Here is a 72089-nt window from a genome sequence, read left to right on the forward strand (position 1 = left end):
ACAAGTAAAACTGAGAGAGGGGGAACAGATAGTGCATGTCAGAAGGAGAGTGACCGCAGGAGAAATTAAAAGAAATAGAGGATGAGTGCCTGGGTGATGCTCAGACAGAGAAAGGGAGAAGGCAGAACTCTAGAGACAGAGAGAAAAGAGAGCAGCAAAGAGGAAAAGAAAAACAGGAGCGGGAAAATGGTGAGATGAAGTATGGAAAGAGATAAACAGAGAAGAGAAAGAGGAAGAAGAGGAAGAGGAAGGGCAACAGAGATATTGTGAAATGGAGAGAAAGAAAGAAAAAGGAAAGGGGAAATGAGAAGAAAATACATGAAAAGCAGGCAGAAAAAGCAAAGGAGCGAAGGGGAGAAAGTGAATACTGACAGAAACAAAAATGTGAATTGATGTTTATCAAAGAAAAAAAGACAACGCTTGAGAACTATAAGGTTAGGTAATATTAATAATAAAAAGTAGAAAGGCAAGAGAAGAAATATGGAAGACATGAAAGAGAGAACGTTAAGGGGGGACATATAGATATTAGCAAAATGAGAGAAATCTATAGAAAGAGTGAGAAGACCGAGGGCGAGAAAGGGGAAAATAAACGAGAACATTAGAGAGAGGCAGAAAAAGAGCGATATGAAGGAATAAGAGGGCGGGGAAAGAAGACACGAAAAAGAGAAAAAAGAAGTGTGTGCAAGTGAGGATAAGATGGAGAGAAACAGATAAGGAGGGAGGGATTGAGGAGGACAAGAGAGAAGGGAGATGAAAGAGAGAGGGATTGGTAGGAAGACAGAAAGAGGGAAGTGTTTAGCCATAATAATAATAATAATAAGATGATTTATAAAGTGCATAGCTACGTCGACTGACGTGTCCCAGCGCTAATGTTTCATCTCTAACATGCGCTAAAATGGCTGGAATTAAATAATCTAAAAAACCAAGCTTTAAGTTTCTTGTGGAAGGATAGATCCGATTTTTCATGCCTAAACAGGAGAGGGAGGGAATTTCACAGCTTGGCTACCAATTACCTGAAAGAGCAGCCTCCAATGCGAGCTTTTTGATTCTGAGAATACATACTAAAGTCAAGCAGCATATAATCCTGGGTGCTGTGCCGCAGGGTTTGAAGAGCTATACAATTACTACATACTGGGTGAAGCAGTCTGATTCAGGAATACATGCTTGCCTCAGGAAACATTATGGACACAAAAACATCAAAGGCAGTGAGTGGTATTTGTATTGGTATTTTTCAATATATCTATTTATGTTGTTTTTATAATGCTACTATCACTCTTCTACAGAAGTTGTCAACCCTTTTTAGAAAACCTGTTGTCACACGCCTGAGTCAAGAGTCACCTATGCAGTATTAACAGAAGCAAACAACAAGGATGAACTCTTCGCTTGGTCCTATTGGAAATATGAAATATTGCAAATTGTTTTATTTAACATGAGAAATGGATTCGCTATCATTCAAGGCTGGGGGCAATATGCCAGCACTGAGCCCCGGCCCGATACTGCCCCGCCATGGTACTATGCACCTTACTAACAGGGGACGAATGAATGGTCGAGTGAACCCATCGCTATTTAAGCCTGACTTGCAGTTCGCCTACAGGTCTCAGCAGCATTGCTTTTAGAAGGTTTAACATGTTTGCAGCCAGCTCTTAATACTTACGGGCCAAGGGAACTGCTTTAGTGAGAACTTGGCAGGAGGAGAATACAATCTGTGCAGGACAGTGCAGTTTCAGTACCACCTTTGTTATGAAGTTGTACTATTACGCAGAGGGAGGAGTAACGCTAATAATTAACGGTGATATTGGTGGAATGGCCTTTTACCGGCAGGTTAGACAGTGGTGATTCTGATCTCAGACAGAGACGCCTCAAGTAAGCGCTAATACATTTGTAGAAACCCAATATGAGCAATCCACTGGATTACTCATGCCACTGGCAGGTAATACATCGCCCAGTCCGGATGTCGCTACCGATTCTTTGTCCTTTGATCAAGCAGCAGGCGGTTCATAGTGCGGGAGGCTGGCACGCTCTATGCCGCTATTGTGTGCCTCCTTCCACAAGACGCTTCACAATCAGTGCCATGGCTTCCACGTGCCATCCTCTACCATCTTCATGTACTAGACTTGCTTTTGTATCCCTGCCTAGGTGATAGACGCAGAAAACATTGAAAAACGGTGGCGAATGAAAGGTGCGTATTCTTTAAACAAGCATTGACAGTCGGGAGAAGTGTGGTATCGCGTCTGCAAGATAGACAAGTGCAGGGTAGGAGCAGAAAGGAAGCATAATGAGCAAAACATTTAAAATAAATTAAAACAATCCTAAATCACAGTGTGAGCAGCAGAGAAGCAACGGCGGGCAGCAACATGCAGAAGTTGTAGGTGGAAGGGGAAAGAAGAAGCGCGGGCAACAGTTTTTAGTAGCGACTGAAAACACGAGTGCCACGAGAAAAATAGTTAATTTAAATTTAAAAAATCCTAATTACAGTGTAAAAATATCAATAACAAATAGAACGAAGGGCGGGAGGTGGTGGGGGGATGGCGCCACACAGGAAGATTAACTGAATTGCGAGCAGTGACAGGAGCCAACACAAGCAGGAAAAGCAGAGACGGGCAGGAGCTGGTGGGGGGACTAACTAAATGGCCAGAAGTGAACTGATCCATGTAACAGGGTCAGTCTCCAGGGCAGGAATAAAACAGCCAAAAGGTAGGACAAATGTATTTACCAAAGAAAACAAAGGAATTTTTGAAAGGCAGACCAATGAACAAATGAAAAGCAATGGGCGTGGTGAAAGCCCATAGAGCAGATGCAGAGTGTCGAGAGACAGTGCATGCGCTGCCTAGGCTCGACCTAAAGAGCGCTAATGTAACATAAAATACTTTATTTAGACAATCAGTTCCATTAAAGTTCCAAGTACAGGAAACAAAACGTTGTATAAGTTAAAACGACAATTTGTGCAAAATAAGCAACGTCTCGTAATGTGGTATCTTTAAAATTCCACCTCTGCGATGAAATGGCATTTCATTACAATTAAAACATCTGCATGCTAAACAAATGAGTAAAAACCCTAGGGCTATAGCTAAAGTGCAATATTGTAAAGTGCTAGTATCTAGAAAATATAAAAGTACCGACTGTGTGTTAAAGATGTGGTGTGAACTATGTCACAAATTGTCTCTGAGTAATACGTTTCACATTTGTCAGGATAAGTAATAGTTCGTGCTCGAGTTCACCCATGCAATAGTGTGCCCATGTTCTTAGCAGCCTGCCATTTTCTCACAATTTTTAGGAATTTACGGTGGTCGCCGCCGGTACTGGGCAGGCCTCACGTAGGAGCCAGCTGGCTTCCAAGAAGAAGTTGCCAAAATGAGCTAATTCCTTTGGTATCACTGTAGTGTAAATTAGCTTTAGTGCCTCTTTGCATGTTCTTGACCCGTGCAGCAAAAGGATTGGCCTTAAGTACTTTCGCCTCTGATCTAACAGGCCTGGGCAGCAGCATGCAATGTGGGCAGCCATTTCTGAGGGTTATTGGCACATCCTAGATTGCCAGTGCCTCTGTGACAAGGTCTTCCAGTGTGCCCTGTATTCTCATATGTTAAGAGCCTAAATGCTACTATGTTCTTGAAAGCCTGTTTTCCAATGGCTGATCTCTAGTATGGTTGAGAATGTGTGGCTTTGTGTGATGCAGAGAGACCCTCTGCTTCTCTAATATTTGTATCAGTGCAAAATGTCCAGGGCTCTCCTCATCCCAATGCAAGTTTGATCTAATAATACCAGATTGTCTGTGTATTATATTATTGGTAGTTTCATCGGGCCCAATTTCGGTGGGAAGGTTTTTACTTTCAATAGTTCCTCACCTATATGTGCTGTAAAAGATTAAACAATGTGGGGGCGATGACACAACCCTGTTTAAGCCCTTTGTTGGTGAAGATCCTTGCCAGGGAGTGGGTCTGTTATCATGGTCCTCACCCAGGTGTTAGTGTATAACGCTGTTCTTGCCGCAAGCAGTTGTCTCGGTATGCCCCTTTTACAGAGGATGTTACGATCAATGCCATCAAACGTGGTGCTGTAGTTTACGAAACAAGCATATAATGGTGTTGCGGTCATTTCACAGGCCTTGGCGCCTAAGTATGAGAGACCAATGATGTTGTCCATTGTGGAGGACTTAGGCCTAAACCGTGTCTGATAGGTTGGAATGATGTTATTCTTCTCATTGATCTAGCATTCTAGCTCATGTAATAGCACTTTTGTATAGGCTTTGCCATCGACGTCCAATAGGGCTATTGGCCTATCATTCTCAGGCCGAGTAGGATCACCTTTTTTGTGTATAGGATGGAGCCTTTCCAAACTTCAGGAATTATAGATAAAGTGAGGCATTCGTTGAACACATTGAGCATCATAGGAGCCCAAAAGATTTAATCTTCTTTGAAAATGCCCCAGGGTATTCCATTCTGCCCAGGGGCCCCATCCCTCCAAATGCTCTACAAGATTTTCAATATTTCCAACTTAGTGACTGTTATTTGACTGTCTTCCAGGCCTTCTAATGTTTTGTCCAACAAGGTTGCACTGATGGCCCTTGTTTAATCGGGACTTCCATACAGTTTTTTAACATGAACCTCCCATATCTTGGCCGGTATGATGTTCTCCTTGCTGATCGTTGTGTTTGTTAGACTGTTTACATATCACAAGAATTCTCAGGTCTTACTGGGCGGCAACAAAGCCTAAATGTGTTTCCATTGTTCCTAGGTTTGTTGTTTCAGGTTCCAAGCTATTTTTTTATGCTGTTTCCTTGCCTCTTTCATAATGTTTTCCATGCTGTTAGTCTTCTCCTTTCTGAATTTTAATTCCACATTACAGCACTTCGGTTTGTTCTCCAGTAACTCCCTGGTCTTGGGGAGAGGGAGTGGCCATCTTCTTGTGGGCGCTACTAGTTGCTTTCTGTGTTTTTGGAACAAAGGTGCTCACATAGTTTTTCTAGCAATGAGGGCCACCTCTCTACCCGGCTTGCTTCATTACTCCAAGTTGGGCTGAGCCCCGTTTGATTCTTTTTAACAGGCCCACGAATGTTTCTTGAGAGCAACCTGCTGGTTTATAGTTCTTATATGTCATTGCTCCCATGTTTACATCTATAGCTTATTCATCTTTTAAGCAAGTGTTTACTTAAAAAGATGTAGTCTAGAGCTGATATATCTTTGAAAGTGTGAGTTGATTTCCATCCCTTGGTCCCTTCAGGGTCAGCTGTCCCCAGCCCAAATTATTTGGGGCAAGCTTGTAGTATGGTTCGTTGATGGTCACCTTAGGTTGCCTCAGACTAGTCCAGATCTCGGGTGTTGAAGGCTCCTGCCACTATGCACACGTACCTAGGTTGCTCGTTTAAGAATGCTTTTATTTGTTCAGTGATATTCTTGATATTGGCCGTTTTTTACGTCTCTTTGGGGATTAATGTACAGATTTATAAGTGAGATTGTGGTGGTCCTTCCATCCAGAGCAAGTCCATTCATGCTGACTGTCTGTACATCCCGAGAGTTGTTGATCCATTCTTTGACTTTTATTTGCAGATCCAGTTTCACATATATTGCTAGGTCACCCATTGGCCTTCCAAACAGATTTTTTGTGCGCAGGGATGTGAATTGTTTGGAACCCTAGGACCAGGATAGGAACGATCGACCAAGTTTCTTGAAAGCAAAGTATATCGCCAGACTAAAGATACTACAGTGTCGCTGTGTTTGCTGTGAGGGAAGACAGGCCTGCCACATTCCAGCTCATTATCTTAAGCACAGTTTTTCAGAATTTTGAATTTTCTCCGTCTCCCCTAGGAGTTCAACGCACCCTTTATTGAGAGAGGTGTGGGAAGCTAAGCCCAAACAGATTGTTTCAATCGAGTGTGCGTTGTTGATTCATCCATAAGGTAATTCTCACTTCTGCTCCTTGTCAATTGGACTACGATCTTTCTTTCCCTAATCTCTGGTGCTATTTTTTGGGTTCCATTCAGGATGCCACTTGCTTCTTTGTGTTGCTCAAATAGATAACGCCTCTCTGATAGGACATAAGGATATTTTTCAGTGTTGGTTTGTTAATAAGTATGCCCCATTGATTGAATTGTTTCCTTTCTTTAAGAATGTTCTGAACATCAATGTTGTCTGTCTATTCAGTTAGTCTGGGTTCTCTTTGGCTGATCCCCGGGTATCTCTGGAATTTCACAGAAGTCAATTGTGCCGTGGTGAGGTAGGATAGGGTGGGTATATTTTGTAAGAGGTACATGATGTTAGACCTGTTTAGAGTGTCCCACGCGTCTTTCGTCTGGAACTCAGGGGTGACTATTAGCCCTGTGGACGCAGTTTCCGGCGAACGTTCTTCACTTGCTCCCTTTTATCGGGTCGTTTGTGGTTTGAGAATTTGACTTTCATTGTTACTAGACTACAGACGTTCTGTTCTAGGGCCTTGTTTGTTTTCTGAAAATTAAGTCCTGCGTAAGATGTCTCTCTGCATGGTACCTTTGCAGACTGTGTTGTGCTCTTTTTCTACCACAAAGCGTTGTGTGTGCCCGTTCTCTACGTTGGTTCTAATTTTCCATTCCTGGTTCTGTTCTGCTACACTTTGCGAGTTATTTTGCTGTGGGCTACTGTAATGTTCTCCCTGCCTGATTACTCCTGTGTCTGTTCCTATCTCCTCCTTGGCTGTTACCGGTGGCATAGTGCCAATATCGGCAACACTCCCCATCCCTCCCACAGCAATATCCTGGAGAAATAAACAGACAAGACACCTTCTTTGTGGAGAAAATTGCTGCAGGTTTATTTGCATAACAAATATGCCAACATGGTGGGTTATCTTACGGGTGATCCCAGGGCAGGCAGCCCCTCGCCGCCTGCCCACCTGATGAGCAAAATTACACCGTGGCCCTAGCCAACCGGTGTTTGCCAGATTTGGGGAAGGAGATAGCCCCTCCCTCCGGTGGACTGCCAGTCCACCCCATTACTCACGCCCCCAGAAGGGGGGCGATGCATTGCTGGCAACCCCTGGTTGCTCAGGTCCACAACCGCCCGTAGGACCAACAGGGTGCCGTTGCTCCTCCAGGGTCTAACGCGAGGACCTCACTGGAGATATTTGGCCTTTGTACTCTTGTGGTGCTCGTGCAGAGGGTACCCCTCTGTACATTACAGCCTCTGGATTGCCCTGCAACTCCGCCTGCAACACAAAATAATACGTTTAGATAAACACATCCCCCAAACCCCCTGCCTGTTCGCCGGGTAAGCGGAGGGGAGGAAAACGGCATCAGGGCAGCAGGAAAAGAGGGTGACCAGTGGGCGGGAGAGGTATATGTATCTCGCCCCCGCCCACTCTTGCCCGGAAGTGACACGGGCATGTTGACCCTTAGGGGGTCCCAAACACTGGGCGGCTGACTCATGTGCCATCATGTGGCACTAAGGGGGGCTGCCATCTTGGAGGGCCCCCTTCGCGGGCCCGGGGCAGCCCGCATGGTAGGGCGTGCTAATGATTTGTGTGGCTGCCTTGCCCTCAATGTTACTGTTCCCCCACCACCTGTGTATATGTCCTAATTCGATCGTTAAATGCCTTTTGGGGCACAATCTGAGTGTGGTTTACCCTTTTCCCTAATAGATCAGGTGTACGTGTGGTCCCTTGTTTGATGGTGTATTTGTTATTTCTGCCTGTGACTCAGCTTTTTTGCATTGTGGCCCCTGTTCGGGTGTGTCTCGGTCCCTATTTTTGGGAGGAAAATGGGGTAAATCTTCTCCCTCCATGGTCTTATTTTTCCTGTGTTGTCCTCCCACTCTTCTGAGTTGTCAGATACTGTCATTTGTGGTGGTATTTCTTTTTGTCCGATGCCAAAACTTTTGATATTTTTTTTTGCTGGCCTTATGTGCTTTATGTCCTTATGCGCACAGGCACGAGCAGAGGCGCCATCTGGCTTTCCTCTCGCTCGCGCCTCACTCTGCCTCTCTGTCTGGCTCGCCCCTCCCCTGTGACAGAGCGCGCAATCGCGATCACTTTCACGGCAGCGTGGCCACGTCACTTTCACGGCCGCGCGGCCAATGCTTGTTTATTGTTCTTCCCTGTACCTTTCGCCTGCCTGTCTATTCCCTCCTCTCCGTGCCATTACGTCCCCCGGCCTCTGCTTGCCCTGTCAGATCCCCTGCCGTGTTCCTCGTCACCCACCTACAACCTCCTGAGCCCTCTCATAGTTCCTACTATCTATATCCGACCCAGACAACCTCGTCTGCGTCCGTCCGCACACCGACCACGCCCAGCGCCAGCCATGCTGTCCGTTTAGGGGAAGGGGATGATTCTATCAGGAAGATCTGCTACTCTAGTGAAGCACTAAGACAGATTGGTAAGTCTATGAGTGATAGGAGTAGCATATTTCGATTTGAGGAAACGGCTGGCCCCGTGGCTGACTTTGTCAGGAAAGATGTCCTGGCGGGGGGGCTGCTTAATGTTAGATCCCTACCCAAACACCATGTGGAGATCCAGCTGTTACTTGACTCCCACTGTCTAGATGTCCTCTTTATGACCGAAACCTGGACACACTTGGGATTGGAGGTAGAACTAGGCTTGGCATGTCCCCCAGGCTACAAATTCCTACATAAACCCAGAGCCAGTGGAAGAGGAGGTGGGGTAGGGATTATATTTAAGGAAACTCTGGACTTCACTCAATTAGATAGCGACGAAATCAAAGATTTTGAACTTTTGGGTTTCTCACCCTAGCGGCTGCTCACTGGTGGGCATTATCTGTTACAGACCCCCAGGAGCAGTTAGCTCATGCCATATGCAGGGACTGGTATATGCTATCTGTAACATGGCCCTTACTCATTCTAATTTAATTATTATGGGCGACTTTACCTGTGGCTTAATGGGAATTGGATTCAGGATACAGGGACCTAATTTAGTCTTGTGTGAGCCTGATCTTACATCAATGGATCAATCAAGCCACTCATACAGGGGGAAACATATTGGACCTGGTCTTTTCTAAAGAACAAACCTTGGGAGCAATAGAAATCCTTCCGGTCGGCTGGTCTGACCATTATTTGGTCAAATTTCAGATATTTGACCTTAGGAAGTCACGACTAGCCACCAGCGAGGTAAGGACGTTCAGGACTAGAGATTGGAAGGGACTTCTAAACAGAAAGGCCACTCCATCCTCGGTATTCTCCTTTGGAAAGGACTTTAACAATGGGAGGTCAGTGGAAGACAATTATATAGACTTCTATGACCAGATCAAAATTAGGCTTGATCCGATCGCCCCATAAAGAACTGTAAAAAGTCTGGCCGGCCGGCCGTCAGCCTGCTGGTATAATGATCATCTTAAATCCTTAAAACTGATTTGCCGGTAGGCGGAGGAGAAATGGAGGAAGATTTACTCGGACGAGGATAAATCTCGATGGAAGGCTACAATGGTGGACCACAGGAAGGGAAATGAATTAGCAAAATCTGAATACTTTGCCAATATCATTTTAAATTCTAAAAACAATTCCAGAACAATTTTTAAAATAGTGAAGGATATGGCTGCTCCTGAAAGTACACAATCCAAAATCCTCCCAACTCAAGCTCTGTTTGATAGCTTAGCAACCTTCTTTATGGAAAAAATGAGTAACATTATTGATGGATTGAAGGGGAATAACCTTTCCAGGGAAGAAGGCCCCACTGCTAATACCAACAGGGCGTGAGATATAGGAAAGGAAAATGGGGTAGAGCCAGGTTCACCGACCTCCCTGAATTACTTTGAACCACCTTCAGAGGAGAATTTTAACAGGATTGCCTTGGGTGTGTCATCGGGCTCCCCTCTAGACCCTCTCCCGCATAAGATCTGGAGAGAATTGGGGTCTGAGCTTTTTCCGATTCTGCGTCAGATCTGCAATAGTTCTTTAACTTTTGGACTAGTATCAGCCTGTTGGAAATGGGCTGTTTTTACTCCACTCTCGAAAAAAGTGACACTTGACCCGACCTGTGCTGGTAATTATAGACCGATTTCTTTGTTGCCATATCCGATTAAAATCATTGAACGACTTGTCAGCAAAACCCTGTCTCAATTCCTGGAATCTAATTCCAGGCTGGATGAGGTTCAGTTTGGCTTTCGACCTGACCATGGAACTGAGACTGCTCTAGTGAAGGTGTTAGACGATCTTCGATTGCGGGCAGACATGGGACAATCTGGCATTCTTATTTTGCTTGACCTGTCTGCTGCTTTTGACACGGTCAACGATGACATTCTGCTGATCAGGCTGGAAGAGGTTGGACACGGCTCTAGAATGGTTCCGCTCCTATTTATCCTGCATATGTCAGGCGGTCTCTCTCCCACCGTATCAATCTAAGTTTTCCAATATCCATCATGGAGTTCCTCAGGGATCGGCGATGAGCCCTATTCTCTTTAACATCTATATGATACCCTTGATTGAAATCATAAAGGCGCATGGTGTGAAATTGGTGAACTATGCCGACGACACTCAGCGTTTCTTCTCCCTTGAGGGATATCAGTCCATCTCCCTGGCAACATTTCATGAATGCATGCAGGACACTGCCCACTGGCTAAGAGCTAACTCACATCAATTTAACTCAGACAAGACTGAAGTTTTATATTGTGCTGTGGGGAAAGTTCCCCCCCCCATTTCCTGACAATTTTTGGCCTGCTCCAACTACTTCTTCTCTGGTCCCGGCCACAGCAGTATGTAATCTGGGAGTTATGCTTGATGCTAACTTAACTCTGGAAACACATGTAAACAAGTCGGTGGGGAACTGTTTTTCCCTGATCACAGCTTTGAGGAAGATCCTCCCACTGTTGCCAAGGACGGCCAGAGCGCTGATCATTGGAAGTATCATCCTCAGTAGGTTAGATTATTGCAACGCCCTACTACTGGAGGCCCCAAAATCTTTGATTGAACGTCTTCAAAGAGTCCAAACCTTGGCGGCCAAATTGGCACTGATGAAACCACGTCGCTCATCAGGCTCTTTGGCCCTTGCAGAGCTTCATTGGCTACCAATAAGGCAAAGAGTTCAGTTCAAGTCTCTCTGCCTGGTTTTCAAGGCCCTTCACGGTTTTGGAGCCAAACGCCTTCAGGAGACCTTTGCATGGTATATTTCAACAAGATGCCTTCGCTCTTCCACTGCATGTCTAGTGAGAGCCCCCAAAATTCAAAGAGTCAAATCAGGAGGTAGGGCGTTTAGCTCAGCTGCTGCCAAACTCTGGAATAACCTTCCTGTGGAAATTAGACAGTCTCGTGACCTCCTGCAGTTTAGAAAAAAGGTCAAAACATGGCTGTTCCTCAGAACCTGACAGCTCTGAGGACCTCCTGTCAAACCCACTTCCGCTGCCTTCCACTAATTGATGAGTCACGGATTATAGTGCCAAGATACCCGTTGAGTGATAGTTGCGCTTTATAAATACCGCATACAAATACAAATACAGGCAAATGCTTCCTCCGTGACGAGCCATGCCTGCAGAAGTCTGAAAAGTTTCAGCCCTTTGGAAGGGTGCCCGCTCTGACCTCAACAATGTCCAGGGCGTGGGTGTCATGTTTGGGAGAGCTTGACATATGCATTGGAGACAACTTTCATGGCGCACATTCTGTGCGACCGACCGAACGCATTGTGTTCTGCTCACGAGCGTCAGATCCAGTGTTCTTTTAAAAGAGCGAATTTTATAGAGGCAATGATGCAGTTTATTCAAACAGAATGGCTTAGTGAGTTAATGTGTCTGCTGCATCTTCTCAGAAAATCGGCATACAGTATGGCCAGAGCTTTAAGTGGGCCGGGTCCTGCCGGTGCTCAACACCGGCAGTTCTTAAAAGCCGGTGCTGAAATGGGTACCTATCGGTCTCTCTATTTTTGCCCTCACCCTCAGCATGAAAATAAATCTTAACTGCAGCAGTACCATCCTTCACTGCCTTTGCTGCAACTCCAAAGAGACTCGGTATTGTTCTTTCACAGTTCCATTATGTCAGAACTCAAGCATTTTCAGTGTTATATACAATGAAGCCATAGTTTTTGCTTATTTATCTTATGCAACTAACAACCATTGACAAAGCCAATAGATCTGGCTTGGTGTAGGTGTAATGTTACTTGTTGGTTTATATATGTGGATGCAATGACAGTAGCAGCAAAATACCAGTCGGGCGGCACACTATGCTAAGCACAGATTTTTAGTTTACATGCCTATAAGCCATGCTCTTAATTACATCAGCCACGCCCCTTTGAAACACCCCCCCCCCCACAGTTTTTTCATCCCACTTAAAGCCCTCAGTATGCCCAATCAAGCCAGGGCCATGTACATGACGCCCTGTATCACCCATAAGGCCCTACACGCTTCCACTTCAGGTTACCTGGCTAACAAACATTAGATATCTGGGGGCACTGCTGCTAGAACCCCCAACCTTTAAAAAGGAACAATTTATGATGGCTCAAGCCTTCTCAGGAAGCGCCTTACCTCTGAACCCATGCATTACCAATTTGGAAAGTTTCTTTTAATCCTTCAAAGGCATTTTAGCTACTCCCCACTTTTGACCTCTCTGGTTTATTCTCTGTACCGTTCGATGACTTGAGATTTACCGAGCCACCCCCTTTTCACTAGAGTCCATATTGAACGTGCCACCAATCAGCATCCTGTTAAGCAAATTTATGTCATTGCAACATACACTACACTCCAATGTTTTCCAATGTTCGTGATTTGTTAAATGTACCTGCTTTTTCCCATAATGTAAATTTGTGCCTTATGTAATGATCTTTTATACTCTAATGTGTCAACATCTTCGAATTATGTGAATTTGTACCTTATGTAATGATCTATTTCTATTTTAAAGCTCTCTAACACTTTTGGGCAATGTCCACACTATTAAAAAAAATGCATAAATACATAAATGAAATCTTCAGGCCAAATGATGAATTTTACACTCATCTATCTAAGACTAATACAAAGAGCTACTTTGATGCTCGGGAAGAGAAGTACCCACTGTTTACAGTGCCCTAAAGGTACTAGACTGAAGCAACAAGCATTATATAAGGTTAATATTGTTGGGCCAAGACAAATATAGAGATGTTACCAAACTGTCTTTGAAATAAAAGAAGTGCCAATAGGCCAGGAGTGGAAAAGCTAAATATAAATTTGACGTAGATTTTTAAATAGATCTTATCCACTGGTAATTGCAATTCCATCATTCCTTTGTTCAGACTAGCCAACCGCTCACCTCATGCACAAATGAGGTTGTAATGAAGATGTCAGACAAATTCCACCTTTCCAGTAGGCTGTTAGACTTCTTGACATGGTGTACCCATACGTGTCCTGCTAGCAAACGCAAAAAGATGGCAAGCACAAAAAAAGAACTGTTACAGACATATATAAATCTGTCTTAGACAAACCCCATGGGAGATGGTCTAGCCCAAACAGCAAGGCCATGAACAAAATACACTTTATGCTGCGCTCCATAAAAAAACTCAACGTCTCAGCCTGCTAGGCATGGGCTCTCTATGTTAGTGTATACATACACAGTAAAGCTCCCCGCACTCCTCCACAGAGTAGCAGTCATACCTTCTTCATTTTCTCTGGGTCTACTGGTCATTCACCCATCCCATGAAAGTGGCAGCTGGTGAACGTTTAAAGTGTTGGGGTGTTGTCGTGTAAATAGTTGGGTTGAATTGTACAGAGTGAACAACAGAAAGCACAGCTCCCCATGTTGTATCAGTTGTATATGTGTCCTTCGGGAACATTTTGAAATAAATGGGGCTTAACTATATACTTTCAACACAATTTTAAAATAAATAAGCTAAAAAAATCGATCGTGTATTTATGCCAGCTCTGAAGGAGCACTCATAAAAAGACTCCATTGCTTTTATGGGTGTGCCAAGCGAGTATGGCATCTTCCCCACACCTACTGGGGGTTCACACCGTATGATGTTTTGATAAAACTATGGTGTCAAAACAGGTTTTTGTTTCTTTTCCCCTACATATAGGCTAAAAGCCCATCGATTTTAAAGGCAGTTTAAATAATCTCTGTATTTAATTTGACATGTCATACTATCATCATAGCCTCGTGCTCCACTTCTACCTTGCACATTCTTTTATTTTCCGGCCCCGTCAATTCAAGATTTTTTGGTTATATAGCATAACTCAGAATTTACTTGGAAGGGACATAGTGGAAAATAAAAAGTTACATAGAAATTACAATCTCTTTGAGTAGACAGCAGAGCTATCTCTTGATTTGGACTGCTTTCACAGGCTCAGACACCAGAGCTATCACTCAGATTACAAAGACCGTACATATTCATGCAACATGCTTAATAACACCAGTCATACCGCCTCTGACATCAGCCAACAGGAGTGATGGCAATTTCCTAAAATTTGTGATCAGCATACATATTGAATTGCTTACACATGAATCATGTTAGTCATGAGATAACAGTCATCACATTGGGCCCTTTTGCAATTTATAAGTATTTAGTTATGCAGCAGAATATCCTTGGTGCAACAACACCAACTGTTGCATGGCTAAACACTTATAAGGTCCCAAATGCGAGACCTATTGGCTATGCCAATGCTTGTTTTTTCTTTTGCCTTCGAGTCAGCTGTATCGTCATAGCCGTCGCCCCTGCATCTGCATTGGTTGCCTGCTTGGCCCTCCTCAGAGTGTCAATGCATTCTTCAGCACTACTATTATCGGTGGCCTTTACTGGGGGCAAATCATGGTCAATTTCTTCTTCTTGAGAGCATGATGAAGTCGGAATTTTGGTGTGTTGCGACTGCTTGTTGGTGTCACACCCCGCTAGTTGATTTTGATTTGTGTTCTAGTTATGCAAACACGTTGTTTGACTGCTCTTTATCCGTCTTGGCCCCTAACACTTGTTGCGGGAGGGGTTTCTCACAATGTGAGTTGCTTTCATGTATGAATGCGATTTCCAAGTCAGCGCTTTTATTGCCTCTAGTAAGGAGGGATTTATGGTATTTATAATTGATTCGGGGACCTCCCTGCATGTTGGGCAATAGCTCAGCAAGTGATCCTCCCTGGATGTTCGACTTGGGGCCGCCATTGGCTCTACTTCCCTGTTGTTATCTCGGCAACCCATGTCGGCCAGTTTTACTACAGCAATTTATGCTATTGCCCTGAACTGGGTTTATCCAGCGGTGTTGAACATGTGTTTGGTCCTCTTATTTACCGTGTTATGTATCATGCAGCACTTGAGGTTGGCTAGTTGGTGGATCATTGCTTCCACTATAATTTGTTGCCTGGGTTGTGGCATTGCCAAGGTGTCTTCTTCCCTCTGTGTGAGCGCAGCACTGGCATTTGGGCCATGTCCCTGTGCCTTTGCCAGTGTATCCACCTTTGCGCTGGTTTAGCCATTGTTCATTGTTGAAAAGATCTCTATGACTTCTGAAGCTATTGTCTCTGCCCTGGGCGTGGTTCAGTTGCTAGTGTTCTCTATATGTTTACTTCTTCCTGATGCGGTGTCTGCCAGTTCCGCCAAGTCGACATTGTTCATTATTGAGGAGATCTCTATGATCTCAGGGGTTCTCATCTCTCTTGTACGCATATTTTGGTTGCTGGGTTTCTCTAGGGCAGTGTCTGCCAGTTTCACCATTTCCGCAATGGTTGATGCATCTAGGCTGGAGCTAGCTATGCTTTCAGTGGTGTGAGAATGTTAGGACTGTGCTACTGTTCCATCCGTCTGTGTCGAGGAGGAGCCCATGTTTTCTCCCGCGCCAGCCTTTATTTTCGTGAAATACTTGTATATTGAGTTTTTGGGCGCTGCAAATCGCAATCTCTAGACTGGTGTTTCAGATGTATCTTTGGAGCCCAAATCACTGGTCTTCCCCTCCTGGGGCTGGTCGTGCTCTTGTTTGCTGTGTGTCTGCATCAAGTGTTGATCGGGTATGTTTCTGTGTGAACCTTTTTTCTTCTTCTTATTCACTTTGATTCTATGTCAGGACCGAAGGCGAGGATTATGCTTTGCTTTCTTTATTCCTTTTTCTAGCAGTAACTTCAATTTTCAAAACAAAAAACTAAAGTTCCCATGATGCACTCCACAAGGGTCATGTCCAATCCACCAATAGGCAGCCTTCGAGGGATCCAAAGGTATGCACTTCCTTTTCAACCTCCTCTTTTTTTCCTGTTTTCCAGCAGATAAGTACACGTTATTTTTCTCTCTCTCCATTGCTTCACTAAGTAATTAGAATTATTGTGACCTCTTGTTACTGTTTGTTTTTATCTGTAGCGCTTTATCTGCGTGCGGTATTTTGGGTGTTCCACTCTTTCTATGACAGTTTCGGAGCCGCGGGAGTGTTTGTTACGCTCTGCTCGCGGCCCTCCATTCCAGGCAGCGGTGCGGTGTTCTGTCAGATTCCTAGGGGGCGAGTGTCCGCGTCTCGTTAATCCCGGCCGTACTATCTGGCGGGATCAACGAGTGCTCAACATTTCTCAGCGCCAGCACCAACTGCTTGGATCTCGCCTGGAAGCCCTGACACCTGCACGATCAACGGGTCTGTATTTTTTTTACTACCTCATCTCGTGACGCCCGCGTTACTGCGGATCACTATTCGATTGTTTCTATGCCCGCTCGGCGGGTCTGTATTGAAAGCGCGGTACACGCGAGCACCAGCAGTGCACAGGAGGCTTTGGGGGAGGGCCAGACGCAAGACGCCCGGTTGAGACCTGAAGGGTGAGTCGCCCCTTGAGGATTGGGAGTATCCTTAGCTCCTGGGGAGCACCCAAATTAGTGCCTTTTGACCCGCCAAAAGTAATGGCCTTCACGGGCTACATTTATTAAAGGAAGCGCATAGAGCGCTTACTGAGGTTTTTCACTGGATGGAGCCAGTTGTCTACGCTGTACTGCACTTTCTCACCTATACCTTAAAGCATGGGTACTCACAAACTTTCTCTCGGGGGCCAAATTTACAGTGTGGTTTGTAGCAGAGGGCCGCACCGGTGGGGGCGGGGTCAGAGGGGGAGGGGCGGGGCTAAAGCAAAAAAAAAAGTGTGACCCTGAGGTTGAACACAGGTCCCTGCAGCAGATGCCTTCGTCCAATGAGTCACCAGACCCGGCATACACACATCCCTCTCCCTCCCTCTCTCTCCCTCTCTCTCCCTCCCTCTCCCTCCCTCCTCTCCCTCCCTCTCTCCCCCTCCCTCTCCCTCCCTCCCTCCCTCTCCCCCTCCCTCTCCCTCCCTCTCCCTCCCTGTCCCTCCCTCCCTCCCTCTCCCTTCCTCTCCCTCCCTGTCCCTCCCTGTCCCTCCCTCTCCCTCCCTGTCCCTCCCTCTCCCTCCCTGTGTCTCCCTCTCCCTCCCTCCCTCTGTCTCCCTCTGTCTCTCTCTCACTCCCTCTGTCTCCCTCCCTCCATCTCCCTCCCTCCATCTCCCTCCCTCCGTCTCCCTCCCTCCGTCTCCCTCCCTCCGTCTTCTTCCCTCTCCCCGTCTCTCTCCCTCCGTCTCCCCCCATCTCCCTCCGTCTCCCTCCCTCTCTCTCCCTCGGTCTCCCTCCCTCTCCCTCCCTACGCCTCCGTCCCTCTCCCTCCGTCTCTCTCCCTCCATCTCCCTCCCTCTCCCTCCGTCTCTCTCTCTCTCCGTCTCCCTCCCTCTCCCTACGTCTCCCTCCCTGTCTCCATCTCCCTCCCTCCATCTCCCTCCCTCCGTCTCCCTCCGTCTCTCTCCCTCCCTCCGTCTCCCTCCCTCTGTCTCCCTCCCTCTCTCTCCCTCCCTCTGTCTCTCTCCCTCTGTCTCTCTCCCTCTGTCTCCCTCCCTCTGTCTCTCTCCTTCTGTCTCTCTCCCTCTGTCTCTCTCGCTCTGTCTCCCTCCCTGTCTCCCTCCCTCCCTCTGTCTCCCTCTCCTCCCTCTCCCTTCGTCTCCATCTCCTTCCCCCCCCGCCGTCTCCATCTCCCTCTGTCTCCCTCCCTCCCTCCATCTCCCTCCCTCCCTGTCTCCCTCCTTTGATCTCCCTACCTCCCTGTCTCCCTCCCTCCCTCTGTCTCCTTCTGTCTCCCTCCCTCCGTCTCCCTCCCTCCGTCTCCCTCCCTCCGTCTCCTTTCCTCCATCTCCCTCTCTCCCTCCGTCTCCCTCCCTCCATCTCCCTCTCTCCCTCCGTCTCCCTCCCTCCCTCCGTCTCCCTCCCTCCGTCTCCCTCCCTCCGTCTCCCTCCCTCCGTCCGTCTCTCTCTGTCTTCCTCCCTCTATCTCTCCCTGTCTCTCTCCCTCCCTCCCTCCGTCTCCCTCCCTCCGTCTCCATCCCTCCGTCTCCCTCCCTCCGTCTCCCTCCCTCCGTCTCTCTCCCTCTGTCTCTCTACCTCTGTCTCCCTCCCTGTCTCCCTCCCTCCCTCTGTCTCCCTCTCCTCCCTCTCCCTCCGTCTCCATCTCCCTCCGTCTCCCTCTCCTCCCTCTCCCTCCGTCTCTATCTCCCTCCGTCTCCCTCTGTCTCCCTCCATCTCCTTCCCTCCGTCTCTCTCTCTGTCTCCATCCCTCTATCTCTCCCTGTCTCTCTCCCTCCCTCTGTCTCCCTCCGTCTCCCTCCCTCTGTCTCCCTCCCTCCGTCTCTCTCTCTGTCTCCCTCCCTCCCTCTGTCTCCCTCCGTCTCCCTCCCTCCATCTCCTTCCCTCCGTCTCTCTCTCTGTCTCCCTCCCTCTATCTCTCCCTGTCTCCCTCCCTCCCTCTGTCTCCCTCCATCTCCCTCCCTCCCTCTGTCTCCCTCCATCCGTCTCTCTCTCTGTCTCCCTCCCTCTATCTCTCCCTGTCTCTCTTCCTGTCACTCTCCCTGTCTCTCTCCCTTCCTGTGTCTCTGTCTCTCTCCCTCTGTCTCTCTCCCCGTCTCCCTCCCTTCCTCTGTCACCCTCTGTCTCCCTTCCTCCCTCTGTCTCCCTCCCTCCCTCGGTCTCCCTCGGTCTCCCTTCCTCCCTCTGTCTCCCTCTGTCTCCCTCTGACTCCCTTCCTCCCTCTGTCTCCCTCCGTCTCCCTCCCTCCCTCTCTCTCCCTCCGTCTGTCTGTCTCCCTCCCTCCCTCCCTCTCCCTCCGTCCCCATCCATCTCCCTCCGTCTCCCTCCCTCTGTCTCCCTCCCTCCGTCTCTCTCTGTCTCCCTGCCTCTATCTCTCCCTGTCTCTCTCCCTCCCTCTGTCTCCCTCCCTCTCCCTCCGTCTCTCTCCGTCTCCCTCCCTCCGTCTCTCTCCGTCTCCCTCCCTCCGTCCGTCTCTCTCCCTCCCTCTGTCTCTCTCCCTCTCTGCCTCCCTCTTTGCCTCCCTCTCTCTGTGTCTCTGTCTGTCTCCCTTCCTCTCCCTCCCTATGCCTCCCTCCCTCTCCCTCCCTCCCCCAGACTGCGCCTCTGTGTCCCTCTCTGTCACCATCGGTCTCCCTGCCTCTCCCTCTGTCTCCCTCTCCTCCCTCCGTCACCCTCTGTCATCTCACCCCATGTGTGTATCAGCCCTCAGCCCAGGCTGAGACAGCTTCCCAACACGCACACACAGCCACACTGAGTACTTCACAGGTCTTTAAAAGACCATTTACATGTTAATAAAGCTTTGTTGTATTTCACCTCTTAGGCCCCTGCATCTCCACTTTGACAATCACTGGAATCCCCCGGCCCCCACAGAGCAGAGTCTCAGAGTCCCGGCTGCTGCAACCGGCAGTGTTTGCTAACACTTTTTTTTTTTTTTAAACACAGGTAGGATGTCTGCAAGGTCCCTGAGTCTACCTGCGTGGAAGATTACCAAAATCCGCAGGGAACTCAGGAGAATGCTAGCTCATCCCTCCACCTCGTTGAGGCAAATAGCACGTTTTCTAGGTTTCCTCTTCTTGTCAATCCAGGTAATCTTTCCAGAGATGCTTCACTACAGGGTTCTGCAACGCCTGAAAGCCACTCACCTGTGCAGAGGCCTGCAATATTCGGATCATGTGCCGGTTAAGGAAGAGGTGCGCACAGAGATGAGGTGGTTGGTAGAACACAGAGGCCTGGAACGGCAGGGCCATATTCGGCTGCGATCCAGACTTGGTGATAGAATCAGACGCCAGCAAGTCTGGATGGGGAGCGCAATGCGGGGACTCCTTCACAGGAGGAAAGTGGTCTGCCACAGAAAGCAACCTTCATGTCAACTGCCTGGAGTTAATGGTGGGTTCCTTCGCATTCCAATGTTGGACAAAGGACAAAATAGCTTGCAATGTCCTCTTGAAGATGGACAATGTCTCAGCGCTCCGTTACGTCAATCATCTGGGGGGAACAATGTCCATGGCGCTAGCGGATCAAGCAAAATATCTTTTTGCCTATCACACAACATTTCAGTGACAGCGGAATATCTCCAAGGGGTTTCCAATGGGATAGCGGACTGGTGCTGCAGGAGCTGGTCAGACATGAGCCTGTGGCAACTTTGCCCATCAGTATTCCAGAGACTCCACCTTCCTTGGGGTCCGTTCACAGTAGATTTGTTTGCGTCATGTCTGGATCACCAGCTACAGAGGTTTTTCAGCTGGAAAAGAGATCCTCTGGCAACAGCGACAGATGCTTTCCTCCAAGACTGGTCAGGGAAAACAGGCTACGCCTTTCCCCCTTTTGTGATGATAATGCGGCTCACCACTCTCATATGCCAGCAACAGACGAAGGTGGTGTTTATCACCCTGTATTGGAGGTCTCAAGTTTGGTTTGCAGTCCTTCTGGAACTTTCCTGAGATTCTACAATACTTCTACCTAGAGATCAATTTATTCTGAAGGATCCCTATGGCAATCCCCACCCGTTAGTCCAGCAGGGGCGGATGCCATTATTGGCATGGCGGCTTTCAGGCACCGTTGGAGAGTCTCAGGCCTATCGGGAGAGGGTCAGGAACTTCTGGGAGCAGCGTGGCCCGACAGCACATGCAGACGCTACAAGTCCGCATGGGCCAGATGGGTCAGTTGGTGTATACGGAACGACGACGATCCCATGGGGTGCGAAGTGGTAGCTATCATAAATGTTTTGGCCTCCTTGGCGACCCAGGGCTAAGGGTACCATACCATTCACTCTTACAGATCAGCTATTTTGGTGGGTCATGTACCCATTCAGGGGGCCTCGGCTAGGGAACATCAGCTGATTTACAGACTAATGAGAGGAATTCGCCTCACCTTGCCTCCGGATCCCCAGTATTCCTCTCTATAGGATGTCAATAAAGTTCTTTACCTGTTCCAGTCTTGGCAACCTAACAAGTATCTGTCCCATAAGGAACTGTCGGCTAAACTGGCCATGCTCCTATGTCTAGTGTCATGTCAAGGGTTTCTGATGTTCAAGCCCTGGACATCTCGGGCAGAGTATTCACCACACAGGGAGCAACTTTCCATATTGTGCGCAGAACCAAAACTGACTTCAGGGTTGTATCATATCCAGCTTTTGACAATTCACCTAAACTGTGTGTTGTTAGATGTCTCAAAGATCCAGGGGAATGTCAATTGTTAATTTCCCTACAGAAACCTTTCAAAGCGGTTTCATCACCAACCATAGCCCGTTGGATCAGATGGGTTATGCAAGAAGCAGGTATTAATGTCTCGCAGTTCGGCGCCCATTCTGTGAGGGGCGCTATGGCTTCGAAGGACTTTTCTCTGGGGGCCAGACTCAAAGATATCATAAACACCACAGACTGGTCATCGGACTCGATGTTCAAGAGATTTTACTTCAAACCAGTCGTAGACATGGCGTCATTGGTGGTGGATAAGCTTTAAACAAGCATAATCCTCGCCTCCGGTCTAGACATAGAATGAAAAACTTCCTAGTAATCATGACGGAAAGTTTCAATTCTATTAAGGACGCGGAGACGAGGATTACTCCTCCCGAGGCTCGGGGAAACCTATTGCCCATCCCGTAAATGTTTAGTCATACAGACTTTGAGACAGAAAGAACTAGTAAGGTATAAGTAAGCGTTTTCCTTTCTAGAAATGTCTTGTTAGTATTATGCAATATTAGATTGTAAGGTGCTCTATTTTGCTTATATCATGGTTGCTAGTATGACTTTATGTCGCAAGGAATTGATGTCATCGACCTGTTCTGGTCTTCTTTCAGGAGCTGAAAGTTCCAAGACTGAATAACAAAGCTTAATGATAAAGGGTTCGCTGTCAAGAAAGAGGAGGTTGAAAAGGAAGTGCATACCTTTGGATCCCTCGGAGGCTACCTATTGGTGGATTGGAAATGACCCTTGCGGAGTGCTTAATGGGAACTTTAGTTTTTCATTTTGAAAGTTTAAGTTTTAAGTTACTGCTGGAAAAAGGAATAAAGAAAGTAAAGCATAATCCTCGTCTCCGTGTCCTTAATAGAATTGAAACTTTCCATCATGATTACTAGGGAATTTTTCATTATTGTTGCAAGTTTGACTGCCCTCACTAAGTCACTTGGTTCTTTTTGCTTTCTTTTCCTCAATCCCCTTAGTTTCTCACTCAGTTTTGTGAAGCACTTGTAGTTCTTAAATAACTGGTGTGGAAGTTTCCAACTTGCACAGAAGGTTGTCAGTTTCAGGTGTGTTTTGCAAATTTGAGATAGGTTGCAGTTCAGATGTTTTATGTTGTTTGGGTACTTTATACGTAATGGACTTTGTAGATACTGTACTGTTTAAGATTGGTAGCACTGTTCTGCCCAGTTCATTCAGCTCCTACTGCCCATTTTCATAGGTGTTTAGTTTGATAGATGGTAAGAGAGGTCGCTGTTTGGGTGTATGGTCCCCTCGGCATGGCGCAAGCTGCACCAACCTACTGCTGGTTGCTTCTGCACCACAGTCAAGAGGCCCTGAGCCTAGTTCCTGCCCTGTACCCAGGCCCCTGAGCTGCCTGGCGATGCAGCGCGCGCAAGGAAATTCGTTTTTATTTATTTATGTTTACTTACCTCCGTTCGGCCGTATTCCGGAGTTTACTACCCCCTACCCTGCCCCTCCCCCGCCCCGTGTCACCGCCCGGTGGCACTCCCTCCAGGAGCCGCTACTGTTATCTATGTTGTGGCCCCAAGTTCCAAATCCTTTTATCCCCTTTGGAACCTGGCTGCCTTGATGGCTGCTGTCTTGTTGGTATGTCAGGCTCAGACTCAGGCTCGGTCAGGATGGGTCAGGCTGAATTGCACCCACCTCTGCATAGCAATGGGCCCCTATGGACTCTTGCATTACCATGGTGGCCGCGCAGCCAAGCCTCGCCTGACGGACGAGTCTGCCTGGAGCTGCAGCCACATTCGCAGCCTCGGTTCCTGCCGTGGTCCACAGCCTCAGCCACAGTTGGGCCAAACCGTGACCTGAGCCTGCAGAAGCTGCCAAAGTCGCTGGTGCCCCCCTTCCCCCCCCACAGACACAGGAGGATGTAGCTGGCCGAGCCGCCTGTAAGTTTGGCCTGAAATTCGATGGCTGCGGCAGAGCACCGTAATATAGGGTCGCGGATGCCCAGAGCCGAGAACGCCAACATCCGCAAACTCTGCAAACTCAGAACTCCAAGCGACATAGCGACGCAGAGCCTTCAGACAGCCACTCACAAGTCTCGCTGTGAATGTACTGAACGCAACAGTTGTGAACGTAAAAAGCACTATGACTCAGTCAATGTGGCCATGTCATAGCACTTTTTTTCTACTTTCAGCTATGCTGCACAGAAGCCAGCTACACTTCTGTAAAACATGACTAAAAAAACATCGACAAATCAAAATAGCTGGGCTATTTGGAGTTGTTAGTGTTTTTTAAGCCACGTTGTACAGCAGCATGTCTACTGTGTGTCATATTTGAAAACAAAAAAATGAAAAGTGTTGACCTCGTCTTTGCACTTTTTGTTTTTAACTTCCCACCATGCTGTACAGCATTTACAAAACATTTACAAAGTCAACAGATCTCGCATCAGCGACACCTATTGGTTTTGCCAATGCATCATGTTTTAATTTATTGAAAAGAGTCAGGATGTAGGAAGGTGGATATCTGACTATGGTTACCCCCAACTTTTTGCCTAGTGTCTAGCTGGTTTTTCGACTTAGTTGGCCTGAGATCCTGCCATTCAGGGTCTCAGGCTGTCTGATCTCTCTGTAAAATGGACTCCATGTACCCTAGGTACATACCCAATTGGTAAGGATCACCTTATTGGACCCTGTACAGTGTACCCTAGGTACCCAGGGCATAGGTGTACCCTAGGCCTACCAGGGGCTGCAGTATGTATTATGCCACCCCTGGCCTGTCCTTCCATTATGACACAACTGGCTGATCACTCAGCTGGGGCAAGGTCGTGTAATCACCCCTTGCTTAGGTGTAGTATTCCTATACCTACCTTATATATAGACACATGTGTACCTATCAGCCACTCCTATGGCAGGCCTTAACAATCCTGGGGGCAGAGTGCTTGGTAATATGTGAGATGGTGCTCTAGCATGAGCTGAACCTGTCTGCAGCTTTCGGAACCATGTCCTTATAGCTGTTCTACGATATAGCCTACCATATACTCTTAAAGTACCTTATAATCTTAAACGGTTATGGTAACTATGGTTTGGCTTTATCAAAACATGTCGTGTAAGGTGTCTAACACTTTGGAATAATACCCCCATACCATTTCTGGTGATGAGGATACTATTCCTCCCTTCTAGAGGGAGAGACATGTTAAAATCCTACTTTGCTGTTTAACTCTCACCAAAGCCTCAGCATCACAAAATGGATGCTGCTGCCACAGACACGAGTCTGACCTCCTGCTGCTGGGAGCCCTCCCAGCCAGGGAGGCCTGGACAATAGGTTTCCTGCTTGGGGAGGTGCTAGCACCTCACCAGACAGACTTTAGTGTATTGGGGGAAGGGAGGGCTGAAAGGAATGAGACATGCCTGGGGCACACAAGGTGCTCCATGCATAGTCCAGTTCAAACCGGTGCTGGGGCTCTCCAGCCCCAGCTCTGGTGCGAAACTGGACAAAGGAAAGGGGGTGTAGCCACTCCCCTTCCTGGTCCCACCCATAGGAGGGACCTTGCAGGTAGCCCAGCCCACTAGCCCAGTATATTAGTAGCTAGTTGGGCCCTGCTAAAGGAGATTATCCTGAACCTGCAACTTGAACAGAAACTCTGGACCTTCGACATTCGACGAAAGAAGAAGACTGAAGAATCTCCCTTGTGGCCAAGGAGTGGCTACCCTGTGCAAACAGGCACCATCAAGAGACTACCCTTTGCTTTGCTGAAGCTCTACGAGGGACCGACTGCAGAGCCCGACCAGAGCCTTGACTTCCAGACTTCTCCGACCCTGATCCACATCCACAGCCGAGCTGAGATCCGTGGAGGCGACGAGAGACGTTGGGCCGGCTAACTGGGAAAAGTGGCGAGTATCTTCCATCGCAGCTTCTGAGGTACCCTCGAAGTTGTGCACTGGGGATTGAGAAGCCCCCACCCCAAGCACCATCTGCACCGAAGATCAGCCCCCCACACTCCACGAGTCCTGCGTGGGGCCCTTCTGCATTTTCCTGCTTGCCGCGTCTGTCCGGTTGCTTGCCAGTTGGCTAGCGGCCTTTGCGACGACACACCTTTAAATCTTCACTGCTGGTTTGGCTCCTCCAGACTGGCTCCTGCTCCTCTGCAAAAGAGAAGTACCCCAGACCTTCCTGGTCTGCACCAGAAGCAAGTCCTCCATTCTGCGTGGGTTCCGCTTGCCAAGGCTTGGTGAGTCCTACTTCGACTTCGACGCCGCTGACAGCAAGAGCCTTCGTTGGACAGCTCGCCTACTGGTCCTGGTCGTCCTCGACGTCTCCTTGCACCCGTGGCTGCTGCGACAAGCTTCACCCTTCACCTGCAATCTTCACGACATCGCCTGGTTCCTTCCTGGTTCCATGTGGTCACTGGCTAGTGACCTTGACTCTGTCCCTTCTGCTTGCAGGTACCCTTCCTTCTTGATCCTGGTCTTGGGATCCACCGGACACTCTGCACTGACTGCCTGTCAGCAACTTTCCTTCAGGCATCCATAGAAGTCCACGACGAAACCCGACGCAAGTTCACACCTATGCACCCGCAGCCCGTGGGCTAGGTAACTTGGGTACTTCGGTGCCTACAAGGGTATTGACTATCCTAGGGTCTAGTTTCAGAGTCTCGACTTTCTAGCTACTCCAGAAGTGTCCTAAAACTGCTTATTTCAGAACTGTACTATTTCTATCGATTATACGCATTATGCGTGAGTGTTTCCACTCGGCACCTGAATCCCGTGGGCCTCCCACTTCCTAACTGTTGGTAGTGTAGTATAGCCTCAGCGATTCCCTAGGCCTAGGCCTATTCTATTTCCGTGACAGTGGTCCTTATACCACTTCTTTAGTATATGGTTTGTGTGGCCCCTAGGGCCTAACTGTATTACTTACCTGTGTGACTTAATGTATGCTTAAATAAGACTGTGTTGTACTTACCTCGAATCTCATAAAGAGTGCTGAGGGTTTGACTAGAATAAATACACTTTATTTTATATATATATCTGTTGTGGTGTCCTTTCATTTGGTATTCAAGGGATTATATATGGTACCACAGCTGGCTTCACATGCCATTCAGAGTTTAGCCTAAGACTGCTCTTGTCCATGCTACCACTAGGATAGCTGGTCTATAAGGTTGACTTTACAACCAATCACCATAAGGGTTGTTTGGACTGATATAGGGTGTACACTAGAACTAGTGACATCATACATCAGGCCAACTTCTCACACAGGACACTGGAGCGACCTCCATAACAGGGACTAGCCCAGTATACCTAGGACATTGGGTAACACTATATGTAGGAAAGTGCCCCTTTTTGCATGGCTACCCCCCATTTTTTGCCTGATACTTGATGCATTTTGACTTGAAGTGCCCTGGGGCCCTTCCAATCAGGTTCCCAGGGCCTGTGTTCTTTCCACAAAACTGTACCTTTGTACACACAATTAGCATGTCTCTGGCCACAGGTAAGCCCCTTGTTAAAAGTACTATTGGTACCAAGGGCATGTTGACCAGGGAAGGCCTCTAAGGGAGGCAGCATCTATTGTGCCATCTTTAGAGGCACTGCACCTTGACACCCACACTCTGCCATTGCAGGCGGTATGTTTTGGTGCAGAGAAAAGTGAAGAATTGACATGGCTCGCATCCCTATGTGCCATGCCAACAATCCACTACCTGTTGCCTAGGTAAATTACCCCTCTAGTAGGGTGCACTAGACCACAGGTGAGAGTACAGTTGCATGAGCACTGTATTCCTACAGTGTATCAGTCCATTCTTAGACATTGTAAGTGCAGCAAAGCCATAAAGAGTTTATGGCCTGGGAGTTGGTCACTATGAACTCCACACCTCCATGATGGCTTTACTGAAACCTGGGAAGTTTGGTAGCAAACTTCTCAGCACATTAAACCCACTGATGCCAGAGTGGGATTTAATGTAAAATACACTCAGAGAGCATCTTAGAGATGCCCCCTGAAAAACGACCAGCCCTGGTGTGGTTCCTGAATAGCTGCCCACCATTTGCCACCACCAGGCAGATTTCTGGACCCCTGGGTAGAGGGCCTTCACTCTCTGGGTCCAGAAACAAAGCCCATCCAGGGAAGATGTGCCATTCCTCTTCCCCCAGGAAGGGCTGGGTCCATGAAGGGAATGCTTTTGTAGCCCCCAGCAACTGGCTCCCACCGGTTCTGGCCCCTACTTTGGGTGGGAGAATCAGCGGGAAAACCAAATGAGGCAGAGATATGTGCCCACCTTTGCCAACCCCACCCCTCAAGTGGGGGAAGTGAGGTGAAGCACACGTCTCAGCTCCCTTCATCTTGAAGATATGGGGAGACAGCCAATTAGAGAGAGGCTCATGCCCCCGTCCCACTGTACTCACTCCAAGGAAGGGACCTATTAGTCCCAACCTGCACACCCCAGTAACGCCCCAAAATGTAATATTTAGGGGCGACCCTGAACCTTGCCTCTACAGATCAGAGAAGAAGAAAGAAGAAGGACCGAATAGCTGTGTGAAGAAGAAAGAAGAAGACACCAACTGCTTTGGCCCCAGCCCTACCGGCCTGTCCCGACTTCGACCTGCAAACAGTGAAACCCCGGCGTGTCCCACAGCCAGTAGCCACCCAGAACCTGGAGGACCTACCCCTGCCTTCATCAGAATGACTCTGTCTCCTGTGAGCACCAGATTTGCTCAAGCAAAGACTCCATCAAAGAACCTGGATCCAGGCGGCTCCGCGGTTCTGCGCCCAATGCCCACGGCTGGAGTTCGAGGGGCCCAACACCACAAGGATATCTCCCCAGCGATCCTGACCTGGGATCTGGTGATCCTGGGCCTACCTCGAGCTTCAGACCGACTCCTGCAGCCTCAACCTGAGGGGTCCCCTGATCGCAACCAGAGCTGGTAAGAAGACCCAACGCCTAAAGACATCTGAAGCCCCACAGCCTTGAGTGGCCCAACCGATGGTGTCCAGTCATCCCCTAAGAACTCAACTTACCTTTCCTGCCAGTGGTTGCCTTCAGGAAACCTCCTTGCCTGAGCCTGCAGCTTTTTCCTCAAACCGGAGATCTCCATTGAAAACCACAGGGCTCCCGACATCTTCTTGGCACTCTGCATCTGGCTGCCTTCGTGCCACTGGTAGTGCAGGTCATGTGCTAATTGTTGGCCCCTGTAGTGCTGATCTTAACCCCAGGAGCTTTGCTCCCACAAGCGAGTGGCCTGCTCGTAAGCAGTCCCTGACCGAGACGCACTAGCCCCATTGGCTAACATTGGGCCCCTGCACTCTGCAACCGGCCACCCTAGTGCCGCTGGAGGTGGGATTTAAGTGCCTAACTGAACCCTGGAGAATCTTGGTTCTAAACCCCAAAAGCTATTCTTGCAGGTCATTTACTTACCTGCAAACCGATAACCTTCTTTTCTCCCATATGAAACAAACTTATGATTTTTTTGTTCCAAAAATGTTGTGTTGAACTGACTTTTGTATTGAAAACAAAGTAATTTTGCTTTATACCCAAACCTGTCGTACTGACCTGTATTTTGTGAAACCCATTGTGGGATATCTAGGCATATCACCCCAAGTAGTCAAAGTAACTGGAGAGTAATCTACAAGTAATCAAAAGTAATTCCAATGTATTTTGAACTGTTGTGAAAGCAATTACAAACCAATTTCAACTACAATTGCATTCCTGTGTATAGCCTTGTATTTGAAAGCATATTTTACCTCCCTGTACCAAGTCCTGCTTGGTTCTAGAAATAAAACATAAGTATACATTTTTATACTTACCTAATTGGTCTGGATTCTGTCTCTAAGTGTGTGCCATCAGTCTTAATTGAGGGAATACAATAAATACTTAACACACCCTCCTGATGAGCCTAACTGCTCGACCACACTACCACAAATAGAGCTGTTAGTGATTATCTAATTTCAGCCTCTGCTATATCTCTGGGGATCCACTGGATTCTGTGCACACTATACCTTACTTTGGTATAGGATATACAAAGCCAGCTTCCTACACTATGTAATGTAGTTTATCAATTTTGCAGTGTTGTATAGCATGAACTACGCCTGTTGCTTTACATAAACCATGGGTTAAGCATAGCTACCGGTAACAATATAGAAAGTTCAAATCATTTGGCTCTAAGTAAGCAGCATGGGGGAAACCTGTGTGGAGCCTCCTGATAGTGTTAATTTCTGTGCAAGCTAATTTCCTTCCTCGGCATGGATGGCTTTATGTGCTATGCTTGCTGAATCGGGCAACATGTGGCCTCAATTGGAAGCCCTTTTAGATTGGGCAGGATTGGCAGGATGTGTTCAGATCTGATTTAGCCCCAATATTGAGTGCTGCTGTTAAACAGGCAACGTGGATTCTGGTAATGTTGGTCAGTATGGTGTTGCTGTAATCTAGCATTGAAAGGCTAGTGCTTGGACTACAGTTTTCAATTTCTCCAGTAGGAGGAATGATTTGATTCTCTGCAGAATGTTTATCTTCTAATTGACTTCTTTCGTTAAAGCTTTAAGGTGGGCACTCGCATTCAGATTGTTATGGTGCATGTAGCCCAGTACTGTAGCATTATCAATAATGGATGGCTTGCATTCAAGCAGGTTTATTCCATGAACCCAGGCTGTTTGCTTGTATGTCACAGTGAGTCACAGTGAGGGGCAGGAAACCAGCAGAAATTCAACTTTCTGGGAGTTAAGTTTAATATGATCTAGTGTCATTCATGATTGAAAGTGTTGAGCTAGCCTCTCTATGTCCACTGGAGAGGAGATTTTTAAGTACAACTGAGTATAGTCAATGTGTAAGTGAAAATAAATTTTTTGTTTCCGGAGAAAACTTAGGGGTTTCATATAAAGAGTGAAGTGAACTGTAGTAAGATTGGATCCTGGTGGAGCTCCTTGTTGAAAAGGTGAGGGACTGGATAGGGTGTTTTACTTGGTGCAGCCGATTAGTCAGATAGAATTCAAACCATCTGGGAACTGTGCCATCGATGCCCATTCGACCTTTCATAATTTTCAAGAGGGATGCCTGGTTTATCATGCTATACGTTCCCGACATTTTTTTAACACATATTTTATTAGTTTTAAACATGTAATTACATAGTCATGGCATATCAGGGACACGGAATATGACCAGAGTGTATATCGTAACCAGACTATCGACATTGCAATATGAGGAATATATTGTCAAACATTTGGCATTAATCATACCGAGTATAGGATAAACATGCTAAACAATCCAACAGTCCCTTCCCCCTCCTGAGCTTGTTAACTAGAAAAGACCCACCCCCCCACCCACCCTACACTCCGTACAACTATAGCTGTACAAAAACATATCCACCGAGAGACCAAACGGGGCAACCTTGAGGTGAAGTCTTGTGTTTTCACAATTTAAATACAAGTAGAGGGCCTCAATGGAGTCTGTCCTTTAGTCATTATATACACGAGTCTATCATTGCTCAGATTAGTCACATGCAATGATTCAGCCCAGTGAAGGTTCAGCAGCCACAAACTGTTCCACCATCATATACCATTCCATGGCTATTGGGTTTTTCTTGAGGCCTTTGTTTTTTTCTCTACGTAGTGCCATACTTTCGCCCCCCCCAACGTACTACTTCGGTATGCCATGTTATTGCTGACAGAGGCTGCGGAGATTTCCGTCTCATAGTGATAGATCGTTTTGCCAGAATAAGCAATAAGTTGGCAAACCTGTGTTGCTTTCCCAGTGCCTTGTGCTTTTTACAAAGCCCCAACATACCGAATTCCACTCCATTTTGCCCTACTCCTGGTGTTACCTCAGCAAGGAGTTTGTATTCCGCCTCCCAAAAAGGTGCTAGTTTTGTGCAAGACCATATGGAGCAGCCCTGCCGGTTGGGTATGACATCTGGGACATGCATCTACCATTTTCGGGAACATTGTATTCAGTCTATGTGGGGTCAAGTAAGCTCTATGTACCAACATGAATTAAATTAACTTAAACTTAGGGTTACGTGACACTTCCTTGGGATATTCCCGTGTTTTCTCCCACTCCTTGTCCGTTAATTCATTACCCAGATCTGCAGACCATTTATCCCGGAGCTCCTGGAGTGGGACTGATGCATGCATTTGGATACTTCTATATAGCCATCTAGTCAAGTGTCTCCCATTCCCCATAAGATATGCCATGTGTACTACTGCATGTGTTTGGGGCTCAGCACCAACCTGCGTCCTGGTGCTTCTAATATATCTGCATATCCTAGCATGTGATATGGAAAGCGAGTTGGGGACTCCTTGCTCTCTGACAAATGCAGTATGATCCAGAAGCATATTATCAGCAAACAGAATACCTACAGTGGTTACACCTTCCTCAGTCCATTGAGACAATTGCCTCGGTGTGGGGAGCCCTATCAGAGGGATATTAGGGGCATACGGGTTGAGCTCTTTAGTGTATTGTATAGCTTTCTTCCAGTATGTCAAGGCCACCTTTAGTAATGGGGATGCGGATGGAGGAGGCCTGTGCTTGGGGAGTAATAGCGTATGTAGTGTTCCCTTCTCCCTGTCTATACGCTCCTGACATGTCAAGAAGCATGAGTATGCATGACTTTCCTTTATCTGAAAGCAGAGGGCATGCACAGCATCACCGTTTCCGTACTGCACCCACAACTAAATCCCGATTGAGCATAATCAAGAATTAGGTTGTATTGCATGTAGTTTTTCAGATGCTTTACAGAATTGTTGCTGTAAAGAAGGTGTCAGATATTGGCCGGAAGTTCATAAGGTCATCAGGGTTCACATCGGCTTTTTGAGCAGGGGAGAACCCCGGCCTTTTTTGGGGCTATCACATGTGGTGGAGAGGTATTAATTACATTAAATAGGTAGGGATTGAAGGATGCACTTGGGGCTCTCACAATTGTTGCCGGCATAGGGTCAGCAAAGGATGAAGAGGGCCGACCCTCGGGGATCATGTTTACCTCATCGATGGATGTCCATATTACTGTGTATATGCGGTTTAAGGATTCTGGCGAAGAGTCTCTTGCAGAGATGGCTAGCTGGAGCTCAATAATTTTTATGAAGTGTATTGTGAAGGTTGCACTTCTGACAGAAAAAGAGATGTACAGCCTCTATCTTTTTCCCTCTGTATGCACGGCTGAAACCAGGCCTGCATTGGCACAGAGAGAATATCTTTCGACTTGTATCTTCTTCACTCGGGGCCTGGCAGAGGATCAACGAGTCCACTGCTCAGCTCCCTTCAAAGAATTCCACCAGGTCCACTCCCCAAGGACCCAGGTTAGTATTAACATCTCCAGCCAACATTACAACCATTCTCCTTCGATGGTTTGAGCAAGAAACTCACCAGCCCCCATTAAAGTCTTGAAGGAAAGGAGTCTGTATATTGGGCTCACATATTAAAAATCGTCAAATGTCTGCATTCTTATAGTTATGGGTCCACAACCTGGAGTACAGGCACTCCGAGATATAGAATCTCTTGAATAGTCTTTTGTTGGTGTTGGTGGGACCAAGCGTGGAGAATCCTCAAATGTTCATTTCCCAGTGCACGATTATGTCTACCTCTTTGAGTAGGATCTTCACCGCCGGATCACCTATTTTGCCCCAGAGGCCCTCAGCTTTCAAAATGATTATCTTGTTTGGACTAATGATGCTCAGGAGCCTTTTGCCTTTGCTTGGCTTGTGAGTGTGTTTTCAGGGCAGCCATGAAAACATTATTGTTTGCTAATTATTTGCAGGGTAAGCCCTTCTTTACTCTATTTGGTTTTCATTTTTGCTGGGAAGTATTGTTTTGTTGCTGTTATGGCCTCGGCACCAAGATGGTAGTTTTTGATGACTGTTGTCTTTTACAAATGTTAAAATAAATAAATGATTGAGTCAAATAATCATTGGCAATTTATTTGATAAGATTATGAATTTTCCCTACACTTTGCTCTGGTGGCTATAGGAGAATCTTGTACTTTGACATATCATTTCAAAAACACCACTCAATGTTGGGAATGTTATTTGGGAATACTTACAATCCCTCCTAAATAAGGACCTCTTACAGGGTATTTCCATAGTAACATTCTCTTTGGCTGGGATTGGTAGAACTCCACATCTTTGAGTTTGGCCCTTGGGTTTCTTGCAAACCATCGTTCTTTGAGTGCCCAATCAATTTGACAGCGGGTCTGTTTTTAGGTCTCGCCTGAGCCAGCGCTTCAGCGCTGCTCTCGCGAGAGCTTCAGTAAACGGGGGATGTGGAAGTGCAAACTAGTGCTTTCAGGCCTCCAGCCACAGTGCATGTGCGCCGGGCGCGCGCACCATTTGTCAGCCTGCGTGATCATTTCGCGGCCTCTTTGATGTTCTCAGTGAGCCGCACGGCCACTGAGAACATCAAAGCAGCTGCGAAAGTGCTCACCATTTGCCACCCCCTCCCTTATCCCACTTCCTGCTTGTTTAGGTCTCGCCTGAGCCAGCGCTTTAGCGCTGCTCTCGCGAGAGCTTTTGTAAAAGGGGGATTTGGAAGTGCAAACCAGTGCTTTCAGGCCGCCAACTACAGTGCATGTGCGCCGGGCGCGCGCACCATTTGGCAGCCTGCGTGATCATTTCGCGGCCGCTTTGATGTTCTCAGTGAGCCGCGCGGCCACTGAGAACATCAAAGCGGCCGCGAAAGTGCACACCATTTGCCACCCCCTCCCTTATCCCACTTCCTGCTTGTTATCACATCCTTGTTCTTCTAATCTTGCTATTTAGTTCGCTTTCAATCCCCCCTCGCAGGTTTAGGATTTCTTCCCTTGTCCACCCTTGGCTCAAGGTTTGCTGGCTCAGTGGACTAACGCATCACCAGCAGGCATGGTCACAGATGTAAACCCCGGAGGGTCCACTCCGTCTTTCATACTGCTGAGGTCGATAAAAATAGCACCTCTTGGCAGGGTAACAATACCCAACACATAACCCACGGGCATGGCTTGGTACTCCCTCAAAGTGAGGTCAAGCTCTCCTGCTTCAAACAGTGACTGTCAGCTGGTGCATCTATCACGCCCCCACCCCGCCCCCCAACCCAAACAACATGTCAGGCACCACAAAAAGGATTCCTGGCCCTCCCCCTTTAAAGCGAAAACGTCTGCAAAACAAACTGTGTTTGACATCAAAAGAACCTGCGCCACGAGTCGTACGTAAACTGAAGGGGGTCTTCGCTTTGCAAGAAAAACGCTGAAAAGTTCTACACCAGCCCTTTAAATTCAGTTGCAGAGGAACCGCAACACCAGCAGACAACAATATTTTTGCTTAGTTCTACTTTACAATAATTGTTTTAACTCCTTTAACTTAACTATAATATGTTTTATTTATAGCGCCAAAATATCACTTTTAAACCTCTAAAATATGCACCGCTTCGTTGCCCTTGTGCCTAGCTGTGCCTCGTACAGATACGGAATATATATTTATCTCCCAATAGCTCTTTTGCGGACCGGTGAAACATATTGATGGCATCCGTACCAAGTGTGCAGATCCCTAAAAAGTGGTGTTTTGTTTTGAAACAAGCGCTGCCCCTTTTCATGTGCTGCGAATCATCGACAAACAACTGCTTACAACTCCTCCGTGAAGGAAGTGAACTGTCTCTTCACAGACGGATGTCTCTGGGTAGAGCTCGACTGCTCTGCTTCCAACTCTACTGAAGCTAAAGCGTTCCTTCACACTTCGATCTATGAGTTAACTTACTCTATCGCTTTGTAGCGTCAACTTCACCCAGCAAGGTTTCAGAGCGCTGCACATACAATCCTAAACTTCCTCCTGCTCAAACCGCTTATAGGTCCCAAAGATTGCACTGATATGTGATTCTTCCTTTCTTGCTTGAGGCTGAAGCTGCCCCTCCATCCCCTCCCGATCAACAGTACAAGCACCGGTGCTCTCACATCTGGACAGTGGTAGAGCAAGGCTGGTCACGGGACCTTCCTAAACCCCCAAGGTCACTTGACACAGCAGCGTGGGGTCATCATAGGAGCAAAGGCATTACACCTCGTCTCCCCATTCTAAAAGAACGTCAGCGCCATCCCCTTTAGCTAGAATTACCATTAACATGGCTTGGATCCTACACGAAACAAGCATTGGCATAGCCAATAGGCTTCGCCTTTGGGACCTATAAGTGTTTAGCCATGCAACACTTGATGTTGTTGCACCAAGGATACTGTGCTGGATAACTAAACACTTATAATGTCCCAAAGGTGAGACCTATTGGCTATGCCAATGCTTGTTTCACCTCGTCTCCTAGACTAGGAATAGTTAGTAGATACCTCTTGTGAGTATATCTAGAATTCTCCTGCCAATCCTGCTCAACCTAAATTGGCTTCCTAAAGAGGCCAGATGTTGCCGGATTCAGCAAGCATAGCACATAAACCCATGCATGCAGAGAAAGCACTTTAGAATTGGCATCTGGGTGGTATGTAAGGCCAGAGTCTACCCGATATAAAGGTTGTAGTGTGTAAGGAGAAACAAATGACAGGGTGGGGCAAACCGCTTTGGAATTTCATCCTTACAGTTTACATCCACATATGCAATTCTCAAATGAGATCCTTATGTTTGAAGCATGTGCTCCCAGGGCACAAGTCCTAAAAAAGAAGTGGGGGGACGCTCCAAGTTAGGTGGTGTCACCGGAAGTGACATCATCACAGAAAGTGACACGTCACGAAATTTGCCTGTCTCCGTCTGATATGCGGTGAATACATACAAGATACAAGTAGAGGTATAAATACTTCAATAAGTGGCAGTTACTCAAAACACAAGAACACACTATACACAGGACCTATTCCTCGGATTACATGGTTATTACAGACTCGGGCCGTAGGCACTACGGGCATCTGTCCGGGTCCCTGGAAGTGACATGCTCGGCGTGTTGACAGCGCAGCTCCTTGAAGCCTTGGGGCCTCGTATGTGCTCTGAGAAAGGCTGGCAAGGGGAGGGCGCGGGGTGGAAGGGGAGATTAGTCTGAGCCTCGGGTGCATTTGAAAGGCTATTATTCGCGCGCAGGTGCAGACTCGGGTACCGGCTCCATCTTTTGAGCAGGGGGGACGGCGTCCACCCGGTAAAATAAGTGGGGGGACGCCGTCCACCCGCGTGGTACCCCGACTCGAGCCCTGGGTGCTCCCAATTTTATGTTAACAATGTTTCACATCCAGTAAAAGATCTGCACGCATGTCACCCCAAATAAGGATCTATGTGGAAAGGACCTTGGCATGGATGTCAGTAAAACACATTCTCCTCCACCCAGCTCACTTGTTCCTGATATCACCCAAGGACAGTCCCCAGCTTGTAGAACACCGCTCAGGTTCAGCCAATTATTGGCAGACACAGTCCATGAGTGGCTCTGTTCCACACGGTTCAAATCATTCTATTTCTCTATCCCTGGACCTTTGACAGTATAAACAGGCCCCTGAGTGTTAGTGGGGGAGGTATTTTCGTATTTTCTTCAAATCCTCCTTTCAAGCTCAAGTGAACCAGTTCTCTGTACACATTGAGCAAGGTGGCTAAGTGTGCAGGTCGACCACCTTTGTCTCCAAGACAGCATTGTAGAGACCCTTGACAGATGAGAAAATGTGCCACTCTCCACACCATGAGTAGTGAATGGTGAGGAGTGGTATCAACATTACCAGGACCGTTTCCCTGGGCCATTGTTCTAGTCCCTTGCAGAGCAACCATAGTTTGGTCACAGGTCAGTTTGAAACCTTCAAGTGGATATTCAATGGGACTGGGCCTCATCTTCAATATATAAATGTTGACCAAATGCCCATTCTGTGAATTGATGCAACTGAGAAAAGCCCTCCTTTCCAGAGAACCACTATGTGGTGGTTCATAGTGAACAGAAGGCAACCCATGGGTACATCCAATACGGAGAACTTCTAATCCTAAATGAGAGTCTTATTGACTTGTTTTACAACGAGGCGTGTTCTTGGAGGAAATAAGTCAAACACGTTCTAAAAAATTATAGTGATTTTGGCCTAAAACAAGAGTGATGAAAGAAATGAGAGGGTGGTTGTAGGTAAGCAGGCTCAGGTTGTCCATGAAAAAAAAACATATGGGCATAGGTTTGGACTACTAGACTCAGATTCCCTTTGCATCTGCGTGGGTGTTCGTGTGATGAAAAGCAGTGCTACATGAAGCAACGCAATACAAATGGCAGCACCAATCAACAATATATACTTTGTACTGAAACGTCCACACGAATGCAATGCCAAATTGCTTTGTCCCGTGCCAACAATGCAAACACCCTGGGGATTTCATGCAAAGTCAGATCTCAAAAAAGGAGCATGACTTGGCTTTCCACGAAGGTCTAGTTGCCAAACGAAATTAAATGTAAACAATGTGCATGTGGAATATTGCACGATATCCCCCTGCATAATGATAAACACGTCTTCCCTGTGGAACCCACAGACAGACCCGTTATCAAACTCGCTTTAAAGAAGTCCCCCACTCCTTACTCCCATGCGCTGCTGCTGCCTATGTTAATCTCCCCCTTTCCGACAGAGACGTTTAGAGGCATGGATTGAGTGAACTCTGGCCCTGGGCTCCATCCTTCCAGGGGGCCCCTGATAGAGCCAGCTCCGTTCTGCAGAGGGTCGTGCCCTGATGACCTTGAATAATTAGTAAACAGATTGTTTTAAATACTGTTTCCCTTTAAGTTATTTTTAATGGGGTGATGTGTGACAGTCTATCACAGACCTTTTGCAGGGAAATATGTTTGTTTCATGCAACATCCACGAAAAACGTTTCTTTTAGATCGAAACAGAGCTCACATATGAGAAACGGGAGGGTGTCACAGAGATTATTTGCAGTAATGTGAGAGAGCTGCTGCTGTGTTACACTTTTGAAAACACACATTACAGTTCCTGAATATAAGATGGAAACGCATTTAGAACCGGGACGAGTGCTCCCGTGCACCGTCAGTGAACTGGACACAGAGAGTACATTGGATCATAAATACGTTTGTTCCCGGGCCTCCAAAATCTTTGAAATGTCCCTGCTTTCCGGTCTGCACACTGTAGTGTCGGCGGAGGTACCACGCAGACACATGTGAGGGTTCAACTCTTTCTTTATTCGTCGCTAGCCTGCATCTAACTAACTGTTCCTTTTCCCAGGCATCCCCCTTGCCCCTCTCTAGTCCTGCCCCTCCCTGCCTCCTCGTCCGAGGCGGTCCTAGCGCCCTTCCAAATCAGCACCTCATTACACACACCTTCACACTTTTCCGGTAATCCTATTTGTTCATATGCCCCTTCTCTGTACTGTAAATTGAGGCCTATATTCTGTCCTCCTCTGAACACCGGCGGTCCTAGCGCCCTTCCAAATCAGCACCACATTACATCTCCCCCTTTCTTAACAAAATTCAAAACGCTCATCCTAATACTTGATGTACATGCTCAAATAACATCAACATAGTTACAGTTCCTCGATCAGCCGACTCGGCCACTTGATGTGTCGGCGAGGACGACCATCGACTCCAGGACGATCACTGCCTCCTTCATTCGAGTCCGCTCTTGGTGGCAGAGCACTGGTCTCAGTTTCACAGGGACCGGTTTCCCTTTGGCTGGCACTGCCAAGAGACTCTCGCACCGTGGGACTACATTTCTGAAAGTGAGTCACGTTCCTGGTTATCCTCTTGTCATCCGACTCGGCAGGGATCATACTCCCCTTTTGTCTGACGACCACCAGAGAAGTCTCATTAAAACGACAGTCTGTTTTCTTATGCTGTTCCTGTTTCACGAGGACCCAGTCACCTTCCTGGATCCCAGATGAGCAGCCCTCCTACGATGGTCCGCATACGCTTTCATTTTCTCCTTTTTGAGTTGATCCATTCGAGCAATGTCGTCTGTGTCTGATTCTGGCCACACGGCCTTGTCAGACCACTCCGCCATCGGGATCCTGGTGCGCACGGGCCGACCCAGCATTAGCGTGGCGGGACATTTCTGTGAGAAGTTGGCCTGGTATATGCTGCTCACTAATTCTAGTGATCACCTTGTACCATGCCAAACAACCCTTATGGTGGTGGTTGAAGTCAACCTTGATAGAGGAGTGTTCCGATATGCCCGTAGAACTTAATTGAGCACTGTCTGGATGTCTTGCCGGGCCACCTCTGCTTGCTGAATGGCTTTCTTTAGCGTGGACATGAATCTCTCGATCATCCCATTGGCTTGAGGCCACAGAGGCGTGATTTTGCGATGTCTGAAATTTAGATGCTTGGCAAAGTCCGCAAAATCCGGACTATTAAACGGGGGCCCATTGTCTGTTTTCACCGTTATGGGGATGCCCCAGGCCGCGAATACTTCATCTAGCACAGGTATCGTACTTGAAGCTCGGGTGGATGATATGATGTGAGCAATGGGGAAGCGAGAGTATTCATCCATTATGGCTAAGATGTATTGTCCCGACTTAAATGGACCAAAAAAGTCTACTGCCACTTGCTGCCACACCCCTTCCGGTAATCTGGACATTTGCAGGGGTGCAGGAGGATCAGGTCGGCTGACTAGTTGGCATTGAGGACAGTCTCTAAACGTGTTTTCTACCATTTCATCAAGACCTGGGAACCACACTCGTTCCCTCAGAGCCCTCTTGGTAGCCACAATTCCGCGATGACCTTCATGGGCTAAGTTGACTACTCCCTGACAGAGCCTTCTGGGAATGACGAGTCGAGTGTCCCTTAACACTAACCCATTGGGGGCCACTGACAGTTCCTCTCTCACGTGCCTGAAGGCAGCCAGCTCGGTTTTGTCAGCCTCTCTGTTTTGATCGTTACCTTCCAGATGTCTCCATTCATTGTGTAGCAGTCGCCTCTTCACCTCTATCAGCGTGGCGTCCTCCAGAGTAGCATCGATGATGGCGTCGACCGGGACAGCTGGTGGCCGTGCTTGGTCTGCCACAAAGCAAATGTATTCTTCTGCCACCGACGATTTGCACCGTGTTGTTACCTTGGGATGCCGCGACATGTAGTCAGCGGGATTCTCCGCTTTGCCTGGCTTGTGCACAATGGTATATGTGTACTCTTAAAGGCGAAGACCCCATCGTTCTATTCTGGGGGGCATTTTTGCCCGTGGATTGCCAAAGATGGTAATAAGAGCTTGATGATCAGTGATTAGCGTAAAGTGTTTGCCGTACACAAAAATGTGAAAGTGTTCGCAGGCCCAGACAACGGCCAAGCTCTCCTTCTCTGGTTGTGAGTACGCTTTCTCGGCCTCCGTCAGACTCCTGCTCGCGTACGCGATTATGTGGTGTTGGTCTCCCTCTGATTCATATTGAGCCAGTATTGCTCCCAAACCAACTGGACTGGCGTCCACCGTAATTTCCGTTTTCTTCTTTTGATCAAAATATGCCATGTTGTCGGCAGACTCCACAGCTGCCTTGATGTCCTTAAAGGCCCATTCACACTCCGCTGACCACTGAAACGAGTGCCCTTGTTTCGTGAGCTGCCGCAGCGGGTAACTGATTGTCGCGTAGTTTTGGATGTAGCACGAACAGTAGCTAGCCATTCCAAGAAAAGATCGAACGTCCCCTACATCTCGGGGGCTGGGGGTATCATTTAGCGCTGCCACCTTCTCTGGGTCCGGTCTCATTCCTGCTTGCGAGAAGATGTGGCCAAAGAACTTTAGCGTGGATTTGTGGAACTCACACTTAGCTTTGTTTAGAGTGAGATTGGCTTCCAACAAGGCGTGGCACACTCGCTCCAATGCAGTGTCATGATCCTGTGTGGTGGACCCGTACACGAGGATGTCATCACTGTAGTTAAGAGTGTTAGGAATGTGGTGGATGACCTTCCTGATGGCCTCCTGAAATATTTCAGCCGCGGATGACACACCAAAGCTGAGTCGCTTATACCGGAACAGGCCGACATGAGTGGAAAACGTCGTTGTGTATCTTGATTTTTCGTGTAACTCGAGTTGGTGATACCCTTTGTTTAGATCTAATTAGGAGAATATCGTGGCTCCATTTAGTGCCGCAATCATATCACTGATATGCGGCCCTGGGTGTCTCTCTCGCTCAATGGCAGTGCTGGGCGCCCTCATGTCAACACACAACCTAACCTTGTCCAGTTCACCCTTCTTTGGCACGACAACCACCGGAGAGACCCATGGTGTAGGTCCCTCTGTCCGTTCGATGATATCCGCATCCAACAAATCTTGTAGCTCTCGTTCAACGGCTTGTTGCAGGTGGAACGGGATCCGCCGGTGATGCTGTGCTATGGGCGCTACCTGGTCATTGATGTGCAATCGAATCTGGCAGCGAGTCATCTTCCCCAGGCCAGAGAACAGTTTTGGAAATGTCAGTGTCACATCCAGCTCATCATCCACGTGATACAGGATGTCCACCAAGCGTAGTCGTTCCGCAGTTGGAAGGCTTCGGAGACAGTCAGCTTCCGGCCCTTCAATGACGTGAATGTGTGCGGGGATGGTCCGATCCCTGTACGTGAGTTGCGTAGAAAATTTCCCCAAGCATGGGAGTGGCTTTCTTGACATCCATGTATATACTTTTACATGGGCAGGGTGCAGTGATGGACGAGGTTTGATTCGCTGGTATTCTGCTACTGGCATGTAGTTCAAGGAAGCTCCACTGTCCATGACAAACTTCGTATGATGTTTTCCCACTTGTATACTTAGTCGGGGATACTTTTTGAGTCAGTCAGGATCCACGACCATGCATACATACTCGTCACTGTCTTGTGAGATGGGCGACAGTGACCTGGAGTCTTGAGACGACGTGTGCCTTTGTCTGTGACTTTTGTATGACTGACAACTGGACTGAGAGGAACCCGTTGACGAGTCCCGCCGATCCCGTACTGCCTTGGCCTGATGTCTGGTGCCAGCCGATCGAGAAGCCCTGTCATGGCCTCTTGATGTGCGCCTTCTGTGAGTACCGCAAACATTTTCAAAGTGATTTTCCCCTCCGCACTTACGGCACTCCTGACCCATGGCGGGACACCCATCTGTGTGAGGAAAATCATAACCACAGCGATAGCACTTGAGCCGCCGATCATTCCTTCTGTTGTTGCGAATGGAGCTGTGATGTCTCCTACGCACCGACTGTTGTGCCCTCTTGTCACGAGACGGCCTGTGCTTCGCCGGTGAGCGTCTGAGTCCAGTGCGTGATTGAATTCTTTGCATGTTCTTCCGCTTGGTCATGCACACGTGTCATTTCTTCTATCTCATCGAGGGAATAGCTCTTTTTTAGCAACTTCCTTCTCAGCGATTCTGATTGGCACCGGCGTAGAGCATCCTCTGTCGAGAAGGAGTCAAATTCGCAGTAACGAGCCAAACGTCTGAGGCGGGTGATGAATGAACTCATGGGCTCATCTTTCTCTTGAGCAGTAAGATTGAAGGTGTACCTCTCATAGTCTAGATTACGTGTGTGAAGGAATTTTCTGTTGAGCGCCGCACACACAGAGGCGTAGGATGCCGCATCCGCTGCCGGAAGTTCTTTTATTATTTGCCCAATGTCCTTGCCTATCAGGTTACGTAACGCTATGAGCTGTTGGCCAGGATCCACCACCTGCGACCCTTTCATAAAATCCTCGAAATCCTCGAGCCATTCTTTCCATCGGAGGCCCATGCCTCCACTAGTTTCAAGGACCAACTTCTCAGGTGGGCGCAGGAAAATCACACCCAGCATACCCAACTGCCCAGCGATAGGCGACATAGACTCAGACTGGCGGACCGGTGATGTCGACATGACAGGGACCGTTTGCCACCGTTGATGGTGCCTTTGATACGATTTCCTTTAATGCTACCAATGCTTGATGATTGTCCAGGCTCGCACTTGCATGCCTCAATGCTTGATGCCACTGTCAACGTGATGTTACCAATGCTTGATGGTTTTCTGAACTTGCAATTGCTTGTGTCAATGCTTGTTGCTACTTTCACCTTTAATGTTACCAATGCTTGATGATTTTCAGGGCTTGCAGTTGCTTGTGTCAATGCTTGTTGCCCAAATCAGCCTCTGCCTGACTTAAAGATGGCCGCCAGGACAACCTCGTAGGGGATAGGTGCAGGCGCCTGACTCAAAGATGGCCGCCTCAGTTGCACATGCCCCTCCAGGCTCGATCTCCACACGCAGACCACCGCTCTCCGGTCAGTCCACAAACTGCTCCACACGTATCCCTCGAGGGGAGGCACTCACCACGAGTTCTCCAGTGCAGGCAGCACACAACAGGGGTGGGCACCCAGATCACGATCTCAGCTACCGGAGCAGTCCGCCTCACAGCAACTCCACCGAAGGGGGGGGGCACCGCAAACGATCCGCCACTCACCAACCACTTCAGAGCGAGCAGCACACGATCGGGGTAGGCTCCCAGATCGTCGACGCGTCTCGCCACGCGCAGTCACAGCAGGCCTCGCTTCATAAGCGACCGGGGTCGACACCCGCGTCGCAGCCCTCACACACGAACGCGATCGGGGTGGGTTCCCGACTCGCGCCGAATCTTCGTCCGGAGCACTCCACGCTCGCAGAGCTTGACCACGCAGCCCCACCGTCCAGGCATGCACCACGCACTTCGTGGCCAACCCTCGTCGTCAGTTGTAGTGTCGGTGGAGGTGCCACGCAGCCACATGTGAGGGTTCAACTCTTTCTTTATTATACGCGACCTTCTTCGTCGCTAGCCTGCATCTAACTAACTGTTCCTTTTCCCGGGCATCCCCCTTGCCCCTCTCTAGTCCTGCCCCTCCCTGCCTCCTGGTCCGAGGGGGTCCTAGCGCCCTTCCAAATCAGCACCACATTACACACACCTTCACACTTTTCCGGTAATCCTATTTGTTCATATGCCCCTTCTCTGTACTGTAAATTGAGGCCTATATTCTGTCCTCCTCTGAACACCCACCACTGTATTGCTTTTATTGCTTTGTTGCTAGGTCTGATGTTTATACGAGCTGCATGTATGGATGCGACATATCCTCATGCACTACTAACAAGAAGACACTCCAATGAGGGCAGGCCAGTCAATAATGATTTATCCATCAGGTATGTAGTAGGTTGGTTTTGATTGGGGTGCCAAGAATGCTAGGCCTGGTGAGCAGAAGCTGCAGTCTTCGGTCCTGGTTACTAGTATTTGTTTTCCTTCAGTACCACATGGAACTAGTCTCCTCCTGGAAATCATTATCCAAAGAGCCCACGGTGTGCTCCTGTTTTGCGTTCTCAGTACAGAACCATGTGAGAGAATCAGGATGGCGAAAGAGTGCCAGGATACAGCACCCCTTTGTCAGTCTTGCCAATCACAGTCCTTACTGCTTGAGGACAGGCCTGCCCCAGAGACAGGTTTTTACGCATGCTCCAACAGATATTGACGATGCATCGCATGGTGTTTTCGTGCTTTACGTCATAATGCCGAAGCATACATACCCTCCTATCTTCCATTGCCACCTGCAAATTTCTGTCTCCGACATCGATCTAAAATTAAGGTAATACTCTATATTTGTTTAGATAGTTCGCTTGTTTAACTCTGCAAAAATGAAACATGAAGAGCCCTTGGTATCAGGCAGACAGGTCACGTTCCTCCAACTAGCAGAAGTTGTCATCAATAGGTAACACTCTGCAGAGCACTAGTTAGAGGGTGTAGTGTGGTACAATGTGGTATGCAGGACAGTGGCGTGGTGTTACATCAAGCACCAAGGGGGAACAAAGGACAGAGAGCTAGACAGGGTACCACACAGAATCTGCAGCTGAACGCAAGAGCATTTGATGTCCCTGACACTCATGTTCATTTTGTGGGAAGAATACATTTCATGCGGATAGCCTGAGTCGCAACATTCCATCCTCAGTGTTCTGCCATCTACAGCATTCAGGATTCTACCAGATACTTTGTTAATTTGCAGTGAGTGGTTAGACCTATTTACCTCTCAGATCAGTGCCCTCCTACCAAGATTCTGCACTGAGCTGTGGAGCTCGCAAGCCAGGGCAGGGGATGCTGTTGATCCACAGCTTCACGGAGTGATATATGCTTTTCCATCAATTTATCTCTTCCTGACAGCGCTGCAAAAGATATCAGAAAGAGAGTGACTGCAATTCTAGTAGCTCCATTCTGGCTGCATCGCTTATGAACCCTCTATTGAGCCATTTAGCAATGGAGGATTGTTATAATCTTTCCCTCTACAGTATCCATTGCTAACTCGGCCCAACTGACATATCTGTGTCTCATGATGTGGAAATTGAAAGGTTGGGCCTACAAAGGTTGGTGTTTCCAAGAGAAATAACTATGGACATTCAGGCTTCCAGGAAGCCTTCATCATTGTCCTCCTATGAAAAACACTTGGGGCATTTTTGTAAATGATGTCTTAGGGCCCGATCACGACTTTGCGGTACAGCTCCGGGTCCGCCCCGCTGCCACACCACCAAAGCTGTAGCCAGACCGCCCACCAGAATAGGAGTTTCCTCCTGTCTGGCAGGCTGGTTTTGTGCACTACCACAGTGGTGCCTCTATAAATGGGCACCACAATGGGAACGTCAAAAACAGTTCCTGCACAGCTTGGACTGAAAGACTCGGCGCGGTGGTGGCAGTCTCCCGACTACCCTATTACGACCAGGGCAGTCGGGCCACACTGAGACCACAGCATAGGATTAGAGATCACTGGTGGTGGTGCGGAGGTCTTGAGGCCAAAATATGCTACCAAGCATATTAGAGTTTCCTCACCACCACACGTTTAATGGTATTGCAGCCGCCATAACAAGTGTGGCGGTGAGAAAACAAAGGGGCCGTACAGGGCCCCCTGGTGCCCCACGCCATATGGATGCACTCAGAGGACCCCCTGTGTGCATGCACACCAGTACCTGCACGGCATGGACTGCAGCAGTCCCCCTTCATTCAGAAAGGGGTATCTTCTTGTCCTGATGACAGCCTGTGGATCCCTTTGGGCCATTCACCAGTAAGGGCTGAAACACGTCCACTTGGTTTTAGGGTGTAGGGCCATAAACTCCCTGTTTCACCCAAGGTTTGTTTGGTGTTTCGATAAAATATCGGATTGGAAATATCTAGTTGCAGAAATATCGGGGAAAAATATTGTGATGCAGAAATATCGTTATCAAGAATATGTCAGGTAAGTAGTATCGTTTTCAATAATGTCATTGTTGTTAATATCGTTTTCAATAATATAGTTGTAAAAATATAGTTTTTTAATTATTTTATTTGTGTTGGCTCGTATATGAATTTTATGTGCTATTGTTTGTATAATTGTTATACTATTTTTAAATATAGTTGCAATTTTAGGTGAGTCATACATTTTTTATTTAATTACCAATCGTAATTTATATTGTTGTAGCAGGTTGCTAGGTTTGCAGGGGCATAGGATAGGAAGTTAATCAATTATAATGAATTAATAATTAATTATTGATTACTTATTAATTATTTAATTGATTATTACTGTTGTCAATTATGTGATAAATGTAGTTTTTAAGTTATATATAAGGTGAGTGCTGCTGGGTTTGTAGTAGCATAGGATGGGAAGTTAATTAAGTAATAATTATTTACCACCTAATTAATAAAGTGTTAATAATTAAATTATCCATTATCAATTATTTAAATTGTGTAATAATTGTGTTTTTAAAGTTTTATATTAGATGTGGGCTGCTGGGTTTGTGGGGGTATAGTGTGGGAAGTTAATTAAGTAATAATTAATTAACCATTGATAATTCATTTATTATGAATTAATAAATATGTCCATTGTGTAATATTTATGTTTTTTAAGTTATATAATAGGTGTGGACTGTTGGTTTAGTAGGGTTATAGGGCGGAACTTGTTTTAAGTAATGATTAATTATTGATTAATTAATAAATAAGTAAACTGTGCAATGTTTGTATTTTTTAAGTTATATATTGCTGATGGAATTGTAGGATAATAGGATGGGAAGTTGATCATGATTGCGTTACATGTATTTGTTTTAGTTAGTATCGGGTGGTAGGTTTGTGGGGGTATATTGTGGTATTTTAATTAAGTAATAAAAGTTGATAATTATTAATTTGTTTACTAATCATGTTAATTGTTTTTTAAATATATATACACATATATATATTTTGGTTAATTGATAAAGTTTATATTAAGAGTTTTATATTTATTTAAAAAAAATACGGTTATGTTTCATATATGTTATGTGTTTGAAGTGAAGTACTTTTACCTACTGTTACACAGATTGGAATGGGAATAGTAATTGTTACCCCTCCAAACTCCAACACTTTCCCTACTGTTGAACAGACTGGAATGGGAATAATAAATGTTACCCCTCTGGAGTCCAGCACTTTCCCTACTGTTGTATAGACTGGAGTGGGAATAGTAAATTAAACCCCACTCAAGTCCAACGCTTTTCCTACTGTTGCACAGACTTAATGGGAGTAATACATGTTATCCCTCTGTTGTGCAACACTTTCCCTTCAGTTGCGCAGACTGGAGTGGGAATAGTAAAGGTTACCCCTCTGAAGTCCAACACTTCCCCTACTGTTGTTTAATTTTATAATATTTGTGTATGTGTATATATATCTATCTCTCTCTCTCTCTCTCTCTCTCTCTATATATATATATATATATATATATTATCTACTGGCGGTCGCCAGTAGATAGTTATAGTTAGGACCGTGTTTCCATAGGAAATCCGCAACATTCTATTTGGAATAACTTTGGCGCCGGTTGACGAATCCTCGCGACATTTTCAAAACTAATGGGGAGCTACGCTCCGCTCCTACCCTGAAAGTCTCGGGGGTATTCGTCAAGCGGGGGCTGAGAAAAAAGGGGGGTCCCAAAACGCGTTTTCCCCATGCATTTTTCCATAGGACCTTTAGTCCGAGCTACAGCCCGAACGGCTGAACAGAATTATGTGAAATTTGGCAGAGAGGTAGCCCTCAGGTCAGGGATGTGCCTTTTGCAGGTCTTGTGTAAATCTGTTCAGTATTTCCTGAGAAAATAGCATTTAAATCAATATATATATCTGTGGGCGCGCTCCGTGCGCTTACGGTAAGCTTACCGTACGCGCACGGTGCCGTGCGCGAGCGCGATTCTGATTGGTTGTTAGATCTTAGTAAACATTCGAATCGGTCGAAATCAGGAAGTGTCGGCCGCCATTTTTTCTCTCGCAGTCTGAGGGGGTGAAAAACAAAGGTGGATAACGTGAAAAGGGGGCAGGCTGGACAGTTCCTGACCCCCTAGCCTTTGTCAGGGGGTCTCAGAAGGACCCCCAAGGGCAAAAAATTAATTACATTTTTTTTTTCAAAAAATCGCCAAATGCGCGCAGCGTACGCGCACGGCGTAAACGGAGAAATTCCGCGAGGAAAAATTCCGTGAACTTCGCGTAATTACGCGTACCGTGCGCGCACGGCAAAAAAATTATTTTTTTTCAAAAAGGAAAGCTTCATACAGGGATGGAGGAAAGAAAGAATGGGAATATTATGAGCGTCTACAAACGTGCTGGTCTATCTTATTGTTAATAAGGGGGACACTCCCCAAAAACAATAAGACCAGAACACGTTATACACCTCATTACAACCCTCCCAAATCGAGGGTTAACGTCCAGAGGAGCAGAAGAAGGTGATGCTCCCACCTCAGAGGAAGGGCTCAGCTGAGCTGCCGATGATGTACTCGGCTGAGCTTCTGAGGTTGGGCTCTGGTGACTTACTGAAGAGTTTTCTCCAGTATGTCGAGCAAAGGTCCTGGGATGTCTATCCCTAAGGTGTCTCATCATAGAGTGATTTCCAAAGGAATACTTCTTCCTTGGATTTCCTCTAGATAAAACACGGTCACAAAGTGTGCAAGTGACCAATGGAGCATTGACCTTTTTCTCCCCCTCTGGAAAAGTAAAATACTTCCATACAAAAGAATTCTTCTGTTTCCTCCTTCTCTGGATGATGGTGGTGCTGCTAGCCTCACTCTCAGAAGAGGTCTGCTGTTCTGCCATTGTATCCCAATGTCAATTCAGCTCCTTCTCCTAGGGGATCTCAAGCAGTAATGAGGGGAATGGGTGTGGTGTGGGAAGTTTCTGGAACTGAAAGTAGTTTCAACCAATGAAAAGTGTTCTTTGTGGATCACATGACCTACCGTGCGCGCTCCGTAAGCTTACGGTACGCGCTCGGAAAAAAGTACACATGCGCGAACGTGACGCTTACGGAGCGCTTACGGAGCGCGTACGTAAGACGCACTCGCGCATGCGCATTACACGCTCCTGCGTAACCGCGATGTTGCTTCCGCGTGTACGCGTACGTCACGTACGTATCACGTAAGCGCGCTGTACTTATGACGTGCGGAGCGCGTAGCGTCAGCTTACCGTACGCGTATCCTATCACGTAAGCGCACCGTACTTATGACGAACGGAGCGCGTAGCGTCAGCTTACCGTACGCGCACGGAAAAAAATGCATAAAAAAAAAAAAAACCTTTCCATAATGCAGGATATAGTACATATATTATTTTATACATAGGTTTACAAACAATCTCCCAAAAAAATTTGCATTTAAAAAACCGTACAAATTCACTGAAAAAACCATAGGTTTCACACACGTTATAGTTAGGAATTAGCATTTAAAAAACCTTACAAATTCACTGAAAAAACCATAGGTTTCACACATGTTATAGTTAGCTGTACATTTCACTCGTAAAAAACCAATGAAATTCCACGTTATAGTTAGATCAGGTAACTATAACTTGCGCGACCCCAATCCACAATGTGTCATTTCACATGTCATCATTGATGTGATGAGTGATGTCACTGACCATGTCATGAGTGATGCAATATGTGACGTCATCAGCAGTTTATTGTGGGCGCGCAAGTTATAGTTACCTGATCTAACTATAACGTGGAATTTCATTGTTTTTTTACGAGTGAAATGTACAGCTAACTATAACATGTGTGAAACCTATGGTTTTTTCAGTGAATTTGCAAGGTTTTTTAAATGCTAATCCCTAACTATAACGTGTGTGAAACCTATGGTTTTTTCAGTGAATATATATATATATATATATATATATATATATATATATATATATATATATATATATATATATATATATATATATATATATATATATATATCTCACAAAGAGATCCTTTTGCTTGAAAGAACCAGAGGGACACCATGGGGTACTTCAAACAGGGTAAAACAAAACCATCAGGATAACATTAAGAACGCTGTTCAGGGTCGAGGCAGTTTGAAACAAATACTCCTCCCGAGTCCCCAAAACGCCTCAAACCACACTGATCCGCTCCTTGGGTGGCCTGGAAAACGCGGATACAGTGATCCGGATTCCTTCGTGGAGTCACGAACTGCAGTTAACAGCGGCACAGATACCGCGGGCGGGTGTGGTGGGTCAGAGCCTATCCATTACCATGAATACAAAGAAAGTGCCCAGCTGCCCCGGATGACTCTGTCCTCTTGTTGAGACGGGTCTCCTCCATGTGCGCCCAGGACTTGCACACAACATATGCCACAAAGAGATATATGTGTATATATATATGTTTTTATAGTAATAAATAAAAACATATAATGTAAACTATATTACACATATGTGGATATAATCTGTCTATTTCTGGGCCTGGATGCGCACTGAAGGAATTGACGTGGTGAAGTTATGTACGAAGGAGCTACACAGACCCCCTCCATGTGGGCCGGCCAAACAACAGCATTCGGGATGAACTGTGATTACGGCTTATCCCGAGTATTTTACAGAACACAATGAAAGTCTGGCCACCCTGTGACAACACAACGGAGAAAAGACGGACAGACATGTGGGAGTCGGAGGACTTGCGTGACCTTCTGAATATGAGTACCCGGTAAGGAGTGGAATAAGCCGGAGGAGGTAAAAGGAGCAAAAGTGTTGGCATGGAAAGAATTCAAAGAGTGCCTATTAACGTTTGCCGATACTTTGTTGCATTAAATATGTCAGCGGAAATGCTGCGGAAGGCAGCAGCGGATCAATTGTTTGACGATCGGACTTCAGTTATAGCAAGCACCTCTATGGAGGGTGGAACTTTGAGCCTTGCATCTACAGATATTGGAAGCAAACTCAGACTATAGGAAAAAACAAAAGAGTGGAACAAACCAAATGGTGGGAACATAAATCATTAACAAAGTATTTAAAAGTGGGGCGAATACCTCGTGGTTTGCGCATATTATTAGCCCCAAGTTTCGAGAATCCCAATCCAGAAATGATACGAGAGTGGGCGGAGAGTAATTTAGAAGCTTCTGCAAGACTGGTAAATTTAGTAAAGTATGCAGAAATAGACCAAAAAGAGCTGCAGAAACTGATTGATGAATTAGAAAGTTTCTTCAGCAAATGCTCTGGACAGGAAACTTTAAATAAATTAAAAGTGAAAGCAAAATAACATCTTAAGAAACATGAAGACAGCATCAAAGCATGAAAAGCTCAAAAATTAATGCGTGATTTTATTGATTATGAGCAGGGACAGATTTTTACCTTCGCTCGCAGATTTGATAATTTAAAAAGAAAAAGACTGGTAAATACCAACAGATCTCGACAGGAGAGAGGAACAACGGATACTGAAACAGAACTCAGTTTGGACCTTGCAATGCAGGAACAAGAGCAACCTTAATAGAAGAGCTGGATTTTTTAAGACAGGACCGTCGCCAAAAGCTCCGACCATGAAACCTAAAACTCAGAGACATTAAAGGAGGAAAAACAAACAAAAGCAGCGAGGCATGGCAAAAGAAACCACCCCAACAACCTTGACGACAAAAGAAATAGCACATGATATGGAAAGTACTGTTATGAATTTAACATTGACAGTTCTAAGTAAAGCAGAACTGTCTCTAGGTTAATCTTTTTGATCAGAAAGCTCTTTCTATTATGGACAAACTAGAATTGATGTGTTTAAATTCATTCACAAACTCAAATTGATGAAAGTACATGCGATACAACAACTTAAACCACGGATTCAGACATCTGATACAACTATTCCTGCACATCAGAAAGACTTGGTAACATCGGATATGATTTTACTTAAAGAATTGACTGACCTGCAAAATGAAAATCTGGGACAAAATGTGCCTATTAAAGAGCAGGATTTGGCTATTCAAGAAGAAATCGAGATATGGGGGAATGCAGAATGTCCGTTCAAACCCACATCCAAATTTGTACCCATCCCACCCTCAAGATGGAATTGATGTGTTCAGTGATCTACTAATTAAAGATATAAAACGCATAGGGAAAAAACAAGCTAAGCACCCTAACAAATATAATGGACAACAACGAAGATATTTTGCCTTAATTGATAAACTCAAAAAGCACCATCAGATAGATATATTTAATGCGAATAAAGGAGGAAACATCATATTATGGACGTTGACTGATTATATGGAAGAAATCCATCGCCAACTACGAGACACCCAGTTCTATGCTCGGGTATCGAAAGAACTATGGACACAAATAAAGATTGAAACAAAAGAACTGTTGCAGGAAAGACGTAATGAACGTCTCCTGACACAACAAGTATACAGCTACCTCCGTAATGATCATCCCAAATTGCCGGCTATGTATGTGATTCCCAAAGTGCACAAGAATCCGGTGAAACCACCCGGAACAACTATCATCTCAGCCATAGGGGGATTATATAAAAATATATTGATTATATTTTGCAGCCCTGTGTACAAAGTTTGCCTTCTTTTATAAAGGACACAGGGGGTTTTCTAAAGGTGTTTTATGAGATGCCGTGGGAGGGGGAGTTTGTATTGATATCTTTGGATGGTTCAGCCTTATATACCAGCATTAGACACAATGATGGTTGTGGAATATTATCTTGGTAATAGACTGTTAGCGCTACATCAGCACACGAGGATGTTGATTACAATGATCAGACTTTGTCTAGAGAACAATTTATTTTTGTTTAACAATCTAGGTGCCGATTCCGATCCGTTAAAAAACATTTACCGTCCGACTCGTATCCGTATTTTTTTTATGTACGAATCGTACAAGTACCGTACAAACTGCGAAGTGCGATTCGTACGTGAAAAATACATACGAATTGCGTCGGGAAAATGGTCCGAGAGGGAGCCGTAAATTTTTACGTCCGAATAGCGTCGGGAAAAGTGTCCGATAGGGAGCACGGACATTTTTACGTGCAAATCGTAAAACAGAAGTCCGAGCGCGCAAGTACGATCCGTACCGCCCGTCCGAATACACAACCGCATGTAAAAGGCCCCGTACGGAGCGAATGCTGTAGCCTACATGTACACGGGTAAACTTGTGCCCGAATACGAGTCGTACAGCCCCCCTCACCCCGCACATGTCAGCACTGTACCCCATTATGTCAGCACCGTACCCCCCTCCGCACCGTACCCCAACACCGTAGCACAGCCCCGCACCTGTACGCACCGTACCCCAACACCGTAGCCCAGCCCCGTACCTGTACGCACCGTACCCCAACACAGTAGCACAGCCCGCACCTGTACGTGCCGCACCCCAACACCGTAGCACAGCCCGCACCTGTACGCGCCGCACCCCAACACCGTAGCACAGCCCGCACCTGTACGTGCCGCACCCCAACACCGTAGCACAGCCTGCACCTGTATGCGCCGCACCCCAACAGCGTAGCACAGCCCCGCACCTGTACGCACCGTACACCAACACCGTAACCCAGCCCCGTACCTGTACGCACCGTACCCCAACACCATAGCACAGCCCGCACCTGTACGCACCGCACCCCAACACTGTAGCACAGCCCCGCACCTGTACGCACCGTACCCCAACACCGTAGCCCAGCCCCGTACCTGTACGCACCGTACCCCAACACCGTAGCACAGCCCACACCTGTACGCGCCGCACCCCAACACCGTAGCACAGCGCGCACCTGTACGCGCCACACTCCAACACCGTAGCACAGCCCCGCACCTGTATGCACTGCACCCCAACACCGTAGCACAGCCCGCACCTGTACGCGCCGCACCCCAACACCGTAGCACAGCCCGCACCTGTACGCGCCGCACCCCAACACCGTAGCACAGCCCCGCACCTGTACGCACCGTACCCCAGCACCCTCACCCAGCATCGCGTATGTACGGACCGTACCTACGCGAAAAAGACTCGTACAGAACCAGGACACTGTAAAACAGCACAAGGAGGGTCAATTCGACTCGCACAACACCACAAAACACGTCAACATGACAAAATACATCTCTATGACTGACCTGCCACATCCAAACAGGCAAACAGAGGACCAAATCACAATCACCTCTTATAACACACCCACCACAAATTCAAACACAGCCACACCCACAAATGGACCAATAAAAAGGGCCCACACACACAACTCATGAGCCATTGCAACAGACCCACTGCTCACAGACACCACAGACAAACAACTGCATCTTACTCACACCTTAACTACACCTTCACTTACACACCTTCACACAACCTCCTTCACAAACACCCCCTCTTCACCTTCACACACACACCGTCACATTCACACCCACAACCATCCACACCCACACCCCACACCATGCCCACTGACAAGAATCCAAAGTTCACAACGGCGGAGCTGGAGCTCCTTGTCAAGGAAGTCATCAGAGTCGAGCCACAGCTGTTTGGAACATTGGTCAGACAGACCAGCATAGCCCAAAAAACCAGCCTGTGGCAGAGGATCGTCGATAAGGTGAATGATGTTGCGCCCATCCGAAGGACCAGGCATGAATGCCAAGCCAGGTGGTACGATCTGCGCAGGGCAGTCAAGCGGAAAATGAACGAGGAATACGCCCAGAGTAACATCACTGGAGGCGTGCTGCCCCGCAGACCCGTACATTACCATCCCTGGGAGGAGAAAGTGATGGCCACGCTTCCGCCGGTGGGAGTACACGGAGTCGAAGGAGTCGCAGAGCCTGGTGAGTACACAAACAACTCACGTAACATGGGGGGGAATGGCATCCACAACCCAACTACAACAAATGCACTCACCTACCCCCAAGCCCTCACCGCACACAACCACACCCTATAAACCACACTCATGCCACTAACGTCTCCATGCCCCATTCAGAAATAAAGGCAATTCCATGTCCCAGGCCACACCAACCACAAACCCAAGACTGGATGCCCGGGATGCTGGGAGGGTGGGGCTCACACAACACATTGTGCAACTCAGAACCAGACACCAATGCCCACAGCCCATATGGCCTAGGTACATACCCATGCACCATGCCCAATGCACAGGGACTGGCAAGGTAATGACAAGGTAGCTGTCACTTGGCCCTGCTGTAGGCAGCACAAGGCCCTCCTGTTACCACTGTACACTCAAACAACAACTCCACTAGCTCACATACCCAGCACAGGAACTCACACACACTGTCATGCCAGCATGCACCATGAGGGGACAGACACATCACCTGGGAGACCCAATGACAAATCACACTACACACCTCCCCTCACACAAGCACACACCCCCGGGGCAGGCAACGGATTTACCCACTCTCACAATGGACATGTGACACAACAAGACCAATCCATAGCCAAATAATAAGCATCCCAGCCAAAAATCTACTGGCAAACACTCAGGAGCACATACCAATCTGTCCCCCGCAACATACCCATCCCCAAGTGTACATTGAGAGGAATGCTAGGCACATCCAACCACCTGGAGGAACTGTGACTACTTGAATATGTATGAAACATGGATGTGGCATGAAACAGCATTAACATTGTCTCTCTCTCACACACAGGGCAACGTCATCGACCTCCCCCCAACAATGGGGGGGAACAATCACAGTCCCAGGCTCAGCGTGAAGATGAACCCACCAGCAGCGACGACTCTCACCACTCCGTGGATGACCCCGACCAAACTGGCCCCTCTGGTGCCCAAGCCCCTGCAGCACCTGCGTCAGGTACATCTGTGCCAACCCCCAACCCCATTCCTGCCACATCCCAGGAGACACCCAGGAGCCCTGCTCGCACTGAACAACACAGCCAGTCTGACCAGGAGGGACAAGGTTCTCCGGGCACCCAGGAGGAGGCAGACGACCACGCTAATGCCATCCCTCAGGGGTCCCGTAGACCTGATGTGCCCACAACGGCAGGCCAGGCTCGTGTGGGCAGGGGTGGCGGGAGTGGAGGCAGGCTGAGGCGAGAACCTGACCAGCCAGCTGAGGGAACCGGTATGGCACACATGCGCCACATCCTGGACACATACCGGCGTGACACCAGGGGCATCAGCCAGGTTGTATCGAGCCTCACAGGCATCAAGGGGACCCTCGACGAGATGAAGAACCTGCAGGCCGAGCAACATGCCAGTCAACAACAACACCAAGAACGGATGGAGGCAAGACTGGCTGAGCTCCTGGCGGTGCAAACGGACATGAGCCGTTCACTCCGTCGGATCGCCGACAACATGGGCAACCCTCCCTGTGCCACCAGGCGAAGACCACCACCAGCCACAGGGAGGGAGGAGGAGGAGGATTCGTCCGACGGAGCATCACAAGCATCGTCAAGGCCTGCATCTGAGGGTCCCCGGAGGAAGGTGGGTAGTCCACGGAAAAGACTGTGAGAGTCAGCGGACCATCCACATTTCCCAGGTCACCTGGCCTGGCACCTGGCCCTCTGGCGCAACAGCACCACCTCACCTAATGACATTCTCTGCCACATGGACTTGCTGGTCACAGTCTGACCAATGATGATCAACACTGTGGTCTGGACTCTGATGACTCCAACTGACAAGGATGCCATCTCCCCCTGTGAACTTTGGATTCAACGCACCCGGTAGAGCACCTTACTTCATCCACCAAAAGACTTACCCCACCAAAAATAAGTACTTAATTTTGTCATGAGATGTTGCTGTCATTTGGCATTATTCACCAACATATGTGTGTGTAAATGTCAAACTATGCCTGAGTGTTGAACTAACTCCACACATCCATACCCTGGGATCGGAGTCTGATACAGGACACACATGGGTCACAATGTATCATTCAATGCAGACATGGAGCACAAGAGTAACATTAAGGCGTAGAGGTCATGCCTCATTTGGAGGTTCCCGGGGAGGGAGTCCCAGGTATGTGTTCCCAGGTGGGAGAACTATGTCCTGCATGCAGGAGTACGGTGGATCAGAAGAATGGTGGCCAGGTCAAGGTTGGATGCACGGATATGGCACTACAGGGTCTCGGATGACAGTAGTACAAGGTTGGTTTTGGGTTAGGGTTGTGGCCTGCCTCCTGAGTGTGGGTGAGGAGTCTGAAGGTCATCCTGCAGCACACAGTGATCCATTGCAGCAATCTCTGCTGGACGGTGATGTGGCTGGGGCGCGGGATGTTGACGCTGAGGTGTGCAGATGCAGCCTGGATGTGGACAAGTGTCCCTGGATTTTGGATATGGCTGCTCCGTAGAGAGCAGGGCAGTATTTGACACGGATGTTGTCGTGGACCTGGGGGATGGTCCGTCTTACCTTGGAGTGGATCTATCTGGGGATCATGTGCATAATGCTGAGGGTGTTGCAGTGTGAGGTACAGATGCTGGTGATTACCATGGCAAATTAGAGCAAGCAATCCATGATGCACAACATCTTGTGTGCGTGGACACTGGGTGCCTGTGCGGGGCTTCTGTGGGTGGGACACAAGCTGTTGAGTCAGCTGTAAGGGGACAATCCTCAGATGTTGACCTCAGTCCTGTACAAGTCCAGCCTCAGGTGGCTGCTGTTCTGCCATTCATCTATGGATCCCATGCAATCTTGAATATTGGAACTGGAAATGTCTGCGTCCTTGGTGAGGGTGAGGAGCGCCTGGCTGTCAATGGCATACGAGTTGATGATGAGGTCGTGTGTGCATGTGATGGTGGATAGGGGGGTCCTGGACACATTGTAGATTGACACGCTGAAAGATGATACCTGTGCCATGTGCCTCACGACGAAAGCATACTACTCGCCGAAGCCTTGAGTCCCACTCCCATGGCCTTGCAGGGGTACAGATCCGGTGAGGAGTAGGAGGGACATGACCTGGTGGGTGTGACAGGTCCTGGAAGGCGTGGCAGCGCTGTGTAGGCAGTCGGAGTTGCACACTCATCATGCAAAGGTGTTGTGTGAGCGCTCAGTGCATGCCTGAGAGCCGGCGGGAGATGTGTGGATGGACCTTGCTTGGAGGGTGGCTGCAACATCACACTGTAGTGTGATGTGGGTCATGCAAGGACCTGAGGGTCGTGCAATGTGCACGTTGCATGTGCAGACGGTCCAGCCTTTGGTACCGCGTGGCCGCAACTGTGGCACAGACAAGCCGAAGACAGCCAAATGAATGTGTTGAGGGAGGAAGGGAGGAGCACCTTTGATGTTTGTGCGTTGCCAAATCTGGAAACTACGTCTGCCCTTGCTGCAGTGGCTGCAACAGCAGGAGGCATGTCCTGGGAATTATGCCACAATATCCACACAAAGACTAGGATGTCAGAAAGGACTACTGCAACAGGTGTATGTCAAGGAAGGAGTTACCGGTTTGCAATGGCACACACAGAGACAAAGGATGCACAATCGCCAAAGATGACTGACACCGGATCATGAAACTGAAGGCCGAGCTGCGCACAGGAAACACACCCCAGAAGGTGTTGACGGCCCGTGGGGGGCACTAACATACCAAAACACATACACAGCCATGGACATCATGCACAATAGAGAATCAAATAAATGAAGAACAGCATGCAGGTTGCTAATCTACACATAGACTCATATGCACAATCCTTGACAACCATGCCAGAGATGCCGCATTCCCAGTGGCAAGAGACCTGCATTGACAGAGATGAGGCACCTTGGAGGCTGAGGAACACCTTTATTACTCAGGCTCACACCTATGCAAAAGCATCAACATTAACAGACTCACAGGTCTATTGGATTAACATGTGGGACCCACACCGGACACCCCCTTTGCACCACAGATGCTGTAAATCCATTGTACTGGCACACAAGTCAAGGGGTTGAGCCAAACATCCCCTGCTGCACACGGAGAGGCTGCAATTCCCCATTGAGCATCATATGGGGATGTCCCGCAATATGTCCACCCGTAGCCTCCCGTATGTTTCAGAGGGAAGTTGTACACACATTGATGACTTCATCACAAACCACAATCCCATAACAGATGACTGTCACGAAGTGTGACTATCAATTCATGTGAGTCATGCCACATGTCATGTGCCCCATGGTGAGTCGACATGTATGCATAGTAACATAACCTGCACAGGAGCAGTGCCCACACATTACAAACAACTACCACACCCAAAAAGGCTTGCTGCAATCCTCACCCAAAGGAGAATTTTCACCATGTCCGTGCATGTAACGCTGATTCAGCACACGTTGCATTACTCATGAGGAATAGCAGGAGCACAACGATGCCACGAGCAGACAGCATGCGCAACTACCTGGGGATGAGAGACACACATGAAGTCAGGAAAAACATAGTCATCCGCATGCATGGTCATGTACTCTACATGAATAAGGTTGACACCATGCCAGTTGTCAATTGAGTGTGTCAGCTAAAAGGTTTGGAATGACATCAGCACTCGAGTGACACATCAGCACACACCTCAAAGTCACTTAGCATACAGTCAGCTGGACACACACATTGCAACACATGCCAAACAAGGCTCAAAGCGTGCACACTCAGACCCAGGGACTCACCATTATGAGAAGTTGCGTATGAGCTGACTCCGAATGTCCTCCTCCTCCTCCTCACTTGCCTCGTGACCAAGGCAGTCATCCTCCATGGGTGGATGTTCCTGCTCATCGGGATCCAGGATGAGTGGCACAGCTTTCTCCACTGCCATGTTGTGCAGCATGCAGCACACGAGGAAGATTTTGCAGACCAGCCATAGTGCTACAGGCCGTACCCGCGTGGGTAGGGCCCGTAGCACTAGGGTAGTGTTGGCGTAGGCGTACGCCATAGAGATACGGCTTGTACCCGCGTATGTATGGCCCGTAGCACTATGGCATACGCCTACGGCAACACTACCATAGTGCTACGGGCCCTACACACGCGGGTACGGCCCGTAGCACTAGGGTAGTGTTGCCGTAGGCGTACGCCATAGAGATACGGGCCCTGCACACGCGTGTACGGTCCGTATCACAATGGCGTACGCCTACGGCAACACTATCATAGTGCTACGGGCCGTACCCGCGCGGATACGGCCCGTAGCACTGGAGTAGTGGTGCCCTAGGGGTACATGTGGAACACACCATACCTGTGTGTGGATAGTGAAATTACATAGGGGACACATGAGGGACAAGTATAAGGGCCTAAATGCATGCTGGTTGTCATGGAGACCGAGTTTCCAGTTCAAATTTTTGCATCAGGTGGCCAGCAAAAGTCGGTTGGAGACAATATACTATGTTGCAAAGTGGTTGTTGACTTGACATCATGCTCAAATTTTGAACCATGCAAAGGCCCTCACTGGGGTAGGTTTAAAGGGATTGGAGGAAACGTATAATGCAAATGAGATTGACCAATCACTCTGTACTCCTGAAATGAAACAGCCCAGCAAGGGAGATATAAGGCAGCCAGGACCCATGAGAGAGCACTTGCCTGCACAACCTTTCATTCCACACCACTGCTGCTGCTTGTGATTCCCCTGGCACCATGTTCAGGTCTGTGGAGAGGGCCCAGCCTTTCACCCAAGAGGAGAATGAGGCGTTGCTGGACGTCATCCTCCCACAGTACCCCTGCCTGTATGGGAGACCAGGGAAGCAGGTGAGTGCTGAGTCCACTAGCTGTGACTGTGCCCCTTTTTTGTGTCTGTCACTTCTGGCATTGTGTCCAGGTGTGACAGACATGCAATGTTGTTCATGGTGGGTCCCAAGGGGGGGAATGCCTTATGTCTCCCATGCAGAGCCTGATGTGGTTCATATCTGCACTCCTCAGTTGCATTGTGCTTACTGTGACAATCACTGCATGGTGCATGCCACATTCAGCCTGGCTAATCCTCTTGGGAATGTTGTTTCCATAGTCCAGATGTGATTCTGTGGTCCCCCCCAGTGTGACAGGTGACTGTAACCACAGATGTGTGTGAGTTGAGTGTACCTGTGGTGATAGTGTCCAAATGATGTGTACGGCCCCTGGACATTGGTGTGTGTGTAAGTCCCCTGTCATGTGGGTGAGTGTCTATGTGGAGTGTTGCACCCCAGCTGCATGGAGGATGCATATGCCCTACCCACCTGATGTGAGCAGGGAGCCGTTCTGTGTGTCTGACGTGCTGAGCTAGCCCCACACCTGTGACTCCCCCCAGTCAAGTGGCACATGTGCAGAGTGATGTTTGTACCCGCAGTTGCCAATGGCAGGTGATTGTCCTGTGCCTGTGTGTGTCTGTGTACTCCGCTGAGGTTGCGTCAGTGGCCTGGGGCATGTGACTGCTTTGAGGTGCTGTCCATAATCCTGGTGTTGCTTGTGATGCACAGTGTGAGCCATGATCATTGATTCTGTCGCACCCCTCATGCCACCTGTGTACTTTAAATGCCACGTAGTGCATTTGGCCTTCCCCAGAGGATAATGTCCCTATGACAAAGGTGCAATAAGTTGGCTGCATACTATGCCCTGTTCAAACAAGCCCAATTGTTCTAATGTGTGTCTCTGTGACATGGAGCAGGTGTATTGATGTTGTCTCACTTTGTCATCCTCACAGGTAGCCGCCTACGCTGAGGGGGAGATTTGGAAGCGATCCGTCAGGGCCGTGAGGTCGGTGGAGGGTCGTAGTCGGCGCCTGGCCCAGGTGAGGAAACGCTGGCAGGATATCTGGTGCTGGACCAGGAGGATCGCCCGGGTCCTGCTGGGGGACTCACCAGAGGGCAAGAACCGCGGGCGCCGGAGTGTTTGTTGTGTGTCACCATCTTTTGGAAGTGCTCAGTCGCCTGGATACACTGCCAGGGTTTATATGTGCAGTGCATTTCCTGTTCCCCAAAGTCAACCGGTCCTGTTCTTCCTCCCTTCCCCTCCTTGACATGTGTTCCCTGGTCTGTGTGTAGTCACTCTTGCACAAGGTAATCTAGGCTGGCAGTTAATCCAAGTGCCCAATGCTTGCAGCATCATGTGTGGGGGTGGTCTGTGACATGTGTTGGGACCTTGCCTGTGCCCTGTCCAGTTCAGTCATTTGGGGGTCCATGATTGTTGGCACTGATGCAGAGTCTCAACATAGGAGTGTGAGGCTTAAAATGAACTGCCTTGCAGCATGCATGACCGATGTTGTGGCCTCAGACATGATGTGCATGAGGGGGAGATATGCATAGTGCGGGGACGGTTGCTCCTGTTGCAGTCAGATCTATCCAGGACCATGGAGCAGTGTGGCCACTACAGTCCCCTGAGACACCTTTTCCTAGGAATTATGTGTGTCATCCAACACTATGGACATTCTCAGTGTCTTCAGCATAGGTTGGCCTCTGTGGCATTGTACCCTGGCCTCATTTGTATTTACGTAAAGTGTGCTAAATGTGTACACTGTACAGGGTGACCCAATGTGGCTTGTGCATCCTCACACTGGCCAGTGCCTGTGTGTCTGTGTACAACTATCTGATGATGGTTGTTTGTCAATAATATGTGTGGTCAGCCCCACGAGGGGTATTTAGAGTGCAATTAGGATCTAATGGAGCCCATTTTTGTGATCCCTGATTAAGAGGTGTAAGTCCTTCCTCTGTCTCAATGACATCGTCTCAGGTAGGGGGGGGTTGTGCGGGCAAGGCCTACATGTCCAAAGCTTATGTCTCCTTGCCAGGTCTGGCCTGTGTGTGATGATAGTCGGAACAGACACTCAACAAGTATTGACCCAGTCATGTTGTAAAGGGTTTAGTGTTTGTGCTTTGCAGCATGTGTCAAAAGTTAAAAGACATGGTTCCTGCTCATCCATTTTTGGCAACGGTGTGTGGTCCAGATGCTGTGCTCAACTGTCCACAGACACTAGCTTCTCTGTATAATTCGATATCAAGTTCTTTGCTGTTGTGTCATGCTCTCCATTGTATCAAAGTGGCATGGTGGGTAAACCAACTGTGTAGTGCAGGGCCTACATATGTGTGTAGTATTGTAGATGTTACTCATGATGCTTTTCATGCTATGCACTGTGACCTATGTAGTTTGGACTCATGTGTCATATGTATACAGGTGTCTGATTATTTCCTGTCTCTTCACCTTGCCCACAGCATCGTCGGGGGACACCGAGGGAGACACCAGCACGGACGTGGAGGAGGGATCCAGCACCGGTGCCACCAGTGCTGGGGAGTCTGGCGCAGCAAGTGGCACGGAGGGCGAGGGGAGTCAGGCGGAGGACCTGTCCAGTCCCAACACCGACTATGACGCTGACGGGTCCGAGGCTGAGCTCCCAGAGGGGGCGGAGGCTGCTCCCACAGCTGAAAGCAGCAGTACATCTCTCGCCACCCCCTCCATTCCCATCACCGCCCTCCCACTTGCTTGGGTCCCTTCTGTCCGTGCTAGGCGACCACATGTCTCCTTCGTGTCAGGCACCGCACCGCCTGCCCCTGTCTCCCCTGCTGCCGTCAATGCCGAGTCTGTGGACATCCTGCGGCAGTTGCAGGTTGGTCAGACATCGCTGCTTAATGTCCTCCATGGCCACACCAGACTGCTGACACAGATGGTGTCGTACATGGATGGCATGTCAGCAGCGATGTCTGACCAACGGATGTTGCTGAGGTCCATGGACTCGTCACTGACGGCAGCAGTGGGTCTCCTGCAGCGCTCCGTCCCCCCCCTACCCTTGCACCATCCACACTTCCCACTCCCATGCCTGTCCCAAGCACACCCAGACATCCCCATGCACGCACCCCACCAGACACAGGCAGCACACCAACAGGTAAGGCCAAGCGCACACCTCCAGTCACGCACACACAGGGGGAAGTAGGCACACCCACTGGGTCGGGCGCAAACGGCAGCCACGCAGCCACAGTGGGAGTCCGCAGTCCTCACGACCCACTTCCTCCAAAACCACTCCCCTTAGCTCCCCTGCCCAACAGTCGGACAAAGAGTCCTTCATGGCCAGTCTGTCCCTCAGCCCCAGTGTGACACCACCCCGCAAAAGGTCGAGGAAGTCCCCAGGTAGGGGAGTTGAGTCCCCCCCCCCTGTCCACACCCTCCCCCAGTAGCGCTGCAACCCATCCCTCCGACCCCCCCCCCTCCTTGGGGCCTGTGGTTCCTTCGGGTGCAGGGGAGACGCTGGGAGACCTTGCAACCGTGTGTCGCGCCATCCTAACCACCACCTTTGGCGCTGCCCCACCCCCTGTGGTGGAGTCGTCCGTCCCTGCACCCACAACACCTACCCTTGCCCCTCCTGTCCCTGCGGTGCCTGGTCCTTCCACCCACATGATGCCCCCCCCCCCCGTGGATGGAAAGGAACTCTGACCTGTGCAGGCAAGCTAGGGGAGACGCGTCCCAATGTGTCCCCCCCCCGGAATTCGCATATGGACTGGCCTATGGGCCTTGTATATAGTGTACATTTCAAATCCAATCTTTTTTTATGCTGAATAAAGCATTTTGTTTTTCATTTGCACACAAATGCTTTTCTGGTATTGCTGTTGGTGCTGCTGCTCCCTGAGTTGGGGTGGTGATAATGTGTTAGGTGTCTGGGATATGTTGTAGTGTGCTGCTCATGGGGAGGACCCTGGTATCTGCGTGCCATCACAAGGTCTCTGCAAATAATCTTTGGCATGTAAGCTCTTACTGTATGGTGACATTGTCCCAAGGAGTGTTCCTTCCTCTGTGGCACCTGACTTCTTCCCTGCAGGGTGTTTCCTAATTGTTGTGCTGACCTGTGTCTACATTTCCTTGCTGTGTGAGGGATCCCTTCAACTTTGCCCATGCCTGCTCAGCAATGTCTCCGCCTGCATCGTCTGTGCCATCCTTGGTAGTCACTGTACTTGTGTATGGAGTATGTTGCCATGGCTTAATGTGGACATGGTCCTTTTTCCGCACTATGCATGTGTGTACTCCCAGCCTAGCACACATGTGTTACTTGTTCTGCAGGGTATTTGGGCACCTGACTGACAATTGTGGGCATTGTATCTGTGGGTACTCCACCCTTTTCCCTCCATGGGAGGCAACAACTTGTTGGCAACCCCAGCACCTGTACATTCCTATCAGTCCTGGAATGTGGGTGACCGTGTGTGTTCCCTTAGGCTCTCTTAGTTGAGTGGGGTTTCACATGAGGATACAGTCTTGTTGCATGATCTCAGTGTGTGTATTGTGCTGCCACCGCCAGGGGTGGGTATGCATGTGTAATTTGTCATCACACCCACATGTGGTGTGTCATGCAGTGGGGGAAGGACATCCATCCTCATGGGAGTGGGACACTGCTGTCAGTGATGTGTTGTCATGGCACTATCAACATAGTCGCACATTGTGGATGCCTTCATGCACCCATGGAGTTTTGCTAATGGGAGGATGATGTACACACCCCCATGTCTCTGTTCACTGCTGGGAGGCCTCTGCACCCACCCCTCATTTGTCTGGGCACTGCTGGGAGTCCTCTGCGCCCACCCCTCATATGTCTGGGCACTGCTGGGAGTGATAGGCGCACACACCCCTCATATGTCTGGGTACTGCTGGGAGTCCTCTGCACCCACCCCCATATGTCTGGGCACTGCTGGGGGTCCTCTGCACCCACCCCTCATATGTCTGGGCACTGCTGGGAGTGATAGGCACCCACCCCTCATATGTCTGGGCACTGCTGGGGGTCCTCTGCACCCACCCCTCATATGTGTGGGCACTGCTGGGAGTGATAGGCACCCACCCCTCATATGTCTGGGCACTGATGGGAGTCCTCTGCACCCACCCCTCATATGTCTGGGCACTGCTGGAAGTGATAGGCACCCACCCCTCATATGTCTGGGCACTGCTGGGAGTCCTCTGCACCCACCCCTCATATGTCTGGGCACTGCTAGGGGTCCTCTGCACCCACCCCTCATATGTCTGGGCACTGCTGGGAGTGATAGGCACCCATCCCTCATATGTCTGGGCACTGCTGGGGGTCCTCTGCACCCACCTCTCATATGTCTGGGCACTGCTGGGAGTGATAGGCACCCATCCCTCATATGTCTGGGCACTGCTGGGGGTCCTCTGCACCCACCTCTCATATGTCTGGGCACTGCTGGGAGTGATAGGCACCCACCCCTCATATGTCTGGGCACTGCTGGGAGTGATAGGCACCCACCCCTCATATGTCTGGGCACTGCTGGGGGTCCTCTGCACCCACCCCTCATATGTCTGGGCACTGCTGGGAGTGATAGGCACCCACCCCTCATATGTCTAGGCACTGCTGGGGGTCCTCTGCACCCACCCCTCATATGTCTGGGCACTGCTGGGAGTGATAGGCACACACCCCTCATATGTCTGGGCACTGCTCGGAGTCCTCTGCACCCACCCCTCATATGTCTGGGCACTGCTGGGAGTGATAGGCACCCACCCCTCATATGTCTGGGCACTGCTGGGAGTGATAGGCACCCACCCCTCATATGTCTGGGCACTGCTGGGGGTCCTCTGCACCCACCCCTCATATGTCTGGGCACTGCTGGGGGTCCTCTGCACCCACCCGTCATATGTCTGGGCACTGCTGGGAGTGATAGGCACACACCCTTCATATGTCTGGGCACTGCTGGTAGTCCTCTGCACCCACCCCTCATATGTCTGGGCACTGCTGGGAGTGATAGGCACCCACCCCTCATATGTCTGGGCGCTACTGGGAGTCCTCTGCACCCACCCCTCATATGTCTGGGCACTGCTGGGGGTCCTCTGCACCCACCCCTCATATGTCTGGGCACTGCTGGGAGTGATAGGCACCCACCCCTCATATGTCTGGGCACTGCTGGGGGTCCTCTGCACCCACCCCTCATATGTCTGGGCACTGCTGGGAGTGATAGGCACCCACCCCTCATATGTCTGGGCACTGCTGGGAGTGATAGGCACCCACCCCTCATATGTCTGGGCACTGCTGGGGGTCCTCTGCACCAACCCCTCATATGTCTGGGCACTGGGGTCCTCTGCACCCACCCCTCATATGTCTGGGCACTGCTGGGGGTCCTCTGCACCCACCCCTCATATGTCTGGGCACTGCTGGGAGTGATAGGCACCCATCCCTCATATGTCTGGGCACTGCTGGGAGTCCTCTGCACCCACCCCTCATATATCTGGGCACTGCTGGGAGTGATAGGCACCCACCCCTCACATGTCTGGGCAATGCTGGGGGTCCTCTGCACCCACCCCTCATATGTCTGGGCACTGCTGGGGGTCCTCTGCACCCACCCCTCATATGTCTGGGCACTGCTGGGAGTGATTGGCACACCCCTCATATGTCTGGGCACTGCTGGGAGTCCTCTGCACACAACCCTCATATGTCTGGGCACTGCTGGGAGTGATAGGCACCCACTCCTCATATGTCTGGGCACTGCTGGAGGTCCTCTGCACCCACCCCTCATATGTCTGGGCACTGCTGGGAGTGATAGGCACCCACCCCTATGTCTCTGTCCACTGATGTGGATCGTAGCACGACACCCACCCACCCACCCACACGCTCTGAAGGCCTGGGTACGGGCCGTACCCCAAATGTTGGGGTGCCATAGGGGAACGGCCCGTACCCAGGCCTTCAGAGCGTGGGTACGGGTCGTACCACGCCTACCCCTACGTCACCCCAACATTGGGGGTACGACCCGTACCCAGGCCTTAAGAGCGTGGGTATGGGCCGTAACACCATTGTTGGGGTGCCGTAGGGGCACGGCCCGTACCCAGGCCTACAGAACGTGGGTACGGGCCGTACCACCATTGTTGGGGTGACGTAGGGGTACGGCCCGTACCCAGGCCTTAAGAGCGTGGGTACGGGTCGTACCACGCCTACCCCTACGTCACCCCAACAATGGTGGTACGGCCCGTACCCACGCTCTTCAGGCCTGGGTATGGGCCGTACCACCATTGTTGGGGTGATGTAGGGGTACGCGTGGTGCGACCGGTACCCACGCTCTTCAGGCCTGGGTACGGGCCATACCACCATTGTTGGGGTGACGTAGGGGTACGGCCCGTACCCAGGCCTTCAGAGCGTGGGTACGGGTCGCACCACGCGTACCCCTACGTCACCCCAACAATGGTGGTACGGCCCGTACCCACGCCTGAAGAGCGTGGGTACGGGTCGCACCACGCGTACCCCTACGTCACCCCAACAATGGTGGTACGTTAATCCCTGAAAATGAGGGTCTTTAATTAACGTTGATATAAGGCACAGTTCTGTCTAGCGCTTATGTAACATTGCTTTCATTCTTGGTTGCTTATTGTGCATAAGATTTAACACCAAATTTCCCCAAAAATCCTGGCGAGGCAATCCGAAAGACTTTCGTAAAGTACTCTGCAAATCCAACAAAAATGTAACTAATCTTGCGGAAAAAGGTATTAAAAAATCATCAGTTGCACTAAACTGCACTCACATTGCTTGTAGGAGATTTCACGAAGCTCGAAGTAAAATCGTTTTAAGGACCTGTCAGATCTTAACCAATGTTGATGACCTAATGTGCTAACTATGCATAACTTTATAAACCTAACGATTCACTGTGGAGTGGACTAATTTGGAAATAAATGATTCTCATAATTTTATGGGGGAAAGAATAATCCAGTAGAGTACTCAATACCAAAGGATTTTTTTTATAACATGCCAATGTTATAAACACATACTTGAGATACTAAAATCATAGTTTATTCTTTTCTTTTATATTAAAAACGTCATAGTGCTCAGATTGTGATCTCACAGTAAAGCAGACAGTGTAAAATGAAAAATGCGTATACATAAAAACAGCCAAATCAGGACTCAGTAGAAAATTTCAAAGAATGTATGGCCTAGGAGTCTAGCTAAGAGTTTTTCATCCTCAAGAGTCATATAGAGGTCATCGTCAGGGCACAACAGAATTTAGAGCAGTACTAATAGGCAGTAGAAAAGATGAAAGGACACAACAAGAGGCAGGTCATAGATACTAAATAATATAAGGAGCTATGAAGAAAAGAAACTTACGTGGGACAGGAGTTCCTAACTCTTAAAAGGGAGGTATTTGCAAAAAAAGCAAGCCACTAAAACAGAAAGATGAAGAGGCAGTTAATGCAAAACTATAAGCATGGGATGGAAAACGTACGAGCGTGGGTGTGAGTGAAGCATGCCTGAACACACTGGGAATACTCAACATTTTTTACAAGGGTTAGGCAAGAGTCTTAATAATCAGGGAAGGCAATAAGTGGCCATTGAGTAAGGCAGATAAAAGCAGCGTGGGCAATTATTGGCCTACATGCTAAGCAATATGGCTTACCAGGAGCACGGAAGCTGCTAAGCGGAGTATCCAATAGTCCATAAAAGTGTTAATCTCAGGCCCTAAGGAAGAACACATACAAGCCAAGGAATCCTTGAATGGTTTCCACCCCAGCATCTTCACATCCGTTGTGTGTCTTTAGTGGTAATACACTTTGCACTGGGCTGCTCTTAGTTTTTCCCCTTAATGCAGCTTGATTAATATGCGTTCTTTCCTTTGTCAGAATATTTTCCACGAGTCCGCAGTGAATGTCTGCGTAACTCATGGTCCTTGGGTGGCATAGAAGATGATCCTTGTTTTCTTTAACAAAAATGTATATCTGGCCAATATATTTGCCATAAACTCCTTTGCAACAAAACTGCTAAAGTCCAATAATGATTTGCTCTGCTGTAGCAAAGAGAATGCCTTTTTTTATTTTTAAACACTTAGGCCACTTAGGGGACGATTCCGATCCGGGTCGGAAGGGCACCGAACGTGGTCCGGCCGGAAAAACTATGAGCCGTACGCGTGTTTTCTGCCCGACTTGTACAGCTGTACGAGCGAGCAAGTACGATGCGAACTACGTGAAATTCACCAACCGAGTCGTTCCCGGGTCCGAACCGCTCTCTACGTCTCAGCCATAAGCTAACCATGGCGTGCAATGGATGCGATTTACGACCGATACAGTACGATGCACGTGTCCGGAGTCTCCGGCTCGCAAAACATCCGGGAAGTTGCTTTTGGGGGTCCGCGTCGGACCCCCTGTCACCCGCAGCCCTACGACTCGGACACAAGGGGAGACCCAAGGGCCTCCCCAACACAGGCATGTATGGTGTGGATGGCAGCGAGCCGTACCTACTGTAGGGGGTGCCCTTGTGTGAGACGTACCCATTCAGTCAATGGGAGCCCATGTACGCATTGTACGACCGGCTCCCATTGAATTCTATGGGAGTCCGACCGAACAGAGTCCAGCAGCATACGGCCGCATCGTACTCGCTCGGTCGGACTGCAGGACTCCGGCTCGGTCGGAAAACACTCCGGATCCGGCCCGGTCGGAGAGCTTTCCGACCCGGATCGGAATCGGCCCCTAAATATCACAGTCTCACTTTTTCTAAGCTCTCCAGTTAATAGATGTTCTTGTTATTCAATGTAATAGTACTCAGTTTGATAACCCAGGCCTTCCTAGGTTAACAAACGGAGTACTATTACATAGAATAACAGGGCTGAGCTGGCCTTTGAGGGATCCACACACACTGATACAAAGTAGCAGTGACATGTAATTTACTGCCATCTTTTCCGATGAAAAAGCCTTCCTCCATTCATTCATTCAACCATCTCCTGCAATTAGCCTGCTCCATTTGGAGTTACAGAAAAACGAACGGTAGTTCAGCTTTTCTTGTTTGAATGAAAGAGGAGCAGTGCATAAAAATACTTCTTCAACTGTGGCGTCAAAATACCTTGAGACGACTCAGAAGTGCCATTTCTATCTAGCTAGAGGCTCTAAAATTCAAGGTAATGGGCCCTGAAGGTGGACTGGTGGAAGAGGAAGAGAGGGATACACCTCTTCGGAAGAGGGAAAGTGTAGGCAGTGCCAGAGCAGAACATTTGCAGATACAGAACCTTTACAACATATTTCCTTGCCCACAATTCTTTCTGAAAATAATGATAGGAATATAGGGTTGGAGTTCTGTAGTATCTTACTGTTGTGTTTACAATGTTCCCTTGTAACCTGGTTCATAGCTGCTCAGCCAGTGTGAGTGTTCTGTGTGAAATGTTGGTATGATGGACATGAGTGCAATGCTTGGGTGCCTGGTGTTGACAGTTGAAGATGGGCTAAGCAGCAGGGAGGCTGCTCCTGGTGGGGCTGCTACTATTAATGTTATGGACATAATAAATAACTTACAAAGACACTACTCTGCTATATCTACTACTTCACCTCTGCGCATGGTATTATCATCACTACATTTTGGCGACGAGGATGGGATATAAATAACTTACAAAAACACTACTCGGCTACATCTACTACTTCACCTCTGCGCATGGTATTATCATCACTACAAGTTCTCCCTAAAGTAAAGTATAGAGACATGTTTAAAAGTTTATTAACTGTAATGATAAATTAATAATGCTTTTGTAATGTTGACTATTATTGTAGATACAATTCAAATATTTAGTCTTAAAAATAGAGAAAATAAAAATGTGACAGCATAATTAACCTAATTTTCAATATTTTCTATAGCAAAACAAACAAATGATGGACGGAATGCAAGGCCAGGTCCTCCTTAAACAAGAAAACAAGCATCCTGGGATCAGTTTCGGGGTATCACTCATCATCAGCCAGGCTAGCTTGAATCCAGTGGCATAGTGAGCATGGGTCCCATGTCCGGGCATACCCTTCCCACAAGCAAATGATAGACAGAATGCTGAACATTGTCAAAGATCCACTCCCATTCACCAATCTGGGTTAAATCCATTGTTTTTTTGCTCACCATGCCACCCCAGTTTAGACCCAGTCATATGCAAATCAGTCTTGACCCTGCTCCCCATGGGAATAGTCCAGCCCGAACTGTCAGGCCAGGTCCTCC

At 48.3% G+C, this 72089-nt stretch overlaps 1 long non-coding RNA gene across 1 annotated transcript; it reads left to right on the forward strand.

The window, feature by feature from the left end:
* The first annotated feature begins 16153 nt into the window (after positions 1–16153).
* Positions 16154–22206, forward strand: LOC146810451 (uncharacterized). Its single transcript, XR_014965689.1, has 2 exons — positions 16154–16462; positions 21980–22206. It is a non-coding gene; the product is annotated as an uncharacterized LOC146810451 (long non-coding RNA).
* The last annotated feature ends 49883 nt before the right edge of the window (positions 22207–72089 follow it).

The sequence above is a fragment of the Triturus cristatus genome, chromosome 7 (genome assembly GCF_964204655.1).
Source record: "Triturus cristatus chromosome 7, aTriCri1.1, whole genome shotgun sequence".
NCBI lineage: Eukaryota > Metazoa > Chordata > Amphibia > Caudata > Salamandridae > Triturus > Triturus cristatus.